The sequence below is a fragment of the Hippoglossus stenolepis genome, chromosome 16, assembly GCF_022539355.2.
Source record: "Hippoglossus stenolepis isolate QCI-W04-F060 chromosome 16, HSTE1.2, whole genome shotgun sequence".
In the NCBI taxonomy this organism is placed as follows: Eukaryota; Metazoa; Chordata; class Actinopteri; order Pleuronectiformes; family Pleuronectidae; genus Hippoglossus; species Hippoglossus stenolepis.
This window is the reverse complement of record NC_061498.1, coordinates 11,688,829-11,758,632: the sequence shown is the minus strand read 5'-3', so window position 1 is coordinate 11,758,632 and position 69,804 is coordinate 11,688,829. Positions and strand designations below refer to the sequence as shown.

At 42.2% G+C, this 69,804-nt stretch overlaps 6 protein-coding genes across 11 annotated transcripts; 5 read left to right on the top strand and 1 right to left on the bottom strand.

Moving 5' to 3' along the window:
• The first annotated feature begins 10,939 nt into the window (after positions 1-10,939).
• On the top strand, positions 10,940-41,131 carry notch3 (notch receptor 3). The gene is made up of 33 exons (XM_035181404.2): positions 10,940-11,220; positions 12,317-12,389; positions 23,246-23,388; positions 23,483-23,818; positions 24,480-24,602; positions 24,688-24,921; positions 25,013-25,168; positions 25,414-25,599; positions 26,589-26,702; positions 27,810-27,923; positions 29,933-30,166; positions 30,396-30,506; positions 30,610-30,802; positions 30,948-31,093; positions 31,245-31,478; positions 31,622-31,774; positions 31,899-32,127; positions 32,249-32,450; positions 32,567-32,723; positions 32,834-33,018; positions 33,125-33,257; positions 33,344-33,601; positions 33,702-33,814; positions 33,932-34,461; positions 34,556-34,882; positions 34,969-35,117; positions 35,204-35,429; positions 35,552-35,642; positions 35,772-35,940; positions 36,052-36,356; positions 36,463-36,610; positions 36,725-36,822; positions 36,920-41,131. Exons 1-33 carry the CDS (start codon positions 11,160-11,162, stop codon positions 38,402-38,404), a joined length of 7,416 nt encoding a protein of 2,471 aa, XP_035037295.1. The 5' UTR covers positions 10,940-11,159; the 3' UTR covers positions 38,405-41,131.
• A 692-nt stretch (positions 41,132-41,823) lies between these two features.
• LOC118123802 (microfibril-associated glycoprotein 4) lies at positions 41,824-44,271 on the top strand. 2 transcript variants are annotated; one of them, XM_035181410.2, is made up of 5 exons: positions 41,824-41,984; positions 42,089-42,286; positions 43,123-43,219; positions 43,324-43,491; positions 43,582-44,271. In XM_035181410.2, the coding sequence occupies exons 1-5, from the start codon at positions 41,982-41,984 to the stop codon at positions 43,827-43,829; spliced, it is 714 nt and encodes a 237-aa protein (XP_035037301.1). In that variant the 5' UTR covers positions 41,824-41,981; the 3' UTR covers positions 43,830-44,271. The 2 variants fall into 2 exon arrangements, with proteins under 2 accessions (XP_035037301.1, XP_035037303.1); XM_035181412.2 differs by lacking the exon at positions 41,824-41,984 and having other exon boundaries at positions 42,160-42,290.
• zmp:0000001048 (retinol dehydrogenase 8) lies at positions 44,212-48,182 on the bottom strand. 5 transcript variants are annotated; one of them, XM_035181405.1, is made up of 8 exons: positions 48,039-48,182; positions 46,750-46,819; positions 45,777-45,932; positions 45,524-45,685; positions 45,261-45,440; positions 45,081-45,174; positions 44,779-44,962; positions 44,212-44,662 (listed from the first exon to the last, which is right to left on the bottom strand). In XM_035181405.1, exons 3-8 carry the CDS (start codon positions 45,871-45,873, stop codon positions 44,453-44,455), a joined length of 927 nt encoding a protein of 308 aa, XP_035037296.1. In that variant the 5' UTR covers positions 45,874-45,932; positions 46,750-46,819; positions 48,039-48,182; the 3' UTR covers positions 44,212-44,452. The 5 variants fall into 5 exon arrangements, with proteins under 5 accessions (XP_035037296.1, XP_035037299.1, XP_035037297.1 ...); XM_035181408.2 differs by lacking the exon at positions 48,039-48,182 and adding an exon at positions 47,831-47,854; XM_035181406.1 differs by having other exon boundaries at positions 45,777-46,819.
• Positions 48,183-48,602: 420 nt separating this feature from the next.
• On the top strand, positions 48,603-52,836 carry LOC118123814 (heme-binding protein 2). The gene is made up of 7 exons (XM_035181429.2): positions 48,603-51,024; positions 51,184-51,243; positions 51,374-51,455; positions 51,559-51,679; positions 52,020-52,156; positions 52,243-52,406; positions 52,604-52,836. The coding sequence occupies exons 1-7, from the start codon at positions 50,996-50,998 to the stop codon at positions 52,680-52,682; spliced, it is 672 nt and encodes a 223-aa protein (XP_035037320.1). The 5' UTR covers positions 48,603-50,995; the 3' UTR covers positions 52,683-52,836.
• A 2,713-nt stretch (positions 52,837-55,549) lies between these two features.
• LOC118123490 (heme-binding protein 2-like) lies at positions 55,550-57,358 on the top strand. Its single transcript, XM_035180908.1, has 7 exons — positions 55,550-55,605; positions 55,741-55,800; positions 55,947-56,028; positions 56,131-56,251; positions 56,520-56,656; positions 56,768-56,931; positions 57,092-57,358. The coding sequence occupies exons 1-7, from the start codon at positions 55,586-55,588 to the stop codon at positions 57,159-57,161; spliced, it is 654 nt and encodes a 217-aa protein (XP_035036799.1). The 5' UTR covers positions 55,550-55,585; the 3' UTR covers positions 57,162-57,358.
• Positions 57,359-59,684: 2,326 nt separating this feature from the next.
• Positions 59,685-61,949, top strand: LOC118123514 (heme-binding protein 2-like). The gene is made up of 7 exons (XM_035180954.2): positions 59,685-59,775; positions 59,911-59,970; positions 60,130-60,211; positions 60,304-60,424; positions 60,925-61,064; positions 61,184-61,347; positions 61,687-61,949. The coding sequence occupies exons 1-7, from the start codon at positions 59,756-59,758 to the stop codon at positions 61,754-61,756; spliced, it is 657 nt and encodes a 218-aa protein (XP_035036845.1). The 5' UTR covers positions 59,685-59,755; the 3' UTR covers positions 61,757-61,949.
• The last annotated feature ends 7,855 nt before the right edge of the window (positions 61,950-69,804 follow it).

Genomic DNA, 69,804 nt, shown 5'->3' with positions numbered 1-69,804 from the left:
GGCGCTGTTTACTCTGTGTGGAGTGTGTTATTGTAGAAGCATGACTGAGTGCATGCATGTGCAATGCAGACCGGGGAAGGAAATAAATCAAATGGCATCCACCAGAGTCACAGAACGATTCCCAGTAATTATGTCCCATGACAGAGCCAATAGTGTAATTAGGGGTTAGTACAGAGCAGAGTGTGGACCACATCTGGGCTCCCTCAGGGACTTCACGTCTCAACATGTTCAAAAGAGTGTGAGAACCTCAGCCCATGAGTTCACCTATATAGTCCGGGTTGCTCCGAATACAAAAACGATTAATATCAAATCAAATTGTAATAATAGTCTGATCCAGTGTTTTAAGCGCGGCTCCCTCCCATGTGTCGGGAGGAAGCCGAGAGGTCCCCCACACATGAGATGTCATGACATGCAGTCATCTCGCTTTGTTTTGACTTCAGAAATATGACTGAACAAGCAACAGGTTCATTCTGGTTTTTCTCCTTAAAGCTGCATGGGCCTGCCACAGTCCAAACCACACCGGCAGGAGCTTTGACTTTTCAGGGTGAGCGAACCACATAAGCTGCGTTCAGACATGCACTGAACTCTGGATACAGGGTGGCTGTATTTGTGTACATAACCGGGTCGGGTGCCATACATGGTAGAGCACGGCAAAGAAGATGTCAACATGGAAAGATAAAGAGATCACAGAACCAGTGGTGATAAGGGCCCACACCGGTGTTGATGTGCTGTGATTTCTGCAGCGAAATGTACACATCATGTGCTGCCTCCTCCTCCCTCTTCCCTGGTGCCAAGCCTCGCCTGAAGGCTCCGGACATTTTCCTGATGTTGTCGATGCATCTGACGTCTGACCCGAACAATCTCCTGCTGCGTTTTTCAAAGGTGATGAGAAATATATAAATCCAATTTTGCTGACTTTAAATGCCAAAATGAACAAAAGCCTGATTCTATCAGTTAAATAACTTCTTTTTTTACCTATGGGGTCTGCATTTCCTCTTTCCTGTAATCCCACCTTCATTTTACCTGCCTTCTGTTGAGACTCTGTGCCACACCCTTGGAAAGCGAGATAGTGGACATTGGTTGCCCTCACCCGCCTCCACCTCCTCACCCTGCCTTGATAGTTGAGGGTTTGCAGGGCCTGACAGCTGCTCTTAAATTAGAGGGTAGGAGAGAACACAACAGAACCCAGGAATGTCTCGAGTGTCTGGATGGCCTTTCTCTTCCGCTGAATCCTGGGAAGATGGCTGCAGCTATGTCCAATATCGGTCAGGATGCTGGGTAATCCAGTACATCGTATCTATGCATAATGCATTCCTGACCTCATATTCTGAAAATTCCTCTGGAATTGCCAGCTGTCTCAGAAGCATCAGGGGGTTACATGGGCGGGCAACGAATATTAGAAGATTAATAAAACTGAGCAGCAGGGACAGACAGACGAATTGAACATGTTAGTTATTTGTGAAAGGCTGATGGTGTCTGCCCTCGGCCCAATAGTCACACCATCCTGAGGTGAAACCTCCTCTATCATGCATTATCACAGTCCCTTCATTAGTTGCTGGGGAGACAGTGACCAGGTCATTGGGGTCAGTGCTGCCAGAGGCACGGTTGTAAAATTGCCTAGACAATAAAGGCAGCCTCAATAATGGTGTAGTAGCCATTCAGGAGAGATTAGCACGACACAGCCCGGGATCCACCCAGGAACACAAGCTTTACCTAAAGCTGCAGGACACCAGAGCAAACACAGGACAAGACAGGCGGTAAGGGAGGAGCATCACAGAGTTTCCAGACGGCAAAATCAGTGGAGTTGTGAGGGGCTCACATGAGGTGGATGAAGATACTGAAGATAGTGAGGCATGAGACAGGAAATGGAGGAAGAAGAGATTGATAGAGTGGGGGCGAGAGGATGGGCGGGATAGAACAAATGAAGACAGAGAGATTAAAGGAGAGGGTTGAGAAGTGAAGGCTGGACAGCTGTTTGAGCAGCAGTGGACGGAGGCGGCGTAGGACGATGATGAGAAAGGAAGAAAAATAGGAAGGAGGGACTTGAGAGGAAAAGATGAAACATTCATGGAAGCTTAGAGGCACAGGCTTCCAGATAGTGAGAAGGAGGTTGGATCCATCCGTCATGGTGATTTTTCCCCTCCTCCTGCCATACACCAGCATGATGTTTTTCTTCAATATGTTTTAATAAAAGTGGAATTACTGCAAGCCCTCCTCTCTCCTCTGGCCCTGGGTGGTGTGGTGTGGAATGTCTGCTGCTGTCAGCCTGCCCTTCCACACACTCTACCTCACAATCAAGCCTCTCATGAAAAGCTACTTGCTTCAAACATACGCTTAACCTATGTGACCCATATCTACAGAGCAAACTGATGACAGAAGAACAGGAGAACAGTCAGCTGCCTTTAAGATGTGCTATGTTTCATCTCGGCATCACAGCATCAAAGCAATGGAATTAGGATTGTCCTCGTACAGACAACAATTCGCAGCTCTCTCGAGGAGAGAAGCTAGGAAGGCCTTGTCACAAGAGATAATCTAATGGGGTCGTTTCTGCATGGGTGAGCAAGGATGGTTTGGAATAAGCAACGAAAACACTGGTCAACAGTCCTTTAAGAGATTCCTTTTCAAAGCATGGTAGTCATCCCTCAAGGTACAGAGCACTTGAGCCATATCTACCCCAAACACTTCTTCCTTGACCCACCCTGTCTCATACCACTGCTCCCTTCCTTATCACCAAAGTGTGCCTCTAGTCCAGCCATCGCCTGAGGGAGGAATGTTGCATGAGCTTTTCAATCTGTGTCTGGTAAACCTGCCATCTCCCAAATTCACCCCTTTTTTCTTGAATTGATCCTTTCACTCCCCGTGCTGACCGCGGCGCATCATCAGCCTCTTTTTTTTTAATGTCCACCAGCTGCTGCGGCGTGTCTGCGTCAGATAACATATTTGACTGAATCTATTTCTGCTCCTGCTCCTCCACAACCAATCGAGAATGATGAGGAGGAAAAAAGGTGGGGGTAATAACCACACATGTAATCTCACACCGCTGTAGTGGGTTTGGACAAACGGGGCTGGCGGCTTCCTTGGCATACTTTGCGATCAGAGACCGCCCGGCAGACGAAGTGAACAGGAGTGTTGATTTTGGCGGGGAATCGGTCTCACGTGAGACAGTGTTAGAGAGACTCATGCTAGCCACAGACAAATGGCTGCCGTCCATCTACAACGCCATAATATCACAGCAAAACCTGTTAGGTCAACTTATCAAAAGAAAAGAAAAAAAACATCAACAATGCAACAAGGCAATGTTATCTTGATGTAAACAAAGATTGATGTGATTGTGGGAGAAAGCCATTAGAAGCCATGTCCATGTTTAGATGAAGCAGGAGATAGGTTTGGGGGTATAAAGACAGGTACAGGCCAATTATCCCGTTCTTGGTTTCTTTAGTAGTAATTATACCTTAGAATTGTTATTCACTGGCTGTTGTTTTGATTGCGCACTAGCTGGGCTTAGTGTTTTCTCCCCGTTCTTTTTCTTAAGGAACATCCAAGCTCAGTCGGGCTCTGCTGGGACTTGCAGAGGCACAGGTGGGGCTGTGGGTGTAGCCTGTCTCACCTCAGTGTGTAAGTGTGGGAACCACTCAGCCACAAGTAGTGCATGAGTAACAAGGACCCTGAGGGAGTGCGGCGTAATCTCCTCTAACGCTTCTCTTTCTCTCACTCAGCCAAACACACACACACATTTACTGAGAGGAAGGAGTTCGCTCATGCATTTATCTCAATCAGCGCACATTAGCAAACAGCAATCTTCAAATGAAAGCTCAATGTGAAATCACACAGACACAGACCTGTTTGTGTTGTAAATACAGTCACGGCCAGGTAAGTCATAGCCTGCGTTGATACCATTGTTGGACCTAATTACTGAACCATGCTGAGGAAGCTTGCATGACAAAATGCATCGCACAAATTCATCATGTGGACAAGTATGTTACATATGGTTAAGTTGTAGCTAAGCCATTCTTATCTCGCCTGAACATGTTAACACCATGCAGAGTTACAATGCATTTCACATTTTCAAAAAGTATACATGCAATGTCAAAGTTTCTTGAATATCACCCCAACATATCAACTTTTGCCTAAGTATATATATATATATATATATATATATAGAGAAGAGAGAGAGAGAGAGAGAGAGAGAGAGAGAGAGAGAGAGAGATGATTCATGGATAGATTCAAAAAAATACTTGTTTGTGATAAATGAGGATGTGATGACCATGGAAACAATGATCTAATAATCCTTGTCATGATTCCCTCAGTGTGGCCTCCTAGATTTAGCAAGGATTTCTATATTTCCAGATGGGGGAGAGTAAGTATCATTAAGGATTATTGTAATTTATACTAATCACCAGGTCATTAAGCCTTATTTTCATCAGCACACTATCATCTTCAGCTCTGGGAAGAGTGCTGGAACATGGCTTCAAAACAACTCAGCCACCCACTGAGAGAAAAATTACATAATTGCTATACAAGTGCAAGCAAAAATGGATGACATTTACCCTAAATGAATAACACTAGCAAAACCACACACCGCAGAAAACTACATACATGAATTTTAACACTTTTTCACCCGAGAACATTGTTCTCGGGTGAAAATGTAAAGTGCTCATCTTTGTGAAGGAATGCAAAGGAATGACAATAACTTGCTGCTCTAATACAGATTTTATTGAGCTGTGTTGGTGGGGCAGTTGGGGGCAGTGGGCTGGCAGCTGTTGCTGCTGTGCAGGGGCCCTCAGGTCTCGGCCTACTCCTAATGGCCAGACCAGCTGTCGGAGTTCTGTCTGTAGGGGCGCGGGGCTTCAGGAGGCGGGGAGGGCATGAGAACTTCCACCCCCCTGTCCTTGGGGGCGGATCCCTGCCTTGTCTGCCCTCCTCTGAAAGGGGGTGATTGATGGCGCAGGGTTGACACCATGCTTCTCCAACAATTGACTCAGGAGGGACAGAGGATGAACAGAGAGCTCGGGACCCCTCCACGTCTTTCTCCTCTGGTTTTCAGAGGCAAATGTGGGATCAGTCGCAGTTATAATTCAGTCATTTTTCTCAATATGTCTTTTATTTGACATTTTTAGTGGCGCATATGCCACTGGAAACACTTTTCAAGGCTGTCACTGCAATAATTCTGCTGACAACCTCGAGTTATTTTCTGCTTTATATGTCAGATTACATGGATTTGAACACATTTTTGTCAAATAGCTTAAATGACCTTCTGCCTTTCGTTAAGATAAGCCCTCTTGTTGCAGCATGCCTCCATTGCCCTCTTCCTTACACCGGATCAATTAATCCTGCCAACAAAGTGAAGATCCATAGTGGTGGACAGCGCCCCAGCCTTAAGTGTGAGTGTTGGGTCATCAGCGGGTACCGGCTCAGAGTCTCGGCACCGCGGCCTGCTAACACAGACCTGACCTTTAGCACTAAACCCCGGGATTCTCCCTGGATCCCTTTCAGCAAGTCGCCAGCACCTCCGTTCTCCTTCAAGATTTACTGCCCCGTGGAGGGAGAGAGGAGGAGGAAGGGGACGGGTGGGTGGTTGGTGGTGGGGGGGTGGCACTGTCCGGCAGCTGTTCACAGTGGTCTTAAGTAGCTATTTCACACGGAAACAGTGTCATAGCTTTCTGAATTCCTCCAGCTGGCCAGTCTCCAGCTCTGTCTGTAATACATTCCTGCACAGAGATGTCTATTGCACTCTCCATTCTCACTGCTCTGTGAATGCAAATGCTTCCAGACTCTCCACTGAGTGTCAGTCAACCCCTCTGTTGATTTATATCATGGAAGGGAAGGGAAAAATTCTTCAATTTTTATTAATGACAGCGGAGGCTGATCTTGGATAGAAGGATATCATTCGTACAAATTCCAGAAGACCTCTGTCTGTCAGTTTTCTGGGACAGCACTTCAGCAAGAAACACAGACAGTGAGAAAAGGTATAGAGAATTAAAAAATACCATAAGTACAAAATTATATTTCCGTCCTCGTCTCTGTCCCTGTACTCGGCAGGAACAAGACGTGTGCACACATAAAGGATTTAATAGCCGTTTGGAGAGCTTGTGTGAAAGTCAAACACTTTTTCCCACAATCCAAAGAAAGATCCATCATTCACATGTGTTTACTTTAGGTAAAAAGCTCCAGTCACTCTGTGTGTATACGTGTGTGCATGTGTGCATGTGTGCATGTGTGCATGTGTGCGTGTGTGCGTGTGTGCGTGTGTGTGAGTGTGTGAGTGTGTGTGTGGTCCAGGTATTACTCATGTTGTGGGGACCTAAACCTGTTTACACAGTCCCATTATAGGGACTTGTCTTCCTCATGGGGAAAAAAAGAAAGCCCCTGAAACGGAAATCATAATATTTTAGGGTGAAGGCATGTTTTACGGTTAGGTTCATGTTTAAGTTAGGTTTAGGTTAAGAATTAGGGCAAGTAGTAATATGGTTAAGGCTAGAGTAAGTCTCCATAAAATCAATATTAGTTCATGTAATGTTCTTTAAAGTCATGGAGACATGACTGTGTGTGTGTGTGTGTGTGTGTGTGTGTGTGTGTGTGTGTGTGTGTGCGTGTGTGCTTGCGTGCATGTACACACCTTTAGTTATGAAAATTATTAGAGAGATGTTGTGACTTTCTAGATGACAAAGTGATGATCAGGACAAACAAAACCAAGAATTACATTGTGTGAATCTAATTCTATAAACACAAACTTTTCATGATAATGTCACAAGGTAAATATCCAAATACTATACTGTGTTAATAAATGAGTCTCGATACCACATTAATATTTCCTGCTGCTTCTTTGCTTTGTGTTTTCTTTAACAAAGTGAAACACTTTGTTAAAGAAAACAAAGGAACTGTGGGGAGGGAGCTAAACAAACAAGAGCACAGGATCCTGGCAAGAGCTGAGGTGTTCCTTTCCTGATTGGAGCCTCCGGCATTGCACAACAGAGCGAAAGATTGGTTATCTCATCAAGTCATCTTATCACTTTGAGATGCAGTTGATTGTGTGTGTGAATGTGTGCATGGGGGTGATGCTTGTGCCTCTGTCACACACATCAGGAGTGTGCCTGTAGCGTCTCTTCAAATCTCAGAAGCCCACTTCACTTAAAGCTGAAGTGCTTATACCCGCGATCCCTGAATTGATCCTAAAATACAAGACATCACACAATTCTGAAGCAGCAGGATCATCAGCTTCAACGCTGCCCTGCAATTGGCCCTCTTTTCTGTCCGTAGGGGGTCTCAGCTGCTGATTGGCCGTGACCAGTTTTGAAGAGGGGCTTCTAATCCTCTCCACACTCTCTGTGGGTGCTCGCGGGGCTTTTCCCACATAAATCAGTCTGGCCTGGGTGGTAAAGTCATCACGTCCACTGGGTCCACTCACACTGCCTGTTAGCACCCGTATCACATGGAGCGTGCTACCTCTGAAAGGCCACCGAGCATGAAAGGAGGGAGCTGACCATAACTGTGTATGTAGACTACGCTTGACACTGCGCTGCTGTTCTAATCAGAGACAGTACGCAAAGGCAAAATCCTGAAAGGCAAACACAAGCGTTATCCCTCAGGAGTACGCCATGCCAAACTAAATTGTTAAAGACATGTGATGTTTTATTGACCTGAGTGACCCCTGCAGTGTACGGACACACTCCCCCGCTGTGTGAGTGCAAAGTAAGCCTGTGTTCTCAAGGGTAGGGATAACATGAGCACACCATTTTACCTCTCATCCATGGGTGGTCCCAGAGTTAGTTAGTTTTCCCTCCTGACAATGCAGTCGTACAGTACCATTCACATGCAGTTCTGGATAAAAGCTGCTCTGTCAGGAATGTGTCACAATAGAGCGCGTTATCCCAAGGTATCAAATGCTCAATGGGAGGAATCACTGGGTAATTTGTATCAAAGGTGCTCGTACAAGGGCATTAAATGTGTACACGAGGACGTCCTGATTGAACGTAGCCTGCTATTTCCTCATAGTCACGTCGACCGACTATGAGCTAACAACTGTTCAAAGAGGATCTTCACTCTCTGTCCAACAGAGAGCAGAGTTATAAATCCTGACCCTGTCACATCTCTGTTTGTGTGATTGGAGATTCCCCCTGAGTCCCGTGCGAGAATTTTGTCGCCAGGGCTTCTACTCTCACACTTTCTCTCCAATACAAACAAACCCCTGATTTATTTGTCCTGTGTGTGTGTGTGTGTGTGTGTGCGTGTGTGTGTGTGTGTGTGTGTGTGTGTGTGTGTGTGTGTGTGTGTGTGTGTGTGTGTGTGTGTGTGTGTGTGTGTGTGTGTGTGTGTGTGCGTGTGTGTGTGTGTGTGTGTGTGTGTGTGTGTAAAGAACGAGTGAAAGTGGACGAGAGATATAAAAGTTAACTAGGTTAACAAGACATTACATATTAAAGACTAGAACAAAAAACGCCCTTTAAGAAACCAGAAGCTGCTGTTGTTCAGGCAAGAATTAGTTCTTTCATTTCTTAAACAATCGAGGAGAGGTCGTATTTCCAGAGGGACGTGCCGAAGCAGCCACTTCCACTGATGAGGAAGAAGGTGAACTGTAATTTTCTTATTGGCTCTTTATTTTCTCGAGTCAAGCAGCATAGATGTTAATCCTCTCAAACAAAGCATTCTAATTTGGGAGCGACGACACTTGGAAGTCTCGCGGGCCAATCAGCAGCAGGCTTCCAAAGTCTGAGGACACAGGGAGGTTGATTCATTAACAGGAAAATGCAGCTTTACTGGAATACCCGAGTTGTCAAGAGAATTAAAAAAAAAGCTGTTTAAGGTTCCATCAAAACACGTTTTAAAAGCTGTTCTGTTTCCCTGTCTGTTCCTACATTAGTAAGCATCAATAATGACATTTGTATATTCAATACATTCTTGTGTTCATTGACAACAGCCTTGTGATATTCTGTTGTTAAAAGCTTGTTAGACACAATGATGCCAGCAGCTGTTTCCACGGAACGACCGAGACCTCTACGTTTTCCAGAGGGATGAGCTACGCGAGGCATCTGTGGACTCTGAGTGCCGAGATAGGAGCATACTGTAAATACAACCTGTCTGCCCCTGAGCACACTGAGAAATCTCTCCCTGGGACGTCCTCCAACTGGGAGTCAGTCAAGATACTGCCAGCACCTGTCAGACTGAGGCATGAGTGCATCTCCCACATCCCCACGGGGCGAAAGACATGATTCACAGCCAGATGAAAACACAAAAAAATCTGCTTATTACACCTATTTGTGAGTTAGATTAACTCCATCACACCTTCCTCCTTTGCCTCAAGCTTTCACACACAGCCAGACACACAGTGAGACACGCACACGTAGCCTATATATTATCTTGGATACGAGCCCGCGTGCGATTTCAAAGGGGAGCTGCGGCAATATCCAAATGCACAGAAAGAATACAGAGGCAGTCTAATCATGTCATTGTGCACAAAAAAACTCAATCAAGCCATTGAAAAACTTTGCACTGCCCCAACTTTCATCACACGGTTGGTGCCAAGGGAAGCAGGTGTCTGTGAGGCCTAAGAAGCTCTTTTCACTGACCCCTATAGATGACGTCACACGCACTAACGAACTTCACTCCAAACCAGCCTGCTACATTCATGGCCCTACCCATGTCTGTAATTTATTCAAGGCCAGGAGCAGGAATAGTGTGACGGGGAGACGGTGGGGTGGCAGCAGTGTGCTTGAATATTAGTGTGCAACCCTCCCCTGCAGAGAGAAACTGTGTCATAATGCCGGACTCCTTTTATGATTCAAATCAAGGCTATTGTCTCTGTAAGCAACCGGCTCCGCTCTGTGTTCTGCAGAACAACTGAGGCACTATACACCGGCTGCAGAAAATGAGTCCACTGCCATAGGCTGAGGAGGCGCAGGCTCTGAGAGCAGGACTGAGACTCGGTACATGGGCCACGGGGATAATAGGAATGTTGTCTGCCATGTAAACACAATTCACTCGCTTATCTGCAATTCATCAACTGTAAACACGCAAACAAGCAAGTGAGCTCGCACAGGGTCAGAGAAACTGCAGTCTGCCACTAGAAAACTGAGGCGCTACTTCTTCACGGGCATGATGTGAGGCTTTGTTGTCTGGATTATAGATTTCAAACGAATGCTATTTTAATAAGTAATTGTCGTTAAAAGCACTTGCAAGAGCACCACCCTACATTTGGACAAACCTGTTTAGTTTTATTCATGTGGTCATAGTGTTGATTTCGAAACAGACTTTCTCTGGTTCAGGACTGGCATTTTTCACAAGGTACCTGATCACACTGAATAACTCAAATCTGTTTCCAACTTGAAAAACCTACTGAGAAAACACATTTTTGTGAAAGTTATCAATTGTGTCAATAAAACTTATTTAGTTTTAATAAAGATAAACTTAATTTTACCAGCTGAAGTGTTTTTTTAAAAGTTGGTCCTACAGTTTCTCTGTTTTTTAGCACAGCTTTTTTTTCGAGATTTCTGACTCTCCTATAAGATCCTTGTCAATACTGTGGGTCCAGCAGTTTAACCATTACTTTCCCACAGACTGTCATTTGTAACCCACAGAAATCAACTGTGCAGATTTTGAAGCAAGGGTCAAATCTGCTATGGCAGTTAATCTGTGTTTATTATAAAGCAGGAAAGAGCCCATTTGTTTTGATAGATTTGTCCCAGAGCAGCTCGATGATGTGTGGAACTGTGGTCTCTGTATTTTCCTGTCCCAACTTTTGTATAATATTCAGGGAGTGGAACACATCAAACTTTTCAGTGTGTGTGGGGTTGTGTGTATGTGTGTCTGTGTGTCTGTGTGTGTGTGTGATGGGGGTGTGGGGGTGATGGCGCTGGGACGATCCAGTGTGGAGGAGAGAGAGAAAGAGAAAGAGAGAGAGAGAGACAGAGGGGGCGGGGACAGGAGACGCTGGGACACATCGGGCAGGAAAAGTTTAGCAGAAGTTTCAGGAGGCGAACCGAGACTCACAGCAGCCGTGGCCGAGCTGCGGAGGATAACACGGGATTGGGAACTAACGCTACTCTTTCCGGCTGACTTTATGAGAAACCCCCCATCGACTTTGGAGCCGTTGTTTTTCTGTGAACTTAACAAAGGATGTATTTCTACTGAAAGAGCCAACTTGAAACGCTGGAAACTTTTCCACCGAAATGGAAGGGAATATTCCATGGATTATTCTGTCATTTTTATTTTTCCTGCATATTTGTGATGGTAAGTTTGTTTTGTTATTAAAGTCTATTCAAACTTGTAGGGTGTAAACTGGACACTCATTCAATGTCCAGTGTCCCGGTCCAAAAAGGCAAAAGATGACTTGACTGGCTACCACTGACATCTTTGTGCCAAATTTGATTTTACGTTTACTTTTAATGTTCTGTTTTATGCTGCAGTTTGAGTTAAATTTATCAAAAAATCATCAGAGTTTTCCAAAGAATAATTAAAGAGCAACAGATAACAGATTTTTTACGCACATCACGTGTCAAAATATTACGCACAGAGGCACACGCAGTTTTTTGTGGATACATCTGAATACTGTATAGCATCTTGTAGTCCACAGGTATTTTTATCTAAAAACAAATGACCTCGGATCTAAGCGCAGTGATTGGTTTTCCTCTGTGGGAAAAAAGTGGGATGACTCTGTTCTGTGCTGCTCCGCCGAGTGAACTAAACCCTGAACGAGGTTCCTCTGACACCAGCAGCCCTGTTAACGTTTGGCTGAGACGCGTGGACTTGAGCGATGAGGATGTTTAACCTCACAAGTTTCCAAAAGTGCATTTACTGTAGGCCCCGTTCAGGAGGAGGGAAGGAAGGCGAACATTTGTTTAACCTAAAGCAGCGGGCGATGAGCCGGAGTCCCCCGAGCTCTGTGTGAACAAAGGCCTTTCTAAGCAACTGGATATCTGTTCCCACGAAGCGGCTGAGCAGTGACTGTCAGATAAATGAAGGTTCCTAAGACAAAATGTTTTCCAAGCAGGGATGAATCTCAGCATCATCTCAGCATGTATCTCCATGCAGGAAACACAAAGGTGTATCTGCTTTTGACTAAGTAAACAACAAACATGCGGGTGTGTCTGCAAGATGCCACAAGTGGCCAAGGCCTGATGTCTGTGCTTTAAAATGTATCAGGGACAATAAAGGAGCATTTCCACCATCTTTTACTGAAAACAAAGATTTCCCACACAGACACTGACCCTGATAATGGGGCTTTTTTTTCTACTTTTGCTGTAATTTACTGTCAGAAAAAAGTGGATTCCATCAAATCATTCGTCAATTGTTTGCTTCTCTAACAGTTTTTTCCCAATTTCCACAGGGTTCCGTTGCGTGGATCAATACAGACCCTGTGAAAACGGAGGGACATGCATAGATTCACCTGCTCGATGCATGTAAGTGAAACATCATGTAAAGTTGTACCAGGATAACACTTGTGGGCCAATGTTTCTCCTTCCTCAATACTTCATATTCTCAGTTTGTTAAAGGCTTTTGACGAAAGCAGAGGCCTTGTGTGTAAATGTGTGTTCACTTGCTGCCATTTGTTACTCGGCTGTGGAAGGTTTCCCGGTAAAGTTTCGTTCCCAGTTTCACAATCAGTCTCATATCCTACTGGATGTTAATTTACAACATTCACATAAGCGTGGTGAAAGACAGGCACGAATTGATTAGGCCGCCCACAGATGAGCATCAGCACGCCTCGACGTGTTTGGCTGCCACACTCATCTCCTGCACCTGTTACGGAGCTTTGTCAGACATAAATCACGTCACTATGCTGCACATGAGTAAAGCGTGGTGTTTATCTTTGTTGCAGACTTTTCCTTCTACAAGCAACATGAGTTCATTTCAAAGGTTTTTTAACTAATTGTTTTCTGTGCTTTCTTTCGTTTCCCGCCTGCTTTGGGCATTTTTGAGCTCTTGCATCTTTTGGCAGTGATGCGGCTTTTGTTTTCCGAATTTGAAGGGGGTGTGTGGGAACCTAGTACAATACTCCAGTTAAATAGCCTACAGTGTCTTGCCTGGGGGTCATTTGCCCTTTTTTAAAGAACCTTTTAGCTTAGGAAACAGCCCCCAGTGTTTCAGATGAGGCGATACAGTCATCTCTAGAACAAAAAAAACTCAGTGGTTGCCAGCTGCTTCCCTCCAAAAATGGCAGATTTATTATTTTATTGGTGTGGGCCAGCAATTTACCCTACAGTAGGGGTCAAAGTTGGGCCATTACCATGAATGCACTTTTCACAAGCAAATAATAAGACATAAGAATTTATATATGCACTAGCCAATGTGTAACTAGAATCTGAGTCTAACTAGAGTCCCTGAAACAAGTAACCACCACCCTCATTTTTTTCAATCATTAGCCAAGATGAGCGAGTAAATGTGTAATTTTATGGAGAATGTCTGACACAATTTGTCTGAGGGTGTATAGATATACAATTTTTCTCCTTTTAGCGAGAGCCACATTATAATCTAATGTTTTGTTTAGTTTCTCCATTATTTACAGATTTAATGTCGTCACAGGGAATAATTTTTGGCAGATGCTTTGATTCATTCATCTTTTGTACTGTGTACACGTGTTGTGTGGTACATAGGAGTTGGTAGTCACTATGCTGGTCCAGTGCCAAGAAAAAGAAGCCCTTTAAGTGCAAAGCGAGAGGTTTTCGAATGGAAGGGGACAAATGTCATAGCACACACTGAAGAAAGAGTCCCATAGCAGGGCCGAGCAGTGGAGCAGAGCGTGGCCACATTAGAGTGGTCAGACCAGTCCGACACTGAGGTGAGCGGTGGAGCCACCCCACCCCTTCCACTGGGAGCCCACGGAAACAGGAGATTCAAAACAGCAGAAAAGATCCTTTCTTTCACCAGATACCTGGCTGTAACCCTGCACCATCAGAACAGAGCCGAGCAGGGAGCGAATAAAGGCCCCAGCGAAACAAGGCCAGTGCGGAATAGAAACACAGAAACTAATGCATATACAGATACACGTTTTGGCATTTGACAGGAATTTGGAGAACCAGTGAAAAAAACAACCTTGCTAGAAATCACCACAGTTGCACAGAAGCACACACATTGTTCTGTGCAGTGAATGGTCATCTGCTCCTGCTTCCTTCTCAGCCACTGTGTTATTACATTTTTCTTATGGCTTGTAACTTCACAAGTGACAGTAATACCGTGTGGATGGGAGGTAGGCTGCTATTGTTACTGTCCCAGATACCGATGTATCCTCTGTCTTGTTGGCGAACACAGCTATAATACAACACTACGGCTGTAACATGAAAGAAATCCCAGGGTTCTCATAGTAGTCTGTCTCGTCAGTTTCTGTGTCTGCCTCCTCCTCACTCCCTCCTCAAGTGACTGGGTAAAAGTTACAGTCCAGAGTTGCTAATAGGGGATTACAATAGTAATCCTCTGGAAACTGTTCAAGTGAACAAACTTTCTGATGCCCATGTCATCTGTTTCAGTGACCCGGTAAAGCTTAGTTAATGCTTCTAGTCTGAAAGGGTTGATTGCTCCAACCAGGCTCCATGACTCTGCTCCCAGTGCAGGCACTAACTGGCTGTAGTTGCTGCCTGCAACTGCAAGTCAGCGATTAATTCCTTCACTTGTGATTGCAAAAGACCACGAATAAGTGGTTGCATTCACTTTAACTAAAGTGTTCAAATTTAAAAAAGCAACTTTGCACGAAAATCATCTCCACATGCTGGTTCCAATTGGAAACCGTATAAACCAGGATCACTGCAGCATCATCAAAAGAGAAATGGTGTAATTAAGGTAAAATAAGTTTGATAAAGCATTTCCTAACTGTGAGTATTGTGCTCCGAACCTCTCAGTGTCTGAGTCTGTGAACATGTTTGTGTGCACTAGTGGGACGGTTGCTTTTACCAAACCAGGCTGTGTTTGATGCCTTCAGATAAGTGCAACATGTAAGTGAGATTTTGAGGTTCTGCACGTCTGCTCTGGAGATGAAGTTGTTCGGATGCACCTGATCTGCAAATCCCAGCTTCACTGGTTTTCCAGTTCCAAAGTACAACCTATCTTTGTAATGTGGGGTTTTCTTTGCATTGTACGACACTGTGGTACTTGATGCACCATTAATATTTTTTAAGTATATTCTCTGTGAGCTTAGTGTGACCCAGAGTTTTGAACTTGGCAGTGAAGGATTAATCGTCAGGAAGTCCTGTTGAAGTGTCTTTGGCCCCTCAGCGCTGCCCTGTGAGCAGAACGTGCGGTGTAGAGAGGGCCACGGCGGCGTGGCCAGAGGAGAGATAATTAGGCAGATTGAGAGGGTGTCATTCAGAGAGGATCCAGCTGGAGGGATCCGACTGGGGGTAGGGACCGGGTGGAGGGAGGCTGGGTAGGAAGCAGGGGGTGGGGGGGGGGTGGGGGTGAGGCTGCGTAGAGGACAGCTGGTGGATGTTGTGATGGTAATCCAGTGAAGTCAGATCTTGACAAAGGGGAAGCATAGGGCCAGGTGCTGCCATTGAGCAGTCAGCTGCCCCCATACTGTGAGAGACAAGCTCGTGGTGGAATGAAGCTGGTAGCTCTCAGCCCCTCTTGCACATGTTGCTTCTCTCACAGTGCAGCAGCGAACACGTCCACTCTCTCTCTCTCTGCGTGTTGTCCCAGCTATGGCGGCTCATCCTGTGCCCCCCCCACCAACAACACAGTGGCAGATTATGAGTAACCCTTTCCTCTCAGATCCCCTAAAACCGAATGGGGAAATAAATGTGAGGCTTCTCTGCTGTGCGAGGCCCACGGATGGATACAGTGGTCCTCTTTATGAATGCTCTGCCCTTGGCTCTCAGTAGCAGAGTCACCATATAAATAGTGAGTGTTTTGTCATGACCCTGACTCCCAGCCTCTTAGAACATGATTAAAGAGACAGATCTGTGACTCTGATGGGGAGCAGCCTGTCCAGACATTGTCCAGTGCTGTTTTTCCAGTAAAATGTTTTTATCTACCCACTTCATGAAAAAACACACACTCTCAGAATAACACGTTCCCAGGAGAGATTGCAATTTCGCAAATGTAGCACAACCTAACGGCGATTGGACTCTTTTATCAAAATCAGATGAAAAATGCATTTCTGAAAAACACAGCTCACTAAGAAGTGGGAATCTACACACATGCCAAGGCACAGAGAAACACATTAGATTGTTAGCTTAGCGGAGAGAACCTCAGGGCTGGTGTTTTCTTTGGCATCTTTATGGTGGATTAGAAAGGAATGCTTACTAAGATTCCTCCTGCCCCACTGGTGCTTTCAGGTTATTGTCCATACCTCTCATCCATTCACCCTGGTAGCCCCTTCAGGAATGCCTCTAACAATACTGTCAGCCTAGTCTCATTGAAAAGGGGATGTTTAGAATGACTTGTTTGATTTGCAATTAGTTACTCTGCATTTTTGCGAGGCTATACGTAGCCTATATCACTCCCGCTGCCCTGACAGACGGATGGAGCCATTGCCGTGCCATTATCCAGGCAAAGTGATGCTTTGCAGACCCAGTAGTTACAATAAATGTATATGACAGTGGACAGTGGTCATGTCCATGTGGAGATGAGTGCTATCCGGCCAAGAGGTTACACCATCATAGGGAGGATGCTTTGGTTTTGTTGTGGCTTCTTCTCTCTGGGTCATGACTGGAGACTCGGAGCTGTGGTTCCCAGGCTCCATCACAGGAAGTGGTGCCTTCTGACCTCCCTGCTACGCACATCCTGTCTTATCAAAGCTTATGCAGCTTAGTGTGTGCACCCCGGGTCTCCATGCTTCTCAACTTTTCGCTTCTACTTCTTCATTTTATATTATCCCACCTCTCACCACATGGCTACATGGTGCTGAAATTGCTTCATCCTTTATTACTTGGAAGTCACAGATCAAATTATGTGGGAATTTAAAAGAAAGTGTGTGCTCACTCACATGTCACATCAGGAAACTCATCCTGTGTGATAAAAAACGTCAGTTTTGCTATTATTGTGAGTTGGCACAGGAACCTTCAGTTGGAATTTGTGCGTTATTATTCTTTCTGGAGTCAATGTATGTCTGAACCACATACTTATGTAGGGATAAGCTCTGTCTCTGAAGTCTCATCCCCTGGCTGTTCGTTCTGATCCGGGAGACTGTGACCTCTGAGGAGACATTCAGGCAGACCTGATTGGAATAACTGAGGTCTGTCAGCAGAATTTCCAGAGTCTCTCCCTCAGTTTAGAAGAGGAAGGGATGGGTCCGTCATTAAATGATTCAGGAAAAGGCATCCACTTTTCCACTAAGCACACTTTCCACAGACATCTTGATTTTAACCAGGCAGTATTTTGCCTGTGTTAACATGTCTTAATGAAAAACTTTCATTTTAATACTTTGCCACAATTATTAACTTTATTTATAGATTACTATCTTTGCAAGGGCTGCAAAATAAAACAGAGCACACAAAAAAATTAAGGAATTACAAATATTAAAAGACTATTAATTTAAAAGAACTCTAAAAGACATTGAATTCCTTAAATCAATAAAAAAAAATTGAATTCATATATAAAATAGAAGGTAAAATCAGTAAAGGCTCACTGATAAAATTATGTTTTAACAAGGGATTTAAAAGAGATCACTGACTCAGCTGACCTGATTTCCTCAAGCAGATCAAATAACTAAAGCAACAATGCTATATTATTGTAACTAGTTTTAGATTTATGAAATGTTTCATTGGTACACTGGCCCACACCCTTGTAAAACATCTCTAGTACTTTCTTGAGTGACAGCAGTTGAGATAATGGACATTCTCTGGCTCTTTTCCTGGCGTTCAACTTAACTTATCACTAAGAACCTTTGCCAGTGCCCCATAAACAAATCTTATTCTTTTAGCATGTGAGAGTCTACTGGTCTCAGTCAGACTGTAGACGTATCCTGTCAACATGATTAAACTGGAGTGTGGTTTATCAGATATTGTTGTAGTTCTATTTAATCCACACTCATTGTGCAGCAAATGTTTGCCGTGACACGAATAGCAAGTCATTAGAGGCCCTGAGATATTTCTGTCACATTGAGTTTTTTTTTTTTTGTTAAGGCAACTTGAGAGAAAACGTTGGACTGGAAATTGTAGTTGGTCTTTCATGCTCGGTTTGGGATAGGGTCTTTTTAAATTTCAATTTCAAAGTTGCACAGAAATCTGGTTTAGTTTAGGTGGCTGGGTGTGGTTATTGTGGTGGAGTTCAGAGGAGAATGAAAGCTTTGAAAGACCCCGACTCTGGGACTCATGCAATGTGGTCATGGGCAAATGCATATGAAAAATGTCAGGGAGGAATCTTCCAAAAATGTGTTAGACACTAGAGGCGAATTTGTCCGGATAGTATATAAACTACAAACGTAAAAATGACATGCTGTTGTTCGGCCTTTTTACAGCAGTATAACCGAGCACTTAGCAACAAGTTTCATTCTCTTCCTGCGGCGGAGCTCCGCAGTTCCCACTGCCAAGGAAATGCTCCACATTTCTATTCTTCGTTTATATCCTTATACATGTAGATCTGAGCATTGAGGGGCTATCAGAGGTGAGAAGGATGCACTGACAGCCTTCCTTGCCTTTTGGCCAGATTCATTACTGCTTTTCATCCGGAGAAAGTTAAATGTCCTTGTATTCACATGTTTAATATTCATGCTCAGGGGGTGCTCTGGAAACCTCCCTCTGGAGATTTCAATACCTCCATTGTGTGTCTTAGCACAATTGTTGAAACAAACTTTGCACTGTGAAACACACATCCTTTTAGACGTGATTGTACTCAATTACCAGACTGAATTGGCCGCGGACAGTGCTCAGTGCTACCTGCGTATGTAGGGGATCAGTCCTCCGATGTGCTCCAACTGTCCTTACGAAACCCTGTCCCTCATCACCCCTTTTCTCTCACTCTGGTTCTCTCTCACCATGGGTTACTGTTGCCAGGCTACAGCCCAGGCCTGTTGGTCCGTGTAAGCTCGGGCCTGAAAGACTAGCTGTTTGGGTCACTGCCCCCCCTCCAACCCCCCCACCCCCCCCCAAACACTTTTATACAAAGGAGTTCTGACTACTTTAGCTCTTTTATTTGGGCCACAAAACACTCCCCAACCCCCAATCTGGCTCTTTGCTGAGAAAGGGAGAGCCAAGCTGAGGAGAGCAGAGGAGGCTGTTGGAAGGGGGGGGTGGGGGGTGGATGGGCTTCTGTTGGCAGTGTGGTGTCAGTGCGGACTCAAATAAAGCAGTAGAACTGATTCTTGGTCGCCTGTGGAAGGACAGGGGGGTGGTAGGGACAAGAGGGTTGTGTTGAGAGAAAGAGACGCTTTTGAAAGGATTTCCAAGATCCCAATATTTTTCTTTTCTAGCAGCATCAGGCTTGACAGAATTTCCTAGAAGTTCTCATGCAAAACAGAAGTGGAAATTAAAAAGATGGGAGTTGTGTTGTCGCTCCTCCCCTCTGTTTGTCTTAGGAAATGCCCTGTGAGATAGGAAGACTCCTTTATACTTGTTGCTTTGTGGACCATGACAGTGTGTATGAACCATGTCAGAGATTACAGACTCTTTGTTCGCAGGTGAGTCGCCCTCTGACCTCTGGCAGAGTAGCGGCTATTGTATAGGAGAGGATGAGCTCAGGTTACCCTGCTTCAGTGACCCAGAAAGCAGGAAAACTGGCATTGTGTTACACACGTACAGGTGACAGACCTCACTTATACATAAATCAAATGGTCAGGGGGAATCCTCCTACTTGATGCAGAACTGAGAAATGTCACATGTCGATAATGTTTTATAATATCATTTGCTCTTTAAACTCTGCTTCATCAAATGTTTGACAGCATTTTATAATTTCCTCAATGGATCTCTTCTTTTATGGGTTCACAGTCCTACCTTTCCTCAGACGCTGAGGATGGTTGTAAGTCTCTTTTCTTTGTGTCTGGGTGTGCAGTGATTGTTGCATGTGTTTGCTTTGTTGCAGTGGTGCCGTTGCGTAACAATCTTTAAAAGTGTGTTAAGAGGAACTGTTAATGCATGTGTTTGTGGCGGATGACCACATCTCCAGAGTGGTGTGAAATGTTCCTTGTGTGAGAGCGTGGGTGTGTTGGTTGCTGGACTAGTCCCATGGGCAACACGGCACAGTTGCTTTGGCTTAAAAGTCTGGCAGGGGAGGTAAATGCCAGACACCCAGAGGTGCCCTGACAGATGTGGACAGATGCATGGCAGCAGCTGGCCCAACCGCTCATATGTGTTGACGCGGAGAGATTACCCACCCTCGCCATCCCTCCGCTGCACCCAAAGACCTCCCCCTCATTTGCTGCACTCTCTTCCTCAAAGGTCAGAAGTCAACACTCACTAAATATGACTCAGGGGCCCGTTGCACAACAGCAGCCCGCACCTGCTTTGTACATCCGCCACAACTAAGGCTGGGCCAAGGCGAAGGCACAGGTCCTGCCCTGCTGTTCCCAGAGGGTGCGGAATCCACAAGGTTGTAAAGAGCCTGATAAGGAGGCTCTCATGTGCACCAGGACCAAGTTTCGCGTCTCTCACAGTCTCTGCACTGATACCACTGTGATTTGTGTGTTATGGGAGTAGCATGCTGGCAGTTAGTCAGGTCTAGACAAAAGAATGTGTGTTTTGGCTTCTCAGTTCACTGTGAATTTGTAAGGGTGGACAAATAATTTATCAGACATAACTACTATTGTCGTTCTTACCCACCCACACACATGCACACACATCATCTAATGCACACAAATATTTACCAACACTATTAATTCTCATAGCTGAGCCAGTATTTTAGTTTCTGTAGTGCCACATCAACATGCACTTGGACACACAGTACTTCATGGAATGAGTGGTAAGTTATTCTCTGTCCACATAGAGTCACAACAGCCTGAGTGATGAAAAATATAGACTGTATAGAAAACCTGTAGCTCTATGGCTTTCATCAGCAAATGTCCACAGTGCAGATCAGCTCCAGAAGAATTTGACTGTCAGTTGATTGTATTTTCTATAAAAGCAACTTCTTTTCAAAGCCTTCTTTGTGCCACATTTGTGTTTCATTTTTAGTGATACCCTAGATTCCAGACATAGTTAATTTGCCTCTAAATAAACCCAGCCAAGCCATGACAAATAGCCATGGGGACCACGGGTGGGTGGTGAGGGGAAGGGGTGATTGGTTGGGTGTCAGGCCTGCTTGTTCGTCTGCGAGGTTGCTAGGGCAACAGAGATCGTGCATTAGGAGCGCATGCAGTGTTTTTAGAGCAGGGGACGAGGGATTACAGGAAATATGACATGACATTCTTGCTGGACTAGACCGCTCTCTCTCCTCCTCTCCGTCGCCCTCTCCACCAATTCCACCTTCTAAAGACATTCCCTCCAGCAGAGCAGCCCCACCCCACTCTCCCTGCAGCCGTGACATTATCATCACAATCAGACGGGGGACCTCTGACATCTGACCTCTCAGCACGTGAGAGGAGGGGGTTGTTAGGGGGAAAGGCAAGCTGGCGTTCAGGGGGGCTTTAGAAGATGGAGGAGTAGCTGTAGTAACTGTGCAAACTCTCCCCCAACATGCCAGCTCTAGTGTTGCTTAACTTTAGTGTCCAAACCAAGTTTCAACACTGTAGTGAGGTCCTTAGCCATGGTCATGGGAAATTCATCTTTCCCTATGGCATTTATAGCTGTTATGTTTAATTAATTATTATATACCAACAAATTACTACTTTGGAGACATTTGACTTTTTTGCACAGTTTCTGTGTATATGCACATTCTTGTGGATATGCCTGTGTGTCTGGCTCCTTCATGCTTAGTCTTGTGGCTCCTCTATTTCATTATTGACTTTGTAAAGCTGGAAAAAAAGCCAAACAAAACTGAGCAGTCTCCATTTTTCCTGAGGCAGAGCATTCTAGTCAGAAAGAAAACAGGCTATTTCAGTGAAAAGCCAGATCTGGATCTGTTCATCCTCTTTAGCCGACCTGAAGCCGTTTCAGCCTCCGCCTGGGGCAAGTGCCAGAAAACTATTTTAGCTTTGTTTTAGCTTCTTTTTTTTTTTAAAAGGGAGGGAAAATCCAAAAAGTAAAAGATGAACTGATACCAGAGTAGTGGTAATGCTCCTGTTCAGGAGAAAAGATGAAAACCCATTGTTGATCCTGCCCAGGGGTTCCTCTCCAAAGAATGAGAGGACAGAGCCCAAGGGTGGGCCAAAACCCAGCCGTCACTGCTCTGTCATCAGCATCAAACAGCCTGTTTGAAGAAGGGGTTTGTCCGCAGCCAGGGGCTCCACTGTGGGTGTAGAGTTACCAGCTCATAGTGACCTCCTGAGTAAGTCCAACCCTTACCTAAACTCCCATAAGGCCCCTGATGAGAGCTATAGGAAGCCCTGTTTATATGTTTATCTCTCTTTATATGTTTATCCTCTTTTAGAGGAGCAGGTTTAGGTCCAGCCTGCACAATGTCTTTACAGCCCATGAAGCTTCAAGTTAGTAGTTCAGGCACAGTATTGAGTTTAAGTCACCTGGGTTTTGAAAGCACTCAAGAGGCTAATTCATAATCATTGTAACACATACTAATCAAGTCGTTTCACACCTGCATAGTTAAAGTACATAATAAGACTAAAACAGTAGCATCGTGTAGAAACCACCATGTGTGAAGACTGTCAAGATAATGCAGATAATCAGATTTTCTATCAAAAAACTGTTACTGATAGGAGTATGTGTTGTTTCATTCAAAAACTCTATCTGGTTCTCCTATTCGCTTTATGCATGTACTGTGTGGAGTCCCCATTTTTCTCATGTCCACATTTGTTGGCAATTGTTAAGTTTCCAGACTGCTGTTTCTGGGTGTGTTCTTACAAGAACAGAAACAAAAGCTGAGGTGCGGAAAAAACTGTAATAGTGCAGGAATGTTTGCCGCCATGGAGAAAACTGAAGCTTTCCAGCTGGAAAGTGTTTGCTTCTTGAGACACAGAAAGATGGCCTCCCTCCATCTTCATATTTTGAAGTTTGTTTGTGAGTGTACTGGATGTGCATCTCATTTCATGAACAATTCATTGCATGGTTATTACTTGTTGCTGTTTTAATACAAATGCATCCCAGGGCCCAGAAGCATTGTTCATGCCAAGGTATGAGTCAGGTCACAGGCCTTGCCAGGGTGTCATTGAGCCTTGATTGTTAAACCTAGACGATGATGGCTCCACTAGAGTTAGAGTGTCACAGCTTTCTTTAATAGCTTAGTGTGTCAGCTTTTGACCAGTTTCCTTGTTTTTATGTGTGTAAATGTGTTTGTTCAGATGTCGTCCCGGCTTCATTGGTCCTCTCTGTCAGCACCTGGATCCCTGCCATCGATCACAATGTCTGAATGGAGCCGCTTGCAAGAGCCAGGTGGTTAATGGTCTCCCACAATACTCCTGTGTCTGCCAGAGAGGGTTCAGAGGTACAGAATTTGTTTTCATTATGAAGATCATATTTGACAATAGAAATTAAACGTACCTTAATTGACTGAACACAATTCTCTATTTACTCTCCAGGCCAAGAATGCGGAAACATTGATGCCTGTGCCACTAGCCCCTGTGCCAACGGGGCCCGTTGTGCCAACTGGAATAACCACTACAACTGTTCCTGCCCACCTGGCTTCCAGGGAAAGAACTGCCGCAATGACATTGATGAGTGCCGCAAGCCTGGCGTGTGCCTCAACAGGGGTCTCTGCATTAATACCCAAGGGTCCTTCCGCTGTCAGTGCCAACCTGGGTACAGCGGGCGCACGTGTGAGGTGTCCACCCTGCCCTGTGCCCCATCTCAATGCCTTAATGGAGGCACCTGTCGACAGACCAGTGACCATTCTTATGAGTGTGCTTGCCTACCAGGTAAGACAGCTCTCTGCAGCATAATAAAACATGCACATACACACTAACTCAAAGTCAGTTAGTAGACCCACGGTTTTCCCAGGCCCTCAGCATGGGGCTAAAGGCATACAGGTTTTCTCAGCCTGATGACGTAGCTGTTAGTGCTTAACGCTTTCTGTCCCAGGTCAGCTTCCTGTCTGCTATTAATAGCTGCTGATGGGAGATGGGATGGTGGGAGAGTTGAAGAGGCAGCCCGCCTGTACTCCTACTCTACATTACTCTGTTCACAACAGAAGGAATTTACTTTATGGGCCTCCTGGTTTCCCACTGGGGAGCTGGCAGGAAATGTCTCTTGCCGGAGAGGAAGTCATTGAAACTGTGAGAGATTATAAAACAAGCAAACACTGCAGGGAGTGTAGACCTCTGAAGCAGTCAGGAGTCACGGCTGCTACTGGCATCGTATGGGAACCGTCATGTGAAGATGTAAACAATCAGACACCCCTGAACCTTTTACTGCCCATGTTGCCCCTCACTTCATATACTGTGGGAAAAATGACTCAAGGCTATCAGTAGAAATGTTTGAACTCTAGAGCAGGGGCCATTGATGTTTAATAAACTGAAAAATCGTTGTTACTGTGTGTGTTGTAACTCCTCTCTCTCTCTCTCTCTCCATCTGTCTCAGGGTTTGAGGGACACAACTGTGAGAATAATGTGGATGACTGTCCAGCACACAAGTGTATGAATGGGGGGATATGTGTGGATGGAGTCAATACCTACAATTGCCAGTGCCTACCAGAATGGACAGGTACAGATCTTTTTATCAAATGAACTTGAACAAATATGTACGGTGGTAAGTCTGTGTGACATTATTTGTCATGTTACAACTCCAGGGCAATACTGTGCTGAGGACGTCAACGAGTGTCTCATGCAACCAAACGCCTGTCATAACGGGGGCACATGCTTCAACACCATCGGTGGCCATACCTGTGTCTGCGTTAATGGTTGGACTGGAGACGACTGCAGCGAGAACATTGATGACTGCGCCATAGCCGTCTGCTTCAACGGTGCCACCTGCCACGACCGTGTAGCTTCCTTCTTCTGCGAGTGCCCAGTTGGAAAGACGGGTAAGTGGGTTTGTCAAAATGTCCCTCTTATTCCTGGCAGCTAAGTTGTTGGGTAACTGACATGGATTATGTCCCCGTGCTTCCACCTCAGGTTTGCTGTGCCATCTTGATGATGCATGTGTGAGCAATCCCTGCAATGAGGGGGCAGTGTGTGACACAAACCCGCTCAACGGCCGTGCCATTTGCACCTGTCCTGCTGGTTTCGTAGGTGGTGCCTGCAACCAGGACATGGATGAGTGTTCCATTGGTGAGTCATTTGTCAGTGCCAGGGTAATTTACTCTTGCTTCAGCTTTCTTTTGAGTGTTAAGGTTAAGGCTTCTTTATTGTCTCCTGTGGGAGAAATTAGTTTTGAACTACTGGGGCTGCTGCGTTTAACCAGACATTGAGTAAAAACATTAAATATATTAAATAAAGGGATACCATTTATGAGACAAAAGAGAGCAGTTTAATTTGTGTTGGTCATGTACTAATCCTCAGCCTTCTGCCCACAGGTGCCAACCCGTGTGAGCACTTTGGTAAATGTGTGAACACTGAGGGCTCCTTCCAGTGTCAGTGCGGTCGGGGATATGCTGGTCCCCGTTGTGAGATCGACATCAACGAATGCCTGTCCATGCCCTGTCAGAACGACGCCACCTGCCTGGACCGGATCGGAGAGTTCACCTGTATCTGTATGCCAGGTAAACAGACCCATCCAATTTCAGCAGCGCCAACAAAACTATTTGGAAAGCCTCAATTCACCCTGGTGTCATTCACATGGGACAGCCCGAGACCAATGGAACCACTGATTATTTAAACCTGACCTTCTAAAGAAGCATTATCTGCAGCGCTGCCATACTGACTGCCAGTGTAGACTGTTATGTAATACATTCTCATTAACATTTGGGGTATGGGGGCACTTCTCTACACTCAATGCACTGTACAGCCAGACAGGGTCTTAGCTTGGACTAAGTGATGGTTTGGACACTCGGTAACAAAAACACAGTAAAACTCTCACGCACAGTCCTACATGCATCCTGGGGTTTTGGGAACTATACAAATTAGAGCTGGGAGTTGTGTCTATAGGACTGGATGTGAGAGAGGGCGAGCAGTTAGGGGGAGGAGTGTGCTGTGAATACTAATGAGGGGTAGAGTGGTGGGAATGGAGGGGAACAATAGGGCCCCTCTGTGCTCCACTTTGCACCCCTCATACACACAGAGAGGGAAAGAGGCCTTTTCCCAGAGCCTCTCCCCCTCCCCCTTCATTTCCAGAGACAGGCCCTTCCTCTTCACCCTCCTCTTCATCAACCAGCCTGGCAAAGCTCATGTGGAGCGGCTGATTATTTCTGATTCCACGCTAGCCTCTCCCCAGGGGCAGCACTCTGATCCACACTCTGCTTAACCTCAATGAAGGAGCCCTCCATAGTTTGCTGACAAAGAATGTATAACATGCATCTGGTGAATGGGACACTGACCTAGAGAGGGGTTATGCCCTATGGACAGTAGGGTGTGGTGACTTTAGGTCATATGAGTGGGAACAGTAGGGATGCTCTCGGGATCTTTTCCACGTCGCAAAGTGTATACACAACCGCATACACACCATACAGGCTTAAATGATGTGCTGTACATAACTGTCTCGTGTTCAGCTGCAAGAGCCTATGCTGATTCAGTTGGAACTTCTGTCTTCCAGGCTACATGGGGACTTACTGCGAGATTGACGTGGATGACTGTGAGAGCAACCCGTGTGTGAATGATGGCATCTGTCGGGACATGGTCAACGGCTTCACCTGCACCTGCCAGCCAGGTGAGCCCTTTTCTGACTCCTTTTTTCTATTCCAGTGTGTTTATTTCTATCCCTGTTAACAACTCTGTTTCTGCGTCGGCAATAGTTGTAAGAACACAAAGCCAAAGTTTAAATGTCCCCAGAACCAGAGGAGGGAGGGTCACCCTTGCTACTTTTGCCTTCTGGTGTTTAGAGCCACCACTGTTATAAAAAAAGCCAGACCAAAAAGGCTGCCTATCCTCTTGCCTGAACAAAGACACTATTGTGACCCCCGCTCCCCTCTTCTGTGGAATGTGGAAGGGACAGCAGTCTCCCTCATCCTACCCTGGTGGTGGGGGGGAACAGCAGTCCTGCTAATGAGATTCTTTTCCAGGTCCGCAATTTACATCTGGGACAGACGTGCCCCCTCCACCCCCCATCTAGCTATTGAGCCAGTGGAGCTGATGCAGGAAGGAGGGGGTGTTCTCCAAAAGAGAAAACAATCCCACTGTCTCCTCCAACCCCCTCCTTAGCACCCCAAGCACCAACACACAGACCATCCTGACACTGTTAATCAACTGAGCGGTGTGCTACCAATGCACCAATTCACCCATGTCTGGGCACCGTGCCCACTGATTTCAAGCCTGTTTAGTTTCTCAAGCTTTTCAAGCTAGTAGATTTGACATAATAATAACAATAACTAATAATGTTTCTCCACACATTCCATGTAATTTTATATCACACAGTGTCGGGCCACTCCAGTGTAGGGTAGGAATTGTGCAGACACTCTGAAATGTGCCATAACCTGATCGGAGCTGAAGCCGAATAAGTTGCATTTGGCTGTCCAGACACTCCACGCCACAATAATGGTGTTATTCATTTATTTTCAAATCTACATTATGTGCACATCATCAAGGTCACAGTTTTTCTATTGCATTTTGTAGTGGTCATCCCAGCGCTGGTCCAAGTGCACAGATGACATGTCCTTAACCAGTCGAGACGCTCAATTCCAACCTTAGCCAGACGTCACTAACCTTGTCAAAGACCTCTGCCCTTCTAAGAAGAGATAGAACTGTCCTCTGACCTGAGTGTGGCCTCTTCCTCTGGACTTTCTTTCTGACCCTTCACCTATGTGTTTGCATGTCCCAGGGTTTACTGGCACCATGTGTCAGATCGACATAGATGAGTGCGCCAGCACACCCTGCCAGAATGGAGCAAAATGCTACGACCGGCCCAATGGATTTGAGTGCCGCTGTGCTGAAGGTAAGGGCTTCTGTACTTCATAGTTGTAAGTGGAGATTTGTTAGACAGAACAAAGCTCAAGACGTCTTCTCAGACAGACGGGCAGATGCGCCTTAAACACTTGTTGGGCCTTGTTTGGTCTTTGTTAAGTGTTCAGTGTTTTTGGGGGGGTCAGCTATTTCTCTGGATGTCTGCTGGCGAAGCAGACTGACTTGAGGCCCCTAATCCCCCACTTTCCCTCATCGGCTCTCAGGATCATGGGGTCACTGAGGACCAGCAGTTGCTAAGAAAAAATCCTTGGTCATCACCTCGACATCTGTTCATCTGCTAAACCCCCACACACCCCCTTATGCTGCATCTTCACACTCATTCCTTCACATCCATCCATGTCCATGTATAAAACCTAAATAAAACGAGATAAAATAAAGTTTGTCACATAGTCTGCATGTCTGAGCTGCATTTGTATATTTATATATTCATATATATTGATATTTAGCATGTTTGTTTGGACCTGTGCCTACGGAGGAGCCTGCTTCATTGTTTCAGTGGCCAGCTGCTTGGTATTCCCAGTGTTTGTGGGCCCCTTGTGTTGAGTGAAGTGGCCCTGTTTGACGTGGTGCAGTCCATTGTTACTTCCACCACTGAGAACAAAAGCAGAATTGGGAGGCCTGTGTAGGGCCCTTCTTTACAGCTCTGCCCAACTCAGCACTGGGCTGCACACATGCCACACAAACCAACACTTAGCACACAGACACCGTCGACATGGAAACCACAGTGATCAGACCCCAAAACTTAGGTTTTATTACTTAGGTTTTATTAAGAAAAACTGGAAGATAGATAGATAGATAGATAGATACTTTATTGATCCCAAGGGGAATTTAGTAAACAGACAGAGGAAGTAAAAATGTATTTTATAAATAATCTGGGGGGAAAGAGGAACATTTAAAATTCTTGGAAAACGTTTTCCTTAATACACTTCAAAACTGTATGACTGCTGGTGAATAATCCTCTTTTCTCTACTTGTGCCACTAATTTAAAATGTAAAAAAGTGATATGCAACAACAAACTGCAAATACTAATTCCCCAAAACATAATTGAAGAAATTTATAAGAGAGCAATGGAATAAATGATTAAAGTAAATTAAATGAAAACTTTCAGATATAGCTGCCAGTTACTAATGTATGTACAAACTAATCCAGGGCAAGATCAGCAAAATAACTGGGCTGAACACTTGAATATTCAGTTATTGTGCAACTGACAATTATCCATATTTCTGGCAGTGCGTCTCACCACAGCAGTGTTGTGAAATGGTCTGTACAGCTTCCATCAGGCAATTTAAGAAATTCTGCAATGTTAGCACCAATGTGCCATTCAAACAGGGGGCGGGTTTGCAGGACGTAGCCAGTCGTCTCCCAGCTCTCCCTCATAATGAGCACTAGATATACTGTAGCTCAGGACTATAGAAACTGCAGGATGGTTTCAATGAAGTTGCCATTTGCTTTAGTTATTTCTAGCTTGTTCGCTGTTCTGTGGGAATGGGAAAGAAATTATTACAGCAGTGTAGTTTTTTTGTTTGGTCTAGTGACAGTTTTCCCGTCCTTTTCCTTTGTTATATCTTTATGGTAGAAACATGCTCATACCATCTTTACAGGCTTCGTGTCAGCAACATTTTCATAATTTCCCCCATATTTTGCAGGAAAGCCCAAAATACTGTCACACCCTTAACTTAAATGCAGGTGGAGCACTTTCTATCCTCTATCTGCCGTCTTTAAGGAGTGTAGGACCCAGGAGACTGTTTATACGACAAAGGCAATTACGCCCTCTGCAGTACAAAGTATGGAATAGGATGGTTATATAATTATGTTATCATTTTAATATAAAAAGTTGTCAAGGTAATGGGACAACATGATATATATTGCGAAATAAATAAATACATTTTGGGTCTTCAATTTGTGATGATATGAAATTTCAATACATTTTCCCATCCCTACTTAACATCAATCTCCGTTTATGCTTTTTTCCTCTTTAAGGTTATGAAGGAACACTCTGTAAGAGTAATATTAATAACTGCGAGCCCGACCCATGCCACCACGGTACATGTGAAGATGGCATTGCCAGCTACAGCTGTAACTGCGATGCTGGCTACACAGGCTATCGCTGTGAGAACCAGCTCAATGAGTGCCATAGCAACCCTTGTCAGAACGGAGGCAAGTGTGTTGACCTGGTCAACAAGTACATCTGCCAGTGCCAACATGGAACCTCAGGTAACAGGAAAAACTCCATATACACATGGTTGGACATTTTTTATTTAAAGCTAATTTACTACAACTCCAGGCCAAAGTCTGTTGTATGCTCACAATGCTGTTGAGGGTAATACCAGTATTTGGACTGATTATATCATTATGTTGTAATTTCACATTTTCTCCACTGAAGAATTTTTCTGCCAATTCTAAATGTTTAAAATTATCCTGCACATTTTCTTTGTCAACACAGGCACAAACTGCGAGATAAACTTTGATGATTGTGCCAGTAACCCATGTGACTATGGCATCTGCAAAGATGGCATCAACCAATATGACTGTGTTTGCAAACCTGGCTTCACTGGTAAGACACTCTGAAAATGTACAAATGCGAGATGAAAAAAATAAATCCTAGTTGGAAAGGGTGAGAAACACTTTTTGATTGTGTCTATGATCTCTTCTGCCAGGTTCCAAGTGTAATGTGGAGATAGATGAGTGTGCCTCTAGCCCCTGTAGGAATGGGGGGACATGTGTGGATGAGGAGAATGGATTTCACTGCCAGTGTCCTGCTGGCTTTAAGCCCCCTTACTGTTACTCCCAGGTGGACGAGTGTGGCAGCAGCCCATGTGTCCATGGCTCTTGCAGGGATGACATCAATGGGTATGAACTGTTACAGCTTTCGTTACAGTCTCACATAGCTGCGTGATATCAAGCAGAAACTTTGGCATGACCATCTTGCAAGCTTGTAGCTGATCCTACAGGTTTATTTCTCTTTTGGGATTATTAACTGTTCCTGTATTTCCAGTTACCGCTGTGACTGTGAGCCGGGATGGGTGGGAAAGAACTGTGACCTGGACCGAAACGACTGTTTGCCAAGTCCCTGCCAGAATGCTGGCACATGCATCGACCAGCTCAATGGCTTCACCTGCAAGTGTCGTCAAGGCTTCAGAGGTGAGAGGGTGGCGTAGTAGCATAACACCCCGCTGGAGCCATTCACATCACAATGTTCGGCACAAAGACAGGAATAAATGTGCAACACAGAAAGTTATGATGGTGTATCTTAAAGGCCAAGTGTTTTATTGCCTCTTCCTCTCGCCAACAGGTAACCTATGCCAGGTGAACATCAACGAGTGTTCTTCCAGTCCCTGTCTTAACAAGGGCACTTGTGTGGATGGGGTGGCAAGTTTCACCTGTCTGTGTGAGCTTCCTTACAGTGGACCCACTTGTGCTGAGGTCCTCACCCCTTGTTCCCCTAACCCCTGTGCCAATCATGCTGTCTGCACCAACACAGCAGACTACATGGGGTATCAATGCAACTGCCTGTCAGGATGGCAAGGTTAGCAAATTTAGCAAAAGATCGCATAATTTCAGTGCCTGTTCATCTATCGTGAAGTCATCTGTGTGGAAGCCTAGAGAAACCTATGCATCCACCAATAATCTTGAGCATAACCTTATTGCCCATGTCTTTTGCATTTGCAGGTCAGTTGTGTAATTTAGATGTGAACGAATGCATCTCGAACCCCTGCAAGAACCGTGGGACTTGCGCAAACACAGTTGGAGGCTTTGTGTGCTCCTGCAGAGCTGGATATACAGGGCTAACCTGTGAAACGGACATCAATGACTGTGATCCTAGTGAGTGGCCATGCAATCTAAATGCACCCTATTACTGTAATTGTCTGTTCATATCATGACAATACCAGGTCCATGTAGATCTTCTGTTCTTGACCAAAGTCTTCCTCTCATTTCCTTCCAACAGATCCATGCCTAAATGGGGGTTCCTGCACCGATGGTATGAACTCCTTCCACTGCAGCTGTCTGCCAGGCTTCACTGGGCCCCGTTGTGCTTTGGAAACCAATGAATGCCAGAGTTCCCCCTGCAAAAATATAGGCACATGCACAGACTATGTTAACTCCTACACCTGCACCTGCAGGCCTGGCTTTACTGGCATTTACTGCGAAACCAACATCCCTGATTGTACTGAAAGGTCAGTGTGTTTTTGTGCAATGTAAATATATGATGATGTATTTTTTTGCTTACATACACATGTATGTCTTTTGAGTGTGACAATCAAATTTGAAGATTCCAATCATATTTTTACTCCACAGCTCTTGCTTCAATGGAGGGACATGCACGGACAAAATCAACGGCTATCTCTGTTCCTGCCGCTCAGGTTTCACCGGCTCCCACTGTCAATATGAGGTCAATGAGTGTGACTCCCAGCCATGCCTAAACGGAGGCGTCTGTCAAGATGCTCTCGAGTCCTTCCGTTGCTCCTGCCCCAAGGGCTATACTGGCAACCGCTGCCAGGTACACGCACACTTGTTGACTCTGTGTAAAGGGCATGTTAAGGCCTCTAGTCTACCTATAAATTTTCTAGAACAATAAATGCTGATCATTTCTCCATCTTCCCCTTGTCTACTCAGACACCAGTCGACTGGTGCAGACGCTCATCTCCCTGCCAAAATGGAGGACGCTGTCGCCAAAAAGATGCTTCCTTCATCTGTGAATGTGCTAATGGGTGGTCTGGACGCTACTGTGACATCTCTAGGGTATCCTGTGAGACAGCTGCTCGCCAAAGAGGTATTTTTATGTCAATTGTGAATTTTTAATGCATGATGACATTTGCCCTTGTGGCCTGTTAGTGTTGCGATGGAGTAAAGTTCATTGTTCCCCCAAATCTTTCTCATCAGGGCTCCAGACAGATGAGCTATGTCACCATGGTGGTCACTGTGTCAACACTGGGAATACACACTATTGTAAATGTCCTGCTGACTACACTGGAAGCTATTGCAAAAGCCAAGTGGACCACTGTGAAGACAAACCCTGCCGCAATGGCGCCACCTGCAGAGGATATGTTGGCGGGTACCAGTGTGACGTGAGTCCATTGCTTTTCCAGTGTTGTGTGCATCTATTTGATATTTCAGTTAAGTCAGTATTCACACAGTTCTACATATGCATTTATGATCTGAATGTCATTACAGTGTATGCCAGGATTTACTGGGCAGAACTGCGAGATAGAGATCAATGAGTGCCAGTCGCATCCTTGCCAGAACGGAGGCACTTGCATTGATCTGGTGGGACATTACATCTGCTCCTGCCCCCCCGGCACACTGGGTATGCAAGCACATTCAACAGAAACCCACTGTTAATTACTGAGGAGTGACTAAATCATATTAAATATATATTCTTCTCCCGTAAAGGGGTTCTCTGTGAGATCAATGAAGATGACTGTGCTCCACCTCTGAGGCTGCGCAGTGCTCCTCCTAAGTGCCTGAACAATGGCACCTGTGTGGATCGAGTGGGCGGATACCGCTGCAATTGTCCTCCTGGATTCACCGGAGAAAGATGTGAGGGAGACATAAACGAGTGTCTCTCTAACCCCTGCACTCCCTCCAACAGTCTTGACTGCATCCAGCTGCCCAATGACTACCAGTGTATCTGCAAGCCTGGCTTCACAGGTTAGAAAACTGCCAGCAGCTCCCCCCTGGCCTCTGAACATGGATTCTCTTTGTGTAAAACACATAGTGTGGAGCTTTAACATCAATGTGTTGCTTTCAGGTCGGAGGTGCCAGAGCAGGTTCAGTGCATGCGAGTCTCATCCTTGTCAGAATGGAGGAGCCTGTTCTTTATCAAGCAGCTCTGCACTGGGATACACCTGCACGTGTCAGCTCGTAAGTTAACATTAATGATTTAAACACCTTATATCCTTTTGCACTTCATGCATCACATTATTTTATTTTGTGAATTGAAATATTGCATTCAAGTGCCTAAATGATGTCTGTCTTTAGGGTTATACTGGGCCCAACTGTGACAGAAGCATGTCTTGTCGGGAGCTGTCCTGCTACAATGGAGGTAGCTGTGCACCTACCACAAGGGGGGCACGTTGCTCCTGCCCTCCAGGTTACGGCGGGACCCAGTGTCAGCATCGTAGTAAGGACGGATGCTCCTCCCAGCCCTGTCGGAATGGAGGGTTGTGCACTGAAGAGACCAGCTTCCCCTTTTTTCACTGCCAGTGTCTCGGCAGCTGGACAGGTAAACGATGCGAGCAGACTAGCAGAGCCCCTGAACTCCCAGCAGTCCTGTGCCCTCGAGCAGACTGTCAAGGCAAAGCCAATGATGGTGTTTGTGACAAGGAGTGCAACACATTCCCTTGCCACTGGGATGGTGGCGACTGTTCACTGGCAGCACAGCCCTGGGGTAGTTGCACAGACCCTCGCTGCTGGCGTGTCTTCAATAACAGCCAGTGTGATGAATCCTGCAAAACCGCAGACTGTCTGTACGACAACTTTGACTGCAAAGCCAAGGAGAAAGTCTGCAAGTAAGTAACAAGTGGTTACATTACATACAAGTTGTTTTTATTCTGCACTGTCTCGAAAAATATTTGATGATCCTTGCGTTTATGTTTTTTCCAGTCCAATATATGAAACCTACTGCATCGACCACTATGCTAATGGACGTTGTGACCAGGGCTGCAACTCAGAGGAATGTGGCTGGGATGGCTTGGATTGTGCAGTGAATGTTCCTGAAGACCTCGCTGATGGAGTCTTAGTTTTGGTAGTCCTGCTGCCTCCAGAGGAGCTCCTCCGCACCAGCAGAGCTTTTCTGCAGAAATTAAGCGCTATCCTACACACTACGCTGCGTTTCCGGCTCGACCACAATGGAGAAGCCATGATCCGCCCCTACACTCGCCAAGAGGCACGGCTCAAGAGGGAGTTACAGCCTCATCATGAGGTCATCGGGTAAGTCAGTCACTAAACATAAAACAGAAGTCTTTCCACCAGATTGTACATTACACTAAACATCTGGCTCTCTGCTATTCCTGTAGCTCCAAAGTGTACTTGGAAATGGACAACCGTCTATGCGTTCAGGATTCTGGGGAATGTTTCACCACAGCCGACGGTGCTGCAAAGTACCTGGGAGCCCTCTCCGCTGTAGAAATGCTCCGCTTCCCTTATCCCATCAAAGAAGCGCGTGGTGAGTTGGGATACATAGTGAACACAAGAAAAATGTAAGACTAATGGGACACAATTATCTGATCACAACCTCTCTTTTCACTGCAGGTGAAGTACCATTTAATCCTGAACCTATACCTCAATGGGCCAAGCTGATGCTGGTGGGAATAGCTTCTCTTTTCCTTTTAGTCATCCTTGTGATAGGCATGTTGATTGCTCGTAGGAAGAGGGAACACAGCACCCTTTGGTTCCCCGAGGGCTTCTTCCTCAAAAAGGAACCCAGCAGCAACAAGAACCGCAGGGAACCTGTTGGCCAGGATGCTCTGGGAATGAAGTAAGTTATTTCTCTTTAAATGTTGACACCACTAACATTTGGAATTGTTTTCGGGCTTTGTATTCGAAAATTTAATTTGTTTCCTGGGTTTAACATTGTATCACACTTTCATATGTAAACAGAAATATGCCAAAAACTGTGGAGGAATCTCTCCTTGGAGATCACAGCGACCAGTGGATGGACTCAGACTGCCCAGAGCCAAAAAGGATCAAGGTCAGTTCCACAACTTCTACACATTTACATACACACAAGCAGGAGAATGTGCTTGTGAATTTTACAGTAACGTGTCATCCTACAATTAAACTAAGTGATGAAACCGGGTTTTGTCTTTCTGCAATCCAGGTTGAGGAGCCAAGCATGCTCTCAGACAGTGAAGATGCAGTGGACAGCAGACAGTGGACACAGCATCACCTTGCAGCTGCAGACATCCGTGTGCCTCCCACCATGGCTCTCACCCCACCTCAAGGAGAGTTTGAAAGCGACTGTATGGATGTTAATGTCAGAGGACCAGGTTGGTAGTGATGTCAAGTTTTGGATTGATTTGTGTATTTATACCTCTTTCTACTTTCTTTGAATGATTTGTTGTCTTGAGCATGTCTGTTTTTTTTTTATCTCCTACCAGATGGTTTTACACCTCTGATGCTGGCATCCTTCTGCGGAGGCGGCTTGGAGCCTGAGATAACCGAGGAGGAGGAGAGTGAGGAGTGTTCAGCCAATATCATTTCTGACCTAATCTACCAGGGCGCATCCCTTGCTGCCCAAACAGACCGGACTGGTGAGACAGCGCTCCACCTGGCTGCACGTTACGCTCGTGCTGATGCAGCAAAGAGACTGCTGGACGCCGGGGCAGACGCAAATGCTCAGGACAACACAGGACGTTCCCCACTACATGCTGCAGTGGCTGCAGATGCACAGGGCGTCTTCCAGGTAAACAACCACACACTCTTTATTTCTCACATCAGAGGTAGAAATGCATAAAACTCAATTTAGCCCATGTATTATATAAGTCATAATGTTGAACCCATCCTCCTAGATTCTGATCCGAAACCGGTCTACGGATCTCGACTCCCGTATGTATGATGGCTCTAGTGCACTGATCCTGGCTGCACGGCTGGCAGTAGAGGGCATGGTAGAGGAACTCATCACTTGTCATGCTGATGTCAATGCCGTCGATGAATTGGGTAAGTGTGGGGAATTTTTTCACTCAAGCCAATGTCCCGATGCAGATTTTCCTGTGTTGTTGATATTTACTGAAACCATTGATTTTTAATCTCATTGTTTTTCATCTCTTTTAGGTAAATCTGCTTTACACTGGGCTGCTGCGGTTAATAATTTGGAAGCCACTGTTGCCCTGCTGAAGAATGGTGCAAACAAAGATATGCAAGATCTCAAGGTACAACATCTACTTGCACTGTAACCAGCATTCTGCATTATCTTTAATAGAAACATATTTGTGTGTAACATAGCTTCTCTTCTGTTTTTCTTTCCAGGAGGAGACCCCTCTGTTCCTTGCTGCTCGTGAGGGCAGCTGTGAGGCTGTGAAAATGCTTCTAGCTCACTTTGCAAACAGAGAGATCACAGATCATATGGACAGATTGCCAAGGGACATTGCTCAGGAGCGCATGCACCACGACATTGTTCAGCTTCTTGATGAGTACAATACAGTAAGAAGTCCCCAGAGCCATGGAGGACACCACCTTGCTGGGGGACACACCCTGTCTCCTCTCATGTGCCCTCCTAGTGCCTTCCTGCCGAGTCTGAAGAACACCCCACAGGGCAAGAAGAATCGTCGGCCTGGAGCCAAGGGTTCTAGCCTGGGAGGCCAACATGCTGCCAGTCTGAAGGAGTCGGTAAAGGCTCGCAATAAGAAGCTGACCTTGGACATGCAGAGTGCCTTACTAGAGAGCTCAGTGACCCTGTCCCCAGTTGACTCACTGGACTCACCCCACGGGGGAACGAGCAATGCTGGCTACATCACCAACCCCACTTCTCCTGTGGCCATGCAGTCACCAGGGCTCTACCACTCATCCATGTCAGTTCCAAACACTCCGATGGTACATAGTAGCATGTTGGAGGGAGGTGGCCCTTTTGCAGTGTCTCTAGCACAGCTCAATGACCTGGGAGCTGGAGGAATGTCTTTGCAGGGACGCATCGCCATGGCCTCTGATGTCAATCATGGCTATGTGCTGAGTTCAGGCCAGATGGGGATCAACATGGGCATGGTCAGTCCTGTCAGTGTGCCCTTTGACTGGCACAGCCGGATGACCCCCTCGTCCCAGTGTGGTCAGCAGGTGGTGAATCTTGTGCAGAGTAGCCAGGCAGGCATGCACCCACAGAGCCCAGCCATGCAGCAGCAGAATATGCTGATGCACCAACAGCAGATTTTCCGTAATTCAATGCTGCAGCCCACGCCTGTTACCTCCACACCCACTATCAGCCCAGTCAAGCTGCCCTCCATCGCTGAGCAGCAGCAGCAGCAACAACAGCAGCAGCAGCAGCTCATCAACCACACGATCAGCAACCAGCACCGCATGAGCACCTCCACCCCACCGACACCCCAGACCTCCCAGCCTCCGCCATCTTTCTTTCAACAGCAGCAGATGCCTCAGCAATCTTCTCAGCCCCAGCCTCCTACTCAGCCCTCAAAGGCAGCCACGCCAGCAGCACAGCCCCCTCAGGCTCTGCCCTCCCAACCAAGTAGCAGCACTGCAGGAACGGAGGATTACCCAACCCCTCCCTCTCAGCACAGCTATTCCTCCACACTAGATGCCACGCCCAAGCATTACCTCCGTTTGCCCAGTGAGCACCCATATCTGACCCCCTCTCCAGAATCTCCTGAGCCCTGGTCCAGCCCCTCTCCTCACTGCGTCTCCGATTGGTCAGATTCCACACCCAGTCCAGCAGTTGCTGGCCCTGCCCAGACCCAAATTACTCAAATCCCAGAGGCCAATGGCAAGATGCAGGTGTTTGCATGAAGGTCCAGTTGCCTCTGATTGAAAAGGGACCTGAGGTAAATGAATTTAACGACTGGCTCTTGGGCCTGTCTTTGTTTAATGTGTCAGCCAGTTTCCAAGATTTTCATTGGATTTGGATTGACCGTGTATCACGAGGACCGTCTGCTAGTGATTTTTGCAGAGAAAAAAAAGTAAAGGGAAATGTGTGTTGTCTGAAAAAAACAGCAGACAATTTAATGAAGTAATTCTGTCACAGATGGACTTGTTTTTTATTATAAAAAAAAAAGTATATGAAGAAAACCAAGTCTTTCATTTCAAAGACTTAGGGATGCTCTCCTGAAAACTAACAAACATTTAAAAAGTAGATAAGAGAAAAAAAGTAAAATGTTGAAGGGAATTCTTTTATTTTTATTTATTGTTTTTATCTCTCTGAACAGATTATTTTCTTTAGGTTTTTATCACCCTCTTTCTGTCCTGTGCCACTCACTCATGTTATATACAGACCGCCTACATTTCTATTTAGCCAGTGTGGCAGGTTCATTATTTAGACCAGTTAACAGACAGAGAGAGGAATGTTCACCTCTTGACTTATATTTATTCAGGCCAACAACAGCTGGTAAAGATGATAAACTGGTACTTGCAAATATATATTGAGAGATGCTCAGCAGTAGTAATGTGTTCTGATTTGATTGATTTGTGATTATTTTCCATATGAGTATTATGAATAAGAATGTAGATGAGTGTTTCTGAAGCACTTCAAGTGAACAGCTTCGTAGGGCACGTGTGGGTAAAATACAACATTTAACTACAATGGATATTTATAATGCATGGGCAGCCTTTAATTTATGGTAATTTTACTTCACTCTCAAACTAAAAGAGCAGAGTAAAATTGCAGGTTTAATGCTCCCATTTCAACTGTAGCTTCTCACTGACTTTATCGTTGGGTTTGCCGCAGTAGTCAGTGTGACTGGTGTTCAGGCACCTACCGATTACATAACTTGCCCAGCGGCCCCATCGTCTGTTTCATTTTTTTATAGACATAAAACCTTTTTTTTTTAAATTTTTTATCAGTGGTAGTGTCCAAATTCATCAAATAAAAAATCTCTAATTTGTAACATACTAGTTACTAATAGTTAGTCTGACGCTGCAGTTAAAAACTGAAACTTTCTGCCCCGTGCAGCAGCAGAGTCACATCACAGAGTCTTGAGCGAGTGACAGCGGTGCAGTGAAATGCCGTAAAAGCAGTGAAATCCAACGTTACAGAGCTCAGTGAGCGCCCTACGGATCCTGAGCCAACACGTGTTGTCACAAGATTATTACCCAGTTGCCACACCATGGCATCCCCACTTTATAGGACTCCTGCCTTCAGTTTTTAAGCTTCATTTCATTCACTTGAAGATACTGCCTAAATTCAGCCTCTCACTGCCCTTTTTAGTTCATGTATTAATTTCTTTTGTTTGTTTCTCAAATTGTTTTATACTCTGTATATTTGTGGAAACCATGGATACCTGTTTTAATACATCACTTCAGATGTACAAAGCTATGCTTATCAGCTGCTATTTTATATCACTTATCCCTGCAAACATTCCTACATTTTGCCTGTCTCGTCGAGTCTGGACACCGTGCATTTCAGCAGCGCCCAACGCAGAACACAACCAGATGACACACGCAGGTGGAATTTAAATAACCCGAGGTCACGTCACGTCCTCCGCTGGACTCGATGGAAACATTCCTGGACTATCTGTGGTCAGTGTGAGGGTGTGGCTGCTGGGCTGTGACTCCTGTGCCCTGTCACTCCTCAGGGAGGTGTTTTATGGCATGCAGTGGGACAGTTCCCCTGCATCTACAGTAGCTTCCAGTCCAGGGGCGTGGGGTTGCATCTTAAGATGATTGTTAGAAGAGGCTGAAGTTAAAAACACTACTATGTAGTGCTGCACCCTTTAACTTTTTTACAAAATTCTGAGAGGACACTCCCAGTCATCCAACTAACACCTTGTGTAATGTTTGACCAACTCCTTATCCTGACGTAACCTGAGTGTGTAGAATAGAGGTCATCCTGTACTTTACATACGAAGGACATATGAGAATTAAGTCAATGGATGATAATAGAATTTTGATAAAGTAACTTTTACATTTTATCCTGTAACACCATGAACAGAAGCTACCAGACAGCCACTCTGAGCTTTTACTTTTGTGGTGAGGAGCTCCTTGTTGTGTCATAATCTTGATAACATTTCATGAATGGTTTGATCCTATTTACCATGGGCTTTGCCACTGACAGACCTTGGAAACGTGTTGTTTTTCACAGTCCGATTCAAATTTTACTCACCAGGAAAACAGTTTTTTATTTTTTTATATATATATATATCTGGTCCCTTTGATTTCCCTACCAGGTCGCACTAAGTGTTTTGAACATGTCAACCTCCCAACTTGTGTTTGTAAATATGTTTGCTCTGGGTAGATCTTTGCTTGAGAAGTCTTATGTTTCTAAAAATGATTGTTATGTACTAAAAAGGACAAAAATAAAGTGTACTTCATTTAGCATTATTTTAAGCTGAGGCTGTGACTGATATTTTATTGGTCTTGTGTTATTAGAACAGTCATAGATATTTTCCATAATTATTAATTTCAATACTTGTTTAAAAGTAGTTCAAAATCATTGTACATAAAACTTTTCCACAGTTTTTCCTTTCTACAGTCAAAAGTTGTAAAATAAGTTACTTATAATAAAAACTGTAGGAAACTACATTTTTGTGTCTTCGTGTTCAGTGATTGTCCAAGGAGGTGTTGTTTTCATTTGCGTTTGTTTGCTAGTACGCAGGATCTCTCCAAAGCTCAGAGACGAATTCATGGATCTTATTGAATAAAACAGGCCCGTTTAAAGGACTGATACTGAGTGTGTGAAATTTGGTGCAGAGCCAAATAAAAAAATCTGGATCTATTTCATTCAAATGTGGTTTCACAAGGAAGTGTTGGGCCATGTTTGGTGGAGGTACACACTCTACTGAGTGACATTCTTGTCTGAAATGTTACTTGGTCAGTCCAACACAACAGCCCTAACCCTACGAAAAATAATATATTGGTGATTTTTGATTTTTGATTTTTGAACTTAATATAATGTTGGACTGCTTTATATTCTAAGTTCCCTTGTGTTTTAGGTTTCAAATTCAAGCTGCAGCCTAAACAGCTACAACAATCAGACACCTCTTCGATTGACTGACTGATACAAATTATAAGCCTCACAATGTTAATATTAGTTTCATTGTTATTATATTACATTAGGAAGGATATGCAGGTGGCTGGAATCTTGTCTCCATGTTCATTAAATGTACCTGTTTTCTATATTATTAATTCAAAATGAAGATAGAGAGGGAGGGTTAAAAATAACCTACTCACATGCCTCTTTCTGAATATGTACAGACTCTCATCTTATTTTTAGAGTGACCAGCTGCTGACATTAGTCATTTCACAATACCCTGAAATCCAATAACACTTCAATGTGTTCGGGCATTTGCACAGAGACGGGTCTCCTCTGTTTACTCTATGTAAACAGCCAGAAGATTCAGGATTACCGCAAAATAACTGCATTAGAGCAATAATGGTGAGTTCTGTGTGACTGATGCAATGACGTTTTTAATGAAAATATTAGGAGTGTAAAACATTGTTTCGCTGGTGCTCAGAGCAGGTTTTGTGTTTTGATTGCAGGGTTTTATTGTTTTACTTCTTCTGATCCCAGCTGCGATCTGCTCACCAGTGTTACTTCCAGTTGACTGCAATGACGTGTACAACAAAGGTTTTGGTAATAGTGGGGTGTACAGCATCTTCCCAGGAGGACCGCTCTCCCCTGTCCAGGTCTACTGTGACATGGGCTGTCAGGACAAACCTGATGGTGGTAAATGGACAGTATGTGGGTTTGTTATTTATCATTTAAGTGCTGTTCAGCTAATATTTTTGATGCACTAACAACTTGGTTTATTTAAACATTGGATTATCTCATAGCACTTGGTGTTATAGCCTTAAAAATGTTAATTTATTTGATATCTATATCAAAAATGTAGAAAATTGGTTGTTTTTCTGTGATTTAAAAAACATTTAATGTGAGATTAGCCAAGTTACCACAAACATTCAGCCAATGGAGCAGCAGGTCGTACTAAAAGTGACATAAATATAGACATAAATGAAGAAAATATTAAGTCAGGACGACGCACAAACTACTGGAAGGATTATCATGAAACATGGTGGAATATGGTTCAGGGAAGAACCAGTTAAATTTTGGTCTGGATCTGGATCTAAGGGTTGTATCCAGGAAATGTATTTTCATTTTATTTAACATTGCAAGATTTATGTGTGAATCTTGATGGAAAAAATCTGACATATTTTGGTATTAATGATTAAATAAAAATCTGGATTTAGTGGATTTAAATGTGGTTTCAAAGGGTTATAGTCTTTTTCAGCCACTGTATGGTAACAAATGGGGCTGCAAACCTGTAACTAACAATGTTTAGCAGAGAAATAATGTTGTCTTATTATAAAGCCGGTTTTATTTTAGGGGGACGATTGCAATTCTAGTTTGTAGCTAAAATCACTCACAAGTTCAGCAGTTTTATAGATTGCTATGATTTGAACAAGATGCATTGACTTACAGTGAAATTATATGTTTTATATTATATTTCCTGTTTAAAGCATAGCTGTGACAGATTATATTAGAGCACTGACCCTAACAACAGATTCCAATCCAGATCCTCCAGAGAAGAAAGGATGGCACCATCAACTTTTATCGTGGATGGGACCAGTACAGAACTGGATTTGGACAAGCATCTGGAGAATACTGGTTGGGTGAGAGTTAAGCTGATGATTCAGACTTTGGTATAATTGCTATTTCTATTGCTTAAATCAAATGAATACAAATGTCGCTATGCATATGCTACTGCTTCTTCCAGGTCTGGAGAACATCTATCTCCTAACTCTAAGTAAGAGCTATGAGCTGAGGATAGAAATGGAAGACTTTGAAGGGGCAAAGGCTTTCGTCCACTATTCCTCATTCACGGTGGGTCCAGAGCACGAGGGCTACACGCTCACCTTCAGTGGCTTCAAAGATGGAGGAGCTGGTGAGTGAAACGACAGCCTCAGCTTCTGTGACACTAGTCGAAGGCTCAGTGCGCTGTATTCTTTTTCTTTTATCCACTTATTGTTTTCAGGAAATTCCCTGAGTTCACATAACGGTCAGAAGTTTTCTACATTTGACAAGGACCAGGACACTTATTCTTCAAACTGTGCCAAGACCTACTTCGGCGGATGGTGGTACGGAGAATGTCACGCCGTTAATCCTAATGGTCTTTACTTGTGGGGCAGCTCAGCCTTTGGGATAGGAATCAATTGGCATTCTTGGAAAGGATATGAGTACTCATTGAAAGAAATTGCAATGAAGATAAAACCCAAACTGTAATATTAATAATGAACTAATAACACTTTGATCATGTGTGGTATGACCCAAGGAAAAATCCATGACATTTTGGTGTGGATCTGTATCCGGATTTCTTTTTCGCTTTCTCTTTGGAACAGATAGAACTTAGAGAGTGAGTTTAGATATGGTTTCATTGGTGGAGTAACATTCTAGTTTGTCATAATGTATTGCTCATATATTTCTTTGTTTGTTTGCCAGCCTGTCTGCTAATAGGATAGATCATATGTATTCCTTAGTTAACCGGTTTTGCAATAACATTATAACAAATCGTCTATTCAATTAATGAGAGTAGAAAATCATGCAAAAGAGTGCATGTACTTCACTTTTCTGTCATTACACAGTAATTCATTTTTACTAGTTTGCAGAAAGTTTGAAAGCTTTATAATATTGCTCAGTGAGAAATGCTTCATGTACACACTCACAGTACACATCAAATTACTATTATCACTGTAGTTACTGTCTCACACAGATAACAGAAACATGTTCATTCACCTCACAGCTGGACGTCATTCTCAAAGAATAGCGACAACAAGTTGTGTGTACAGTCAGCCACTGTTTCCTTCGGAATAACATCCATAGTGTTTGCAACCCGACAGCCAAGTTATTCATTTGTCTCCTCCTCTTCGCTGCAGCATTCGAAGCAAGGCCAGAGTAGCATTGAGCACCCGGTCGTGTTTAAAGATCAACTTGTGAAAGGTTTCCAGAGGCAGGCGACCGGTTGGATCTGCATGTTTCAGTGCAGTCATGGGCATGTACAGGCGGTTGGTCTGGTGGCGCAGAGGAGGTTCCTTGGCCGTGATGACTTTAATTGTTTGCTGCAGGATAATAATACAAATATTTCCACACATGATGCATTTTCACCTGCAAAACTTGTTTTCGTGACTATTAAAAACCAAATAGAAAAACAATTACATCGCAGTACATCACTTGCCTCGGCCACTTCTGCCGGTGTCTGGCCTAACGAGGCAAAGACCTTTTTCGAGTATGGCAGGTAGACTTCATGGAAGATTTTGGCCGTCTCCTCGTCTGTCCCTGATAGATCCATCTCCTCGGCATCTTTGTACACTTTTCTTTCAAACTCCGTCACCACAGGGCCAGGTTCCACAAGAGTCGTCCTTGTGACAGTGAAATTTCAAAATACGCATATTTTACCACTGCTTTTAACATTGTCAGCTTACTGATGACTTAAGGTTTGGATGAGTGTGTGCATTAAACATGAGGACATGTGATTACTTGATGTTAAACTTCATTGCCTGCACTGCCAGACTTTCACAAAATCCTTCCACAGCAAATTTAGAGGCAGAGTAGACGTCATTGAACAGAAGCCCTGTGTAGAAACAGAAATAAAGAAACCTTTTATCCACCGCCTTGTTTCCGTCTTCTGTAATTTCACAGACACCAAAAGAAACGCACCCTGTATTCCCATGACGCTGCTCATCACAACGATATGGCCGCTCTGCCGTCGCTTCATGTCGGGCAGCACCTCTTTCACTAGCCGCGCTAGCCCGAAGAAGTTTGTGTCGAAGAGCTCCTTCATGGCAGCAATACTTTGGCACTCCAGTGGCCCGATCATGCCAACACCTGCATTATTCACTATAAAGGCATGATATCTCACATTATTATACTGTAGGCTTGTTTAAAGAGCTTAAATTGCGTATATATGAGAAGGGACAGACCAAGAATATCCACCCTTCTATCCGGCAGGCTGTTGACACACTCTCTGATGGAGGCTTCACAACAGACATCCAGCTGTTTGATTTCCAGGGTCTTGTTTAAGGAAGCTCCTGCCGCCTTTTCCAAGGGCCCCCGTTTTCCGAGATCCCTCATTGTGGCCACCACTGTCACAGATAAACGATGAACACACGGGCTGTCGGTAGCTGTGGCTATTTCTATCATCTACTGTAGAGTTGAAGAGAGGGAGTGGCTGACCTTTAAACCGTCTCAGCTCATCTTTAGCCAGCCGTGCGGCCACAGCCAAGCCAATGCCGGAGGAGCATCCGGTCACCAGCACCCTCCTGGTCCCCATGACTCTTTGACCTCTGACCTCAAGGCTCAGCAGGATCCTGATTGCTCAGTCAAAAAATGCTGTAAACAGGGAAATGTCATTCAAAGGATATTCCTCTCACAATATGATGTCATCTCTATTCGCCATTCTGTGCAGGGATGATGTCATTTTGTGTCTTTTTCATTAAATGTGCCACATGTACATGAGGTTCAGTGGTTCGGTTTCTAACGCTGCCTTGAATGTTTTTTAAACTGTTGATGAACATTATAAGTTTTTTTTTAAAACATAGTCACTTTTGATGAGGGTGTCGGGGAATTTAGCAGGTCCAAGAATTTCTGGATAATAAAAATCTAAAATAGGAGTGGATGTGCAAAAACACAACAAAAATATGTTGCATTGGATTATGGTTCAAACGACATTACTGTAAGTGGAGCAACTGGTATCACGGCTTTTCTTTTATTAGCTCTTATCTCTATTTGTTAATTTGTTTACTTGTTTGCTTGCAGGAGTACGTGGAAAATACTCATCATGGATCTTGTTGATATGAAATCAGGCATGTTTAGGGGACTGAATTAGGATTGTTTGCAATTTGGTGCAGATCCAAAGAAAAATCTGGATCGAGTGGATCTAAATGTGGTTTGATCTCTACTGAGAGTCATTCTAGTTTCTTCATGATTTTCATTTCTCCCAGTATGATCACTGAATCCTCTAAATCCTCTAAAGCGTTATGGTAGTTATTTGCATTGTGGTTCCATTGTGCCTCCACTGCAAATATCTCAGAGTCAGTGTTAAGTTTTTGCTCTACTCAGTTAATTTAAATCATAATTCAACAAATGAAGTCAATGGATCTGTGAACCAAGTTTGTTCAGAGATTATATTGGCTCTCATCTGATTAACTGGAATGTTGAGCCGTCTGCCACAGCCTCAGGAGTCCTTGGTCCACACAAGTCCTGACAACAAACTGCAGCTGTAACACAAACACAGTGGGGGAACAATTAGTAAAATACAAATGGAGGACGAATGAAAGAAAGACCATGATGGTGGTGGTGGCCAGCATCTAATTCCAAAATCTTACAGCCTATAGTTGTTCAGTTGGGATAAATCATATCCCCCTCACACTGTTCCAACACGTGAAGCGCAGTGACCCCTCACGCCCTGTGGAGGGGGGTATTGTCCTCCTTTCTTTACATGTATGATTTCCCAACGAAATACAATGACGTAGAAATAGAGCATTAAATAATATATAATATATAAGTACTTCAACATTGTGGCTGGGCAATGCACTGGAGTTACTTCCCACCATAATACACACAGAAAACAATAATAGTACATATTTTATTATTATTATTAATAATAATAATAATAATAATAATAATAAATAATACTGTATTATTAATAATGATAATAATCATTCTCATTATTATTATTATTATTATTGGTGTTGCAATTGTTATTAATAACGGGTGCTGCTATCGTTGAACATCATTACATCTATAAATATAATTCTCTTGTCAAAGCCTAAATATGACGGTTACACAACTACCCACTTCTCTCTCTCTCTCTCTCTCTCTCTCTCTCTCTCTCTCTCTCTCTCTCTCTCTCTCCTCTCCTCTCCTCTCCTCTCCTCAATTTTCCACCCACCTTTCCTCTCTTCCCCATTAATCTCTGCTCCACCCAACCAGTGGGCAGACGGTCGCCCACATCGACTCTGGTTTTGGTTTATTCTTGCTTCATTGGAACCGTTTGAGTTTCCCTACAATTGTTTTTGAGGTATCGACCTCATTGTGTAAAGTGCATTGAGATAATGTATGTTATGCTTTGACGCTGTACACAAATAAAAGTGAATTGAAATAAATCGCGGTGACACCATAGGGTCACCGTGAACCCAGAGTGCTGCAGACGCTTGTAGTTTGAATCCCGGCAGAGGGAGTTAAAGGGATAGTTCACCCAAAAATGAAAATGCACTCATTATACTCACCACTATGCTGATGCTGATGTTTTAAAGTTGAATGTCTGGGTTTACGGACACTTGGATGACACCAACATTGTCTTCAAATGTATTGGATTTGGCAGCAATGCTGTTTACCCCTGAAACTCCCAAAGGGTTTTGTGGACTCGAACACTTTTTTCGGTGAACTATCCCTTTAAACTCATGTACAGAGTCTGCGGTGCTGTCATCTACCAACCTGCAGAGCGAGCAGCCTCCTCCACAGCGCCGAATAATCACAGTTATTGATATAAAAACATCCCGCTACCGACGTTACTGCAGCTTTCAGAGAGAACAGGACACGACCAGGTCACACTGCGCCTACAATAATCCAGGGATTACCTAAATGGGTTACAGGGACTGACTCAGTGTGTGGGAGTTGTAGTTCTTTAAGCCACAACAGCCTTCAAACTACAACAAGAACAACTCAGTAGTATTAGTTGTATAAGACTCTCTTAAAGACATATTTATACAGGTGTGCTTTCTCCTAGACATTGTATCATGTTTGACCTTGTTTTTACTCTTTTATCATCTATAACACTTTTTTATTTCTGTATCTGAACTCTTATTATTATTAGTAGTAGTAGAAGTAGAAGTAGTAGTAATATATTCTAAATTTTAAGTTTAAATATTTAAACTTGAATAGATTTATTTAAATTAATTATTATTTTGAATAAATAGTTGATAAAAGCTTAATTTTATCTGTTTTTCGATATCTGAGAAACAATATATATATATACATCGAAATGTATTGTTAAGATATTGATATTTTACAGTTAAACCAAAAACGTAATGTCAAAAATTATAAATAAAAATCACAAATACAACCACATATATAGAACTTGAATTAACAAAGAAAAAGTAAAATATAAATATAAATGCACATCGTTTCTGCAACCTTTATTCTGTAAGATCATTTTTTATATCAGCAAACATAAATGCAGATACTGATATGTCTGTGAAAGGCTCATTGACATTAAGTTAGTATTAATGGTCATACAACTCTAAAGTATATTATCAGTATAAGTATATTTATACCATTATATATACTTAGCCCATCAGTTAAAATGTATTTATATAGATGTATAGACCATATTAATCCCTTCATCCACTCGCTCTTGGCCTGATTACTCTCCAAAAATCCTTGTTGGCTTCCGATGATGCCAAATATTCTAATCACTGTTGTTCCAACAGCCAGGAGCACTAACAAACAAGTGGAATCAATGGAGGTTAAATACCTGAGACTCCCCCGAGCAGGCAGTCAAAACTGAAGAAGCCTTAATTGGATGAGTGGGAAAAGGTCTTCAAGTACATGTCCAGTTTCCTCAAACTCAACTCTTCATAGATATACAATGTATGTGTACTGTATATACTGTAAATCTGCCAATTTCCAAAATATTTCTATCAGCATGCTTTAGGACTAACTTCAGATTAACCAATTTAATGTGATTCTCACTGTGAACACAGGAGGGCTAACACACATTTGGTCCGAATCAGGAGTTCTGATTGACAGTGGTCCTCCCCTCAGACAAAGCCTGGAACAAAGTGCCCCCTCACCCCAGCTTAGATTACCTGCTGAGTTTCGCTCACTACCTGAAGGGCTCTGTGGCCAGGATTGGTGTATTTGTTCCCATAGACACTCAACCATTGAGCAAAAAAGACAATATCGTTTGACACAACCTTAGACTGCAGTAAATGTCTTTTTCAAAAACTACTTGGGGAGGCCCACCTCAAATCTCCAAAAACATTCAGAAAATTGCCCAAAATGTTACCCAAAATTTTTTATGAATACTCTACGTAGTACCCCCCAAAATCATAATATTTATAATTGTCCTATGTGAGTCCAGTATTTAACTATATTAAGATGGAAACAAAACACAAAATGTACCTGCTGTTTTAAAACAACCACAGAAAAGAATGTTTGTATAGTTGGTTGTTTTCTTTATTTTAACAATCTTCCACTGCTACTACTACTTACTGTCACCATCTTTATCAATATCCTTTATTAGGTAACCTTCTTGTCTATTGTGCATATGGGTGTTACTGGGCCTTTTGTTTTATAGCTGAATGCATGTTGTTAAAATGGGAACACACATGGGAACATGGTGTTATGCATGTACAAAGAAATAAACATAGCGTATCATGTGACCTGTGCCGACATTACGGACAATAGACATCTCGTGTGAACTAGACGTGTCCCCTTACGTTACAAGAGTTAACAAAACGACCCCAAACATGCTATAATCTTCTGTCACGTTTTGTGCCTCCTGATGTGGCTGTCCTGTTAAATAAGCTACTCTGTGTGCGGATTATTTATTCGTTTATTTCCTTATCCGAATTTTGAAGTCATTTTAAATATATGTTATACTCGCAAGTTTAATTATTTTGACTTGCTTTTTTCCCAGTGTGGTATCACCTGTATCAGAGTATTGCTGTGAGAGGGGACATTAATTACAAACTGGAGCGGAGAGCAACATGTTGTATAAAATCAGTCTTTCTTTGTTTAAGGTTGACTACAGAAGAGTACAAGGGTCAAGCATTAGGATAAAAATGAGAGGAGGAATGAGAGGAGTTTTTCCTTTTACGTTTACGAGAATATGGTGGAAATGTTGATAATAAAGTCAAACTAAATCCGAGGAAGGGAGATTTTTCTGGTTATTAAAACTGATTCTAAAGTTCAATTTAAAAAAAATCATCTACAAGAGGCATTTTGTTGAAAGTCACATGTATTTACATAAGTAGTTTGATATGTTCCTAATGGTTTGACTTTAATCTTAAAAATTCCAAGTTTATTCTCGACAAATCAACTTTAGTCTCAGTATTAAAAATTTGAAAATACTCTAATAAAATACTTTAGTTTCACTTTATTCTTGACATTTCCACTTAAGTTTTGAAAAGCAAAATGAAAATCCACCTCGCCTCTTTTCTTTCTCTTAACTCTTCTTCCATAGTTTCCTGTTATCAAACAGTTCTCCCAAAGGACAATGATTTCAGAGGTCTATTATTAAGCCCCCTTTATTCTTCCCAGACGATCTTGTTTCTGCTTTGGTTCCTCATTGGTCTTTACCGTCCACAGGGAGTGGTCAGATTTTCTTTCATAACCAGAAAGTAAATAAATAGCTGCTTTCGACCAGGTGGCAAATATTCCATTTTTGGATGCCCAGAACTCAACACTCTACCATAATGTAAGTACAGTTTTAATTTCTAGATTGTCTTGGATGGAAATCAATACATATTTCTGGTTGTATGAGCTGAGCTGTTGTGTAACGGTCCCTTTTTCTCTGAATAAACAAAATCAATCTTGTAAAGTCTGAATGAAAACACTCGACCTGTGTGTGTCCCAGGTTGCTTCTTTCAGGGCTTGTGGGCCTCCTGCTGGTGCTGACAGCTGAGGCCAGAGTTGGGTAAGAAACCTGGATTAAGTTAAAGATAGTTAAGATTTAAGATTTAGTTGGTTAGTTAAATTATTGCCTCATCTTGTACTCCTCTTCATGTCTGCGGCATGTAAATAGTTTCCCTTCTATTTTCTTACAGAGACTCCTCTCAGTTACAATTCTGCACTGAGACAGAGGAGTGTCTGCTGTTTGATCCTATTTGTCAGATTAATGACTTGGAGGTGAGTGTCTCTGAGCAAGAGAGAAACATTTGAGTATTTCAGATGCCAGAAAGTAAAAAATAAAAGAATAAAAAAACCCTCCATGTTTTCTCATGTCCCTCAGGTCCGTAACTACAGCTCCGTGAAGTGGGTTTCAACTAGCGAGTCATCCATGTTAATGGAATTTGCTGCAATGAACATGTTCAGACGACTATTTGACTACATCAGAGGTTCTAACGATCAAGGTTTGTGTGTGTGTGTGTGTGTGTGTGTGTGTGTGTGTGTGTGTGTGTGTGTGTGTGTGTGTGTGTGTGTGTGTGTGTGTGTGTGTGTGTGAGACTAAATCGAATGCCGGTTTTTCCTGACCTCTGCTGGAGCTTGACGTACTACAACTTCAACTATTCTGTGACACAATTTAATAATTACTGTGCTTAACTGTCATCGGAGAGAAGAGATACTATTAAATATTCAAGTCAGAACAACAATGCATATGTTTATATATTTTATCATGCCTCCTGCGTGCATTTAATCATTGTTATATAATTTGTGGCATTTCTAAACATGTGTTTTGTGCTCTCCCTTTAGGAGTGGTAATTGACATGACATCTCCGGTTCTTATGAATATGCCTCAAAAGAGTTGGTGGCAAACGGGTGTCTTCACAATGAGTTTCTTGCTGCCAGATAAATATCAGAAAAGCCCCCCCAAACCCACTGACGGCAAGGTAAGCATCTGTAGCCCACAAAAGAATGAATACTGACTTGGTTATCGGTCAATAAGCCCTGGCAGATAATGAGAGTTGACTTGCAGGTGAAAGTCCATGACACGCCTGACATGACAGTGTATGTACTGAGCTACAGTGGATGGATGACGACCTCTTCTATCAACAATGCCTTTGGCCAGCTGTTCACTCAACTGGACGCCATTGGTGCAAAATACAGAAAAGACACCCGCTATGCTGCGGGATACAACAGGTAAACAGACGACCATTATTTTCTCGATGATTGTCAAAAAGAATAATGACAACAGCATAAAGGAAAACTGTGTGTGTGTGTGTGTGTGTGTGTGTGTGTGTGTGTGTGTGTGTGTGTGTGTGTGTGTGTGTGTGTGTGTGTGTGTGTGTGTGTGTGTGTGTGTGTGTGTGTGTGTGTGTGTGTGTGTTTGTTTGCAGTCCAATGACCATAATGGACAGGCACAATGAGGTGATGGTTGTTGTTGAGGGGAAGCCAGCGTGTCCCAGCCAGGACTGAACAGCTGGACCTTCACAACAACTTCAAGTCCTATTGCGTCACATAAAGAAGCTTGTGGAGACAGCCCGGACTTGGAAAATAAAATTCAAAATTTAAATCCACCTCGTGATGAGGTTTTTCTGTTAAATTCAATAAAATTACCTTCCTAAACTGATTTGTTTGTGTTTTTTCTTGATTCATCCAAATGTGTTAACCAATTCTGAAATATGTCTAAGTCAGCTGGTTTAGGAATTTGCACCTTTCAACAATTCCACCAGATGACACTATTACACCATGCACATACAGCCCAGCACTTCCGGGTATTCAGTAATATACATTAGGGACATTGTTTATCATTGTTTATCTTCATTCAAATATAATTTTCATTTTAGAAATTAATATTTAAAAAATATGCGTTTTTTTATCGACACTGCAAAATATTCATAAGATATAGTCAAGTGAGGGAAATATTCCTCTCAATTCTTACTCAGCATGTCAATTCTCAAATAATCGAGTTCTCACCTGCAGAGATAAATTGCAGGTGAGATTTAAGAGAAAATAATAATGACAAAATGTATCTAATTGCATAAAATGATGAAGTATTGATAGTTTGTATCTAAAAGGTTAAAGGTCAACTTCACTATGACATCATCATGTTCATTACATTTGAAATTTTGTAAATTTGAATTGAATAAATAAAACACGTCCAGTTGCCAGCAATTCAAATGTTTTATATACTGTGAAAAAAACTTTCTGACAGTGTCAAATGTATTTCCACTGAGGAATTGAATGTGTTGCAGTCTCTCACAATGAAGATGGGACGTCAGTTAAAACCCTTTCTTTTCTCTAGCACACAGACAAGTGATGAACCTGTAAAGATGAAGTGGTGTTTCCAATATTCTGTTCATTCTATTGTGTGTGTACAAATCTGGAAAAACACTCTAATAAATGTATAATATAGACTGTAGTAGCATAAGATGGCTGTTGCGGATATACAGTGTATGCTACATTTCCTCTAGTGGGTTAACTGCTGGTAAAACATTAATTACAAAAACATTTTTTTTTATTATAATGACTTGATAATGATTGTATCAATATTACATTGAGTAATGAGGTTACGAGACTGTCTGTCTGTCTGTCTGTCTGTCTGTCTGTCTGTCTGTCTGTAGGATTAGTCAAACACTAATGAAACAATATCCCAGATTTTGTAGCAGACCCCAAAAAATAAAATACTGTTTGCATTGACCCGAGGCCTGAACATCTCAGTCCAGGATGTTTAACTTAGCTTAGCTCAAACACTGTGCTATTGGGGAAAGTTCCAAGCTGCAACAAATAGAAAAGTAAATACACACAAGCAGTTCCAACACACTTAGCTGTTGTTGTACTGTTAAATTACTCTGATGCTGGTTCACAAAACATTTATAATGAAGTTGTTTGTGGAGCTTAAACAGTTTTATAAAACCAGTTCTTTCAATATGAGATTATATGAAGTAGTTAGTGGTTATATTATAATTCATGTGAAGCAGAATTTGCTTATAATAGAAAGTCAAACCTGAGATGACTCAGAGAGTTCACCCTTCTGGGAGTTTCCTCAGGATATTTGACTTGAAATAAAACATTTTGTTCTGACTTTAAGAAGATTCAAAATGTGTTTGTTCTAAATATGATTTGTTAATGTCCTTAAATAATATGTAAAACTTGAATTAAATATTAAACAGCAAAGCAGGTTTTCTTGAGAGGTTGTCACCTTGTATCTGTCCAAATGAAATTCAGCAGTGCTAACAGTCAACTCTCTTCAGGACAGGAGGTCTGCAGATCCTCAAATGTCAAATATATAACTTTTAGTCATGCTTCATATTTAAGTTAATATCAATGTAAGATTTGCATCTTATTTGAGTTTAACAGGTTTAAATGTATAAATAACACTTATACTTGTTCATACCAACTTCAGCCAACATCAGTGTCAATATTTCTTATTCACTTAATTATAATAGTGATTTAACTCAGATTGGAAATGTATCCATTATCCAAACGTATCCATTGATAAAACAAATATTATGAAGATTGTAATTTAAATGATGGATTTTCAATCTACTCCTTTAAGTTTATAACAGCTGAAATGATCCTTGTGGCCTGACAGATCACCAGGGCTTCCTCGTCTATATGGGTGTGATTGTAGAGGAACCAGGAAAAGAAATCAGGTCACTCTAAGAGATATATTACACCTGCAAGTGACAAGAGCGAAACAAAGGTTGACATTTAGATTATTGAACCTTATGACAATATTTTCCTATTTGGTGTCATGTATAGTAGCAGAGTACTGGACAGGTGAGGTGGGCATAGGTGACAAACAGTGAGCAACATGTTGTATCAAAGTCAAAGTGAACAAACACGTCATTCTTTGTCTGAGGTTTACTGTTATCAAACCTGAAGAGTAAAAACACTATTCCGTACAAAACATAAAAGAATAGCTGCCAGTATTTAGGAAAGTACAATATGGACAGAAGATGTTTTAAAAGAAGAAAATCTTTGTGTTTTCCCATAGTGACTTCAGAAACCAGCATGGATACAGAACTTGCAGCATACTGCAGTGTGTCAGATTAGGATAACGTTTTTCTCATTTTATGTACAGACATGACCTTTATTCGATGTAAGTAAAAGTCAATACATCACAAGTCTCCAGCTTTCTCAACCAGAACTGAGTATTAAAACTGCCTGATGTTCAATGTTGAATCCCTGGAACGACACTGGTCCCTGGCACAGAGTATTGATCAAACCAGCTCTTCTTTGAGCTCATCTACAAATATCAGAATGATGATTGTGTGGTTTGTGTTGTTGGTTCAGGGAGTGGCGACATTTCATTTCATCACCAGAAAGTGAATAAATAGCTGCTTTGGACCAGGCTGCAAAGATCCAGTTTTCAGATGAACCAGTCTGCCATGATGTAAGTACGGATTAAATCATTAAACAGAGATTTCTGGTTGTATGAGTTGAGCTTGAATGTTGTGTGAAGACTTTTTTCACTGGATGAACAAAATCAGGATGTTGATTCTGAATGAAAACACTGTGTGTGTCCCAGGATGCTTCTTTCAGGGCTTGTTGGCCTCCTGCTGGTGCTGACAGCTGAGGCCAGAGTCGGGTAAGAAACCTGGATTAAATCCCCTTTTAGCAGAAGTCTGCAGAAAGCAAAAGCTGCAGAGTGAAAACTGGAGGATAAATGAGGAATTGAAGATTTTTAGCATCGTCTTATATATATCCAAATGTCTTTGCTTTCTAATTTCACAGATACTCCTCTGAGTCATACCTCTGTTATGAGACAGAGCAGTGTCTGCATTTCGATCTGATTTGTCAGACTGAGGATTTTGAGGTGAGTGACTCTGGACAAGAAAGAAACAAATTTCATATTTCAGATGCCAGAAACTTAAAATAAACAATAATCCTCTCCACCATGTTTGCTCATGTCGCTCAGGTCCGTCACATTGAATCTGTGAATTGGGTTTCAACACACGAGATGGACTATTCCATTGACACTGCGGCATTGAAAGGATTCAAACGATTGTATAAATATATCAATGGTGCCAATCAAAATGGTGTGTATGTGTGTGAGTCTTGAAATATCTCGTTCAGATCAAGATTTCTCTTTCAAGTGATATCTGTGCCCCAAATAAATACAGTATAAGCTTGGACAGGCAGAAAATACCATAATTAATTAATGTTTTTTGTCAATATTAAAGTCACACAATATACCTTCATGTATTTTCGAATGCTTTTTGTGTATGTTTGATGTTTGTTAAGAACTTTTAGTTTGTGGTCGTGATTTCTAAAAAAAACAGTTGTTTCCTTAATGTCTTCCTCTAGGAACAACAATGGACATAGTAACTCCTGTTGTTGTGAGAGTACCTCAAAAGACTTCTTGGGAAATGGGTGTCTACATTGTGCATTTGTTGCTCCCAGCTGAATATCAGGACAACCCCCCCACTCCTACTGATGATAATGTAAGCTGCTACAGCAAAAAAAAACTGTCAAGGATAATGGCCTTGATCCTGTTTGAAGTGATTTTGTGACGTCTCCATGAACTCCAGCAGATAATGACAGTTTCTTTGCAGGTGTACATCCTTCGCTCACCTGATATGAATTTGTATATACGGAGCTATGATGGATGGTTAACTGCCAAGTCTGACAATGACACAGCACAAAGTTTGGCCAGTGACCTCGACTCAGTTGGTGCAAACTACAAAAAGAACTTCCACTTTGCTAATACATACAGCAGGTAAACAAATCAACTTCATTTTCTCAGTAATAATGGTTAGAAAAAGCCCAAAGGAAAACTTGAGGATTTTGCTGCACTAAATTTGTGTGTGTGTGTGTTGTGTGTGTGTGTGTGTGTGTGTGTGTGTGTGTTGCGTGTGTGTGTGTTTTTTTTCCTGCAGTCCACTGTCCCTCACTAGCAGGCGCAGTGAGGTGATGTTTGTTGATCTGGGTGAGCCCGTGTGTATCTGAAGTGGATCCATGACAACATCAATGTTGCAGCTTGGATTTTGCTTCACTATTGCTTCAAGTCATTAAGTGTCATTTCATATAATTACAATGACATCCCACATTTAAAATGTATATGAACAGAATTCACCATGATGGTTTCAAGCCAGCTTCTGTGATGGTTTTCTGTTATGTTCAATAAAGGCTCCTTCCTGCAGTGATTTCTGATGCTGTTCTTATTTGATCAAACTCTTTGGACTAATCATAAAATGTGTCTTAAGCAGCAAAGTCAGTAATAAATAATAATATCTATTTTCTATCCAGTGTGGATCAGAACAAGTCCAGAATAAAACCAAATGACGTGACTACTTTCAACAAGACCATTATTTCCAGGATTACAGTCCACTTCTCTTCACCTCATGAATAAAATGAAGATAAACTCTGTTATATTTTGGGAGATTTCACATTTTCTCAATACTTTTTACTCTTATTATTAAATCTACAGGACTTAAACTAAATTCAGCAACTTTGATCGATGACATGTTAACTTACTCTTTGAGTGAAGCAATGAAATCAGACCTGTCAAAGTGTTTTTCTATATTCTCTCACTCTGTCATCAAGGTTAATGGAGAAATACATGACAAGAAAAAATGCACAAAATCATTAGAGGAAAACAAACATTTCTATATTAAAAATATTCATAAAAGTATGTCATGGGATGATCGATACTAAAATAATGATGATTGAAATTTTATGAATGCTTATAGCTTTCATCAAAATAAATGCTTTCCCATCTGCATTTCTTCAAAATGAATATAGTCAATATAACAACCACTTGCCCACATCTTGTCTTTGACAACAGGCATTGTGCTGGACGACTGAAAAGTGGCTACAGTTATTTCTGTGTTAAAGCAGATGCTCTGTGTCTGTCAATAATTTAAACGCTTTTATTCAATAATATAATTTCCAAGAAATACACTTTGTGACATAAACAACAAGTGCTGATATATTTTAATAAAGCAACTAAAACAAAGATTATATCTGTTAAGAAATAACCTCAGTAACAAGATAAAATACATTTGAATTGACCCGAGGTTTGAACATCTCAGTCCAGGATGTTTAACTTAGCTTAGCTCAAACACTGTGCTATTGGGGAAAGTTACAAGCTGCAACAAATAGAAAAGTAAATACACACAAGCAGCTCCAACACACTTAGCTGTTGTTGTACTGTTAAATTACTCTGATGCTGGTTCCCAAAACACGAATAATGAAGTTGTTTGTGGAGCTTAAACAGTTTTATAAAACCACTTCTTTCAATATGATATTATATGAAGTAGTTAGTGGTTATATTATAATTCATGTGAAGCAGAATTTGCTTATAATAGAAAGTCAAACCTGAGATGACCCTTCTGGGAGTTTCCTCAGGATATTTGACTTGAAATAAAACATTTTGTTCTAACTTTAAGAAGATTGAAAATGTGTTTGTTCTAAATATGATTTGTTAATGTCCTTAAATAATATGTAAAACTTGAATTAAATATTAAACAGCAAAGCAGGTTTTCTTGAGAGGTTGTCACCTTGTATCTGTCCAAATGAAATTCAGCAGTGCTAACAGTCAACTCTCTTCAGGACAGGAGGTCTGCAGATCCTCAAATGTCAAATGTTTAACTTTTAGTCATGCTTCATATTTATGTTATTCAAAAAGGAAATGTTTCCGTTATCCAAATGTATCCATTGATAAAACAAATATTATGAAGATTGTAATTTAAACGATGGACTTTCAATCTACTCCTTTAAGTTTATAACAGCTGAAATGATCCTTGTGGCCTGACAGATCACCAGGGCTTCCTCGTCTATATGGGTTTGATTGTAGAGGAACCAGGAAAATAAATCAGGTCACTCTAAGAGATATATTACACCTGCAAGTGACAAGAGCGAAACAAAGGTTGACATTTAGATTATTAAACCTTATGACAATATTTTCTTATTTGGTGTCATGTATAGCAGCAGAGTACTGGACAGGTGAGGTGGGCATAGGTGACAAACAGTGAGCAACATGTTGTATCAAAGTCAAAGTGAACAAACACCTCATTCTTTGTCTGAGGTTTACTGTTATTAAACCTGAAGAGTAAAAACACTATTCAAAAGACAAAACATAAAAGAATAGCTGCCAGTATTTAGGAAAAACAATATGACAGAAGATGTCTAAAAGAAGAAAACTTGTGTTTTCCCATAGTGACTTGTGAAACCAGCATGGATACAGAACTTGCAGCATACTGCAGTGTGTCAGATTAGGGATAACGTTTTTCTCATTTTTTATGTACAGACATGACTCCTTATTTGATGTAAGTAAAAGTCATACATGACAAGTCTCCAGCTTTCTCAACCAGAACTGAGTATTAAAACTGCCTGATGTTCAATGTTGAATCCCTGGAACGACACTGGTCCCTGGCACAGAGTATTGATCAAACCAGCTCTTCTTTGAGCTCATCTACAAATATCAGAATGATGATTGTGTGGTTTGTGTTGTTGGTTCAGGGAGTGGCGACATTTCATTTCATCACCAGAAAGTGAATAAATAGCTGCTTTGGACCAGGCTGCAAAGATCCAGTTTTCAGATGAACCAGTCTGCCATGATGTAAGTACGGATTAAATCATTAAACAGAGATTTCTGGTTGTATGAGTTGAGCTTGAATGTTGTGTGAAGACTTTTTTCACTGGATGAACAAAATCAGGATGTTGATTCTGAATGAAAACACTGTGTGTGTCCCAGGATGCTTCTTTCAGGGCTTGTTGGCCTCCTGCTGGTGCTGACAGCTGAGGCCAGAGTCGGGTAAGAAACCTGGATTAAATCCCCTTTTAGCAGAAGTCTGCAGAAAGCAAAAGCTGCAGAGTGAAAACTGGAGGATAAATGAAGTTACGAATTACATTGCAGGTGATTTTTACCATCATTTTATGAATCTCTTAATGTCTTTGCTCTATAATTTCACAGATACTCCTCCAAGTCAGGCGTCTGTTCTGAGACAGAGCAGTGTCTTCTGTTTGATCTGATTTGTAAGACTGAGGATTTCGAGGTGAGTGACTCTGAACAAGAAAGAAACATTTTCATATTTCAGATGCCAGAAACTAAAAAAAACTAAACAATCCTCTGGCTCTTGTCCCTCAGGTCCGTCACTATGAATCTGCAAAGTGGGCTTCAACTATTGAGACAGCCTCTTCCATTGGCACTGCATTTGTTAACGGATTCAAACGAGTAGATGAATATTTCAATGGTGCCAATGAAAATGGTACGTATCTGAGTGATGTTTTATTTATTACTATTTAGAGAGTATCAAAGTATTGATATGTCTAGTTGAGATCAAGATTTTACTTTCAAGTGAGACCTGAGCACAAAATAATTAGAGTATAAGCTTGGACAAGCAGAAAATACATTAATTCATGCATGTATTTGCACTTAAATACCCATTAAAGAAATATAAGTATGAAGTAAATAATTTACTTGCTAAATCTTTTGCAACTATTTCCATTTGTAGAGTTGTATTTAATAGCACTTTTGTTTGACCCTGTGGTAAAACTCAAATATGCTGTGAAGTGACATTACAATTACTGGACTTTGTGATCAGAGAGCAGATATGCTTGAACATTTCTAAAATCAATATTCAAGTCATACAACTCATACATATGTTCATGTATTTTTTATGCTTTTTGTGTACATTTGATGTTTGTTATGTAATTCAAATTAGTGACATTTCCAAAAAATGAATTTCCTTAATGTCTTTCTCTTAAGGAGCAAAAATTCACATGCCAGAACACGTTGGCATTAGAATCCCTAATGAGACTACTTGGGAAACGGCTGCCTACGATGTGATTGTGTTGCTCCCACTTAAATATCAGGAAACCTCCCCCCCGACTCCGACCGATGATAATGTAAGCTACTACAGCACAAAAACTGTCAAGACAGAAAATCCATCATCACCTTGATCCTGTTTGAAGTGATTTTGTGATGTCTCCATAAACTCCAGCAGATAATGAAGGTTTTCTTGCAGATTTACATCGTTGACTCAGCTGAAAGTAACGTGTATGTACGGGGCTTTGATGGATTGGTAACTTCCCAGTCTGAAAGGGACACAGCACAAAGTTTGGCCAGTGACCTGGACTCAGTTGGTGCAAACTACGAAAAGAGCTCCTACTTTGTTGCTACATATGGCAGGTAAACAAATCACCTTGGTTTTCTCACTCATAATCAGAAAGAGTGATGATGAGAAAAGCCCAAAGGAAACTATTTTTTTGTTAATGTTATATTCTGCACTAAATTAGTGCACATGTATGAAAATACCTACCTGTTCAATCTGGCTTTTATGTAGTGTTTTATTTTAATATTTTCGATTTTTCAATTTAGAAATAAAAAATATATTATTTTATGATAATTTGTAAATTTCTTATCATTATTACACACTGTGTGTGTGTGTGTGTGTGTGTGTGTGTGTGTGTGTGTGTGTGTGTGTGTGTGTGTGTGTGTTGCGTGTGTGTGTGTGTTTTTTTCCTGCAGTCCTCTGTCGCTCGCTGACAGTCGCAGTGAGGTGTTGTTTTTTGCTCTGGGTGAGCCCGTGTGTATCTGAAGTGGATCCATGACAACATCAATGTTGCAGCTTGGATTTTGCTTCACTATTGCTTCAAGTCATAAAGTGTCATTTCATATAATTACAATGACATCCCACATTTAAAATGTATATGAACAGAATTCACCATGATGGTTTCAAGCCAGCTTCTGTGATGGTTTTCTGTTATGTTCAATAAAGGCTCCTTCCTGCAGTGATTTCTGATGCTGTTCTTATTTGATCAAACTCTTTGGACTAATCATAAAATGTGTCTTAAGCAGCAAAGTCAGTAATAAATAATAATATCTATTTTCTATCCAGTGTGGATCAGAACAATTCCAGAATAAAACCAAATGACGTGACTACTTTCAACAAGACCATTATTTCCAGGATTACAGTCCACTTCTCTTCACCTCATGAATAAAATGAAGATAAACTCTGTTATATTTTGGGAGATTTCACATTTTCTCAATACTTTTTACTCTTATTATTAAATCTACAGGACTTAAACTAAATTCAGCAACTTTGATCGATGACATGTTAACTTACTCTTTGAGTGAAGCAATGAAATCAGACCTGTCAAAGTGTTTTTCTATATTCTCTCACTCTGTCATCAAGGTTAATGGAGAAATACATAACAAGAAAAAATGCAGAAAATAATAACAGGAAAACAAACATTTCTATATTTAAAATATTCATAAAGGTATGTCATGGGATGATCTATACTAAAATAATGATGATTGAAATGTTATGAATGCTTATAGCTTTCATCAAAATAAATGCTTTCCAATCTGCATTTCTTCAAAATGAATATAGTCAATATAACAACCACTTGCCCACATCTTGTCTTTGACAACAGGCATTGTGCTGGACGACTGAAAAGTGGCTACAGTTATTTCTGTGTTAAAGCAGATGCTCTGTGTTGCTTCAATAGTTATAGACTCATACCTTATGACATGATTTTCAAGAATATCATGAAGAAATCATTCACTAATTTAAACGTTTTATTCAATAATATAATTATTACCAAGAAATACACTTTTTTGTTATATATATAATTTTATTTAGTGTTGCAGTTCCTCTCTGTGACTTTAGAGGACACTGAACATGTCAGTTGCACTTGATGTTGTGACATAAACAACAAGTGCTGATATATTTTAATAAAGCAACTAAAACAAAGATCATCTCTGTTAAGAAATAACCTCAGTAACAAGATAAAATACATTTGAATTGACCCGAGGTTTGAACATCTCAGTCCAGGATGTTTAACTTAGCTTAGCTCAAACACTGTGCTATTGGGGAAAGTTACAAGCTGCAACAAATAGAAAAGTAAATACACACAAGCAGCTCCAACACACTTAGCTGTTGTTGTACTGTTAAATTACTCTGATGCTGGTTCACAAAACACTGATAATGAAGTTGTTTGTGGAGCTTAAACAGTTTTATAAAACCAGTTCTTTCAATATGAGATTATCTGCAGTAGTTTGTTGTTATATCATTATCAAAGTTAATTTCAAACCCGAGATGACTCATCTAAGAATGCACAGAGAAATCATCCATCCAGATGTTTCGTGAGGATATTTGACTTGAGGTTTAGTGTTTTGTTCTAACTTTTGGAAAATGGAAAATTTGAGGTTTGTTTTAAACCTAATTAGCTCAAGTTAATTCTGTTAAAATATGTGCATGAAACAGTCAGTAAAACAAGTCTCCACACATAACTTAAAATTATACTAATCACATGCGTCAACATTTCTACTTAAACAGCAAATGATAAATAGTGAGGTTACTTTTTTTTTTTCATTAATAATTCTTTTTTTCCAAATACAAGTGTTTGCAAAAATAACGATTTCAACTTTTAGTTTAGTTGTAATTTTAACGATGATTTTGTCACATCCAAAATCTTTTGTGACACATTGGAGTCAACAATTTTACAATATAGGATTTTTCCCCCTTGTATTCTGATGGTCCTTTAAAGCTTTCTATTGTACATATAGGTGTTATTGTATTGACAGTCAATTTCTTTTCTATTTGGTATCATCTGAATTAGCGGCGTTTTGATGAATACAAACATATCACATGTCATCTCAACTAAAACTGAGTATTGAAGATGTGTTTAATTTGTTCTAGGGCTGTTAACTGCCATTATGTCCCTGTTTGTCTATTGTTTCTTTGTGTCTTTACGATCCATAGCGTGCTTTGGGCTATAGGTTAGGGGTGTGGCCAAATTAGTTTACATTACCAGAAAGTGTATAAAAAACTGAACATGGACCAGGCTTCTTAAATCCAGTTGATTGTTTTTTGGAGGGGATGCATGGAACACTTGTTACGAAGTAAGTAGTTTTATTTTCTAGATTGTCCTGATAGTCTGATAGAAATCATTAAATAGACATTTCTGGTTGTATGAACTCCGTTTAAATGTTGTGTGAAGATATTTTTTTATTTGAAGAATAAAATCAGGAATGAATGAAATGAACGAACTCTACCTGTCTGTGTCCCAGGATGCTTCTTTCAGGGCTTGTTGGCCTCCTGCTGGCGCTGACAGCTGACGCCAGATTCGGGTAAGAAACCTGGATTTAATCCTCTTTTTGCAGAGTTCTGCAGTCAATCACAGTTACAGAGTAAAAATCATAGGCATTGTTGCCTCCCCTGTTCTCTATAATTTCACAGCAACTTCTCTGACTTGCACTCCTGTCCTGAGACAGAGCAGTGTCTGCTCTTTGATGTGATTTGTGAGACTGATGATTTTGAGGTGAGTGTCTCCGAGCAGGAGAGAAACATTTTCACATTTCAGGTGCCAGAATTCAAAATGAAAAAAGAACCCTCTCCTCCATGTTTGTCCCTCAGGTCCGTCACTATGGCCCAGTGACACTTATTTCAACTGATGAGATGGCCAATAAATTGTCCGAGGCATTACAATGCGCATTGCCACGATTACATGAATATTTCAACGGTACAAATGAAAATGGTAGGTACTTTTTTGACTGTATACATTTATCCACTTATTTATGTTTAATTTAATAGTTTTTAGGAACAGGTAGTCTCATTGAGATCGACCTCTGAACAAAAAATTCAAACGCAAAACATTCATTAATTTCCCATTAAAGAAAATAGTTAAAACATTCAAGATGCTCAAGTATAATGTTTTATCAGCTAAAAGAATTAGAAGTTAATTTACTTTACAATATCTTTAGTTCTTTCCATTTGTTGCGTTGTATTTAATACCAGTTTTTCCAACCTCTCTCTTGACCCTGTGGTACCTAAGTCACTATTTATTTTCTTATGCTTTTTGTGTACATTAAATGTTTGTTGTGAAATTCCAGTTGCTGACATTTGAAAACAAAATAGTTTTCTTGATTTCTTCTTTTAGGAACAAAAATCGACATGGCAATGCCAGCGATTTTTTATGCTAGTTCCTCATAACCTTACTCAGGAATCTGGTGTCTTCAGAGTGAGTGCGTTGTTGCCAGCTGAGTATCAAGAATGTCCTCCAAGTCCCACTGATGACAGGGTAAGTTTCTATAACACACAACAACTAAAAAACATTATCGCCTTTATCTTGTTAATCGCCTTGTTTGAAGAGATCATATTAAAGTGTTATTTTCACCATAAGCTCCAGCAACTGATGAACGTTTCCTTGTAGGTGTACATCTTTACCATGCCTGCCTTTAATGCGTACGTAGAGAGCTATCATGGACTGCTGACAAACAGTGCTGACAGAGAGAATGCAGTCACTCTGTCTGAAGACCTTGACTCAGTTCATGCAAATTACGCTCAGGACTTCCACATCTCTACTACATACAGCAGGTAAACAAATCGACTTCATAATAATCAAAAAAGATAATGATGAGAAAAGCCCAAAAGATGATTTGATATTTGACAATAAATCATTGTATGTGTGTGTGTGTGTGTGTGTGTGTGTATTTGTTTCTTGCAGACAACCGTTGACCCCGGAGCACACACACAATGAGGTGTGGTATGTTGTTCAGGGTGAGCCCATGTGTATCTCCAGTGAAGAGTTGTAACCATGAACGGTGTGCAACGACAACATAAATGGGAAGACGTGGCTTGGATTTTCCTTCCCTATAGCTGCAAGTGATATATCATATAAATAACCCTAACCCTTGCAGTGACAATCTATATGAACGGATTGCATCATGTGGGCTATAACTTGATGGTTTTAGCTTGTGTGATGGTTTTCTGTAATATTCAATAAAATTATCTTTTTGGGGTGACTTCATATGATCGTTTTTGTTTGGACTGATTCTGAAATGTGTCTAAAGCAGCCAATTCCGTTTAGATACCCAGTAGATTCCAAACCTCCACCAAGGCCCAACAGTCCCTTGATTTTTTTCATCATGATCCATGAATGATGGCATCAGTGGAAAGAGGACACGCTCTCCATAGACAGCCTCTAGTAGAACTATTTAAACAAAACAAATCAAAGAGGTTATAGCTGTTTTTAATAACCACTGTTACAAAGTCAAACACAGTTTGCATTGGCCCAGGGCTTGAGCATCCCAGTCCAGAATGTTTTATTCTAATTTAGCTCAAATGCTTATTACTAAACATATACAGCAGCTCCCACTCAGCTGCTGTTGTACACATCTTGTTACGTTACTGATATGTAATAACACACTAAATAGGATAAGGAAGCTACATAAGGAACTCCCTCATGTAGCTTTAATAGACATTTCTTTGTTGCATTCCATGACACAATACATTTAAAATGACTTTATGCACAGTAGTTTGTGGTAATACTATAATCAGGTGCAGCAGAATGCACGCACAAAAGAATTGTAAGCACAGGATGACTAATTTATCATATACAGTGAGTACATCCTTCAGGGTTTTTCCTAGGGCTATTTAACTTGTATTAAAACACGTGAAAGTTGAAGTTGATGACTCACTGTGTACGGCCCGTCCCTGATTAAAGCAAAATGTGACAATAATCAAAATGTGACAAAATTCCTTGGTGGTGAGAGGCTTCAAAACATGACAATTTAAGTTTGTTAAACTGTTACTGTTGATGACCCACAACATGAAATCATTGAGCCGCAAAGCAACGACAAGATCCAAAATAATTACAACAACCCCCCTCTGGTCTATGTGTGCATCCTGCTGTTTTTCACTTGAGGGGGAGACACACTGAAGTTTGCCTCCCTGTTTGGGGCAACATACCACTGATGGTAGATCTTTACTATTTCTCTCGAAAAGACTCTCTCACTTCTGCTAAAGACTGACTGACCCAAACCTGTAGCATCATCATCACTTTCATCTGACCCTCTGAGGATCTTTAATGATGTGGCTATTGATAGCAAAAAGGTTCCTTAGCCTTGATTTTTGAGAACAAAGTACATAGGTAATATCAACTACTAAAACATATAGCTTTAACATTCGTACCAAAATGTTACCTCTCAGTATTAGTAGTGTTAGGACTGTAATCCGTGGCATACAATACACTGTACTTAAACTTGTTCTCATACCTAACCTTTATATATATATTACAGTATTCCCTGAGCTTTATTCAACATCACACATACATGAATGTACTGTGCTCATTAAGAAACTGTGACCTATGCCTTAGAAAGAAATCAAGCAGCTGCCCCAGGTTCTGAAGGGCAGATAGGAAAGGCGTTGTCTTGTCTGAAAAACATGCATGCTTACGCACACAGAACATACAGCCGATAACGCAGGAACACAAGATTTCTCACTCCAATGAACAACAACACCGTATCTGCAAAACTACTGAAGACCCACAAGGCTTCAGCCGGGTCAAGGCTTGTTTGTAAAACACAAAACCAAACACTGTCAGAATGTGAAGATTTGCCCAGCTACTGTCAAAGGAGGGGCGAACCTGGGAGCGGCTCCTCATCATTGGCGGATTCCAGTGCCTAGAGGCTGGGACCATGCCTGTGCACCAGCAAGGGAGAGCCAGGGCAAAGCCACGGTGACTCCCCCTCGTTATTGACCAATGAAGTTCTACCTACTATTATAAGTATTGCACCCGCCGTCCGTTCGGCGCGACTCTTGACTACCCCGTGCTACTAGAAAGCCGAGGCTGTGTATTGAGTGCCCATAGCTATGTGCACATAGCTATGCTGTACCTTTTCATTGCTTCTGAATAAATACTTGTTGAACCAAACCGAGACCGGCTCTTCTCATATCTCGGGACAAAAGAACACGACAGTAGTATGAGTCACACTAATACCTTTACATTTGACCAACCACTCTGACAACTTGTCCCAGCAGCCAGGAGCACTAGCAAACACTTACAAAGTGACGCCATGCTCTTGTCAACAACCTGAGGCTCCCGACCGGTAAGTGGCCTTTTAGAATATGGGACTAGATCTGACATGTCAAACTCAAGGCCAGGGGTACAATTATATACGGCCCGCGATAAAATATCATATATGTCTATCTTAACTGGCCCGCCGGTAAATAGGACGCACACTTTTTGAGTGAAAAAACCCCTCCATAGGCCGTGCCACGCTGCGCAATGGCCGGCTAGACGCACACAGAGCGTTCCTCTCCACTCCACTCGCTCGCCGAGTATTTGATGATATTAAATAATTTTTCCAGCGTAACCCCAAACATTAATGAACTGGCACCCAAGAATAGATGCCAAACATCTGGTTCTGGCACATGTACATACAAGTAAAATGTACCCTGCCCTCTCTGTGATTGAGTTTGACACCACTGGACTAGATGGTGAATATCCCATGTACATTTTAAGGGCTTCTGCAAAATTTAACATCCCAACCAACAGTAGATGTTAGCAGGTGTTACCAGCCGCCAGCGGATGTTAGGGACGTGACCTCATTTGTGTGCCTTAGCCTCATCAAGTGTTTTGGCCTTGTAATCAACGATACAGGCCGAACTAGAGGGTGAGCTGAGGCTAAAGGTAAATCTGACTGGCTACTGGCTTGTATGTCAGTTCTATGAAAGCCATGTGGCCTGCTCAGTAGATCAGACATCATTACCTCTATGACTTTTTAAACTAAACACTGTCCTTTCTTAGAACATAGGACAAGATGGAGAATATCCCTTGTATGTTCTACCGCACAAATTAATGCCTATACCACCAGTTGATGTTAGCGTATGTTAGTGACCACCAGGTGATGTTAGGGACACGTCTTCAGTTGTGTACCTTAGCATCATCAGGTGCCTCAGACTTTTAATCACAAGACACCCTCTCCTAAGGCAGGGCCACCGCAGGTTGATCAGACCTGGGTGCATGTCCCTAGCATCTTGGGGCCGAGTTGGGATCTTTCCTCCTGATGCAGAGCCATTGGCTGCATTGTTCTGCAGTGTGTGATGTTTCTTTTATGGTCTGGCACAGGGCTTGTCTGCGGATCCCCAGATCTTTGAGCAACCTGATGCAGGTGGATGCTGCTAGGAAAACCCTGCAGCCAATCTCCACAGGGCAAACTTGCTTTCCAACTACGTTGCTCTGCCTCAAATTGCATGTCTGAATACCGTATCCTTTTCCTCTCATTCACTTCATCAACAGCGTCTTCCCAGGGTACTGTCAATTCTACGAAGTAGACGACGCGCAGGGTGTTAGACCAAAGTATCAGGTGTGGTCGTAGGGTGGTAGTGACAATATGTGATAGGACTGTCCTTTGAACTGCGCTCGACATTTGGATGGCAAGGCATTGGTAGCAGTTCTCATTGTTTCACTTGTTGCTGCAAGCATTTGAGTACCTGGTTGTGTCTCAAGTATACCTACTATATATATATATATTCTTTTTTCTTTTCTTTTTTTATAAATTGTTATTGCCTCAGTGACAATCATCAATCAATCAAATTTTATTTGTATAGCCCATATTCACAAATCACAATTTGTCTCATAGGGCTTTAACATGGTGTGACATCCTCTGCCCTTAACCCTCAACAAGAGTAAGGAAAAACTACTTAAAAACCCTTTTAACAGGGAAAAAAGAACGTAGAAACCTCAGAGAGAGCCACATGTGAGGGATCCCTCTCCCAGGACGGACAGAAGTGCAATGGATGTCAAGCTAAATTTGAGTTTGCATTGGCCCGGGGCTTGAACACACTGTTCCAGGATG

Coding starts and splice junctions, on each gene's coding strand:
- LOC118123490 (XM_035180908.1), top strand. CDS start 55,586: ATGAACCAGTCTGCCATGAT. Junction 55,606..55,740: donor ATGAACCAGTCTGCCATGAT/GTAAGTACGGAT, acceptor TGTGTGTCCCAG/GATGCTTCTTTCAGGGCTTG. Junction 56,932..57,091: donor TTTGCTAATACATACAGCAG/GTAAACAAATCA, acceptor TTTTTCCTGCAG/TCCACTGTCCCTCACTAGCA.
- zmp:0000001048 (XM_035181406.1), bottom strand. CDS start 45,873: ATGGGGACCAGGAGGGTGCTGGTGACCGGATGCTCCTCCGGCATTGGC. Junction 45,441..45,523: donor TAGAAGGGTGGATATTCTTG/GTCTGTCCCTTC, acceptor ATGCCTTTATAG/TGAATAATGCAGGTGTTGGC. Junction 44,663..44,778: donor CACCGGCAGAAGTGGCCGAG/GCAAGTGATGTA, acceptor ATTATCCTGCAG/CAAACAATTAAAGTCATCAC.
- notch3 (XM_035181404.2), top strand. CDS start 11,160: ATGGAAGGGAATATTCCATGGATTATTCTGTCATTTTTATTTTTCCTG. Junction 23,819..24,479: donor TGAGTGTGCTTGCCTACCAG/GTAAGACAGCTC, acceptor CATCTGTCTCAG/GGTTTGAGGGACACAACTGT. Junction 25,600..26,588: donor CACCTGTATCTGTATGCCAG/GTAAACAGACCC, acceptor TCTGTCTTCCAG/GCTACATGGGGACTTACTGC.
- LOC118123802 (XM_035181410.2), top strand. Junction 42,287..43,122: donor CTGATGGTGGTAAATGGACA/GTATGTGGGTTT, acceptor ATTCCAATCCAG/ATCCTCCAGAGAAGAAAGGA. Junction 43,492..43,581: donor CTTCAAAGATGGAGGAGCTG/GTGAGTGAAACG, acceptor TATTGTTTTCAG/GAAATTCCCTGAGTTCACAT.
- LOC118123514 (XM_035180954.2), top strand. CDS start 59,756: ATGAACCAGTCTGCCATGAT. Junction 59,971..60,129: donor ACAGCTGAGGCCAGAGTCGG/GTAAGAAACCTG, acceptor ATAATTTCACAG/ATACTCCTCCAAGTCAGGCG. Junction 60,425..60,924: donor CAATGGTGCCAATGAAAATG/GTACGTATCTGA, acceptor CTTTCTCTTAAG/GAGCAAAAATTCACATGCCA.
- LOC118123814 (XM_035181429.2), top strand. CDS start 50,996: ATGCCCAGAACTCAACACTCTACCATAAT. Junction 51,025..51,183: donor ACTCAACACTCTACCATAAT/GTAAGTACAGTT, acceptor TGTGTGTCCCAG/GTTGCTTCTTTCAGGGCTTG. Junction 52,157..52,242: donor CCAAACCCACTGACGGCAAG/GTAAGCATCTGT, acceptor GTTGACTTGCAG/GTGAAAGTCCATGACACGCC.